Source organism: Choloepus didactylus, chromosome 12 (assembly GCF_015220235.1).
Source record: "Choloepus didactylus isolate mChoDid1 chromosome 12, mChoDid1.pri, whole genome shotgun sequence".
Lineage (NCBI taxonomy): Eukaryota > Metazoa > Chordata > Mammalia > Pilosa > Megalonychidae > Choloepus > Choloepus didactylus.
This window is the reverse complement of record NC_051318.1, coordinates 91,374,356-91,442,384: the sequence shown is the minus strand read 5'-3', so window position 1 is coordinate 91,442,384 and position 68,029 is coordinate 91,374,356. Positions and strand designations below refer to the sequence as shown.

Genomic DNA, 68,029 nt, shown 5'->3' with positions numbered 1-68,029 from the left:
GCAATTACCTCTGTCCATTTCCAGACACTTAAGTTCAACCTAGTTAAAAATTCTGTTCACAGTATGCAACTGCTCCCCATTCTTTAGCCTCATTCTATATCCTGGTAACTTATATAACATGTCTGTGAGTTTACATATTATAATTAGTTCATATTAGTGAGGCCATACAATATTTTTCCTTTTGTGCCTGACTTATTTCACTCAATATAGTGCCCTCAAGGTTTCTTCATCATCCTGTTTTTTGTTTTTGTTTTTTTTTTAAGATGGTTTCGTTCACCCACCACGCATTCCATCCTTAGTAAGCCATTGATGGTTCCCTGTATAATCACATATTTATGGATTCACCACCATTTTATAAGGACATCTACGTTTTTTCCACAAAGGAGGAGGAAGAGTCAAAGAAGGTCGAGAGACAAATGAGAAAGAAAAAGAAAGATTAAAAAAAATGACAGCTAAAAAGCAACAATAGGAAAGATAGAATTAAACTAAAGTACAATAAAAGTTAGACAGCATCACCAATGCCAAGAGTTCATACCCCTCCCTTATATCCCCATCTTATAGGCATTATCTTTGTTGTATTGCCTTTGCTACATTAAAGGAAGCATAGTACAATGTTTCTGTTAACTATAGACTCCAGTTTGCATTGGTTGTAGTTTTTCACAGTACCACCCCATTTTTAACACCTTTCAAGGTTGACATTCACTTATTCTCCCTCTTGTAAAAACATAGTTGTACGTTTTATCACAATTGTTGAGCACTGTAAGTTTCACCGAGTTATACAGTCCCAGTCTTTATCTTTTCTCTTTTCTTCTGGTGTCCCACATACTCCTAACCTTCCTCTTTCAACCATACCCACTATCATCTTTGTTCAGTGTACTTACATTGTTGTGCTACCATCATCCTAAATTGTGTTCCAAACCTCGCACGCCTGTCTTTTCCTATCTGTCTGTAGTGCTCCCTGTAGTATTTCCTGTAGAGCAGGTATCTTGTTCACAAACTCTCTCATTGTCTGTTTTTCAGAGTGTATTTTAAACTCTCCCTCATATTTGAAGGACACTTTTGCCGGATATAGGATTCTTGCTTGGTGGTTTTTCTCTTTCAGTATCTTAAATATATCACACCACTTCCTTCTTGCCTCCATGGTTTCTATTGAGAAATCACCACATAGTCTTATCAAGTTTCCTTTGTATGTGATTGATCACTTTTCTCTTGCTGCTTTCAGGAATCTCTCTTTGTCTGTGACACTTAATAATCTGATGATTAGGTGTCTTGGGGTAAGTCTATTCAGATCTATTTTGTTTGGGGTATGCTGTCCTTCTTGGATCTGTAATTTTATGTCTTTCATAAGAGATGGGAAATTTCATGATTATTTCCTCCATTAGTGCTTCTGCCTCTTTTCCCTTCTCTTCTCCTTCTGGGACACCCATGTCACATGCATTCATGCACTCCATTGTCATTCAGTTCCCCGAGATGTTGCTCATATTTTTCCATTCTTTTTCCTATCTGTTCTTTTATGTGTAGGATTTGAGGTGTCTTGTTCTCCAGTTCATAGGTGTTTTCTTCTGCCTCTTGAACTCTGTTATTGTATGTCTCCATTGTGTTTTCATCTCTTGTGTTGTGCCTTTCATTTCTATATATTGTGCCAGCAGTTTTTTCAAATTTTTGATTTCTACCTTATTTGCCCAGTGTTTTCTTTATATCCTTCATCTCTTTTGCCATATCTTTTCTGAACTCATTGATATGGTTTTTTATTTGATGTAGCACATTTCTTTGAAAATCTTTAATTGACTGTTTCATTAAAGTGAAACAATGTCTCAACTGTATCTTGATTAATGTGTAAGTTTGTTCCTTTGACTGGGGCATATCTATGCCCTTCCCAGTGTAGTTTATAGTCAGTCCTCTGTTGTCTAGGCATCTGGCTTCCCCAGTTACCCAATCAGATTTTCTGAGACCAGAATGGGTTCAGGTCTCAGAATGGGGTTATATTCAGTTTCAAGTCTCCCTGAGGGTGTGTCTTAGAAACTGACAGACTTTCCTGTGAGGTCTCTAGCCACTGTGCTCTTCCTAACCTGCCCAGCAGGTGGTGCCTGTCAGCCTATTGCCCTTGACTGATGTAAAGTGGTGTGGCTCCTTTATTAACTGAGGTTGTTTCTGTTTTGACTTTTACCACTGGCTCTGTGGCCTGAGTTCTGGGGGTGAGGGCAGGCCCTTGAGCTGGCCCCACCTCCTTCCTCATAGGGAAAATACAACCCTCTAGGGAGCTCTCTTCTGCATTTCAATAGTTTCTTTGTCTCTCTGACTCTGTCAACTCCACCCCTGTCTGGGTCAGGGCACTGTGAACTGAAATGGCCGAGGCTCAACTGAACCATTCAGGTTGAAAGAGAGAAAAAGGGAAAGAAAGCCTCCCTTCAGACAGTCCACAGCCCCTGCCCTCAATTTTACCTGTTGGTCAGATAGGGTGCATGGTTTTCCAGTCTCTGCCTCCTTGGGCACATGTGTTTTCTGGCTTTCTAAGACCAGTCTCTTAAAGGCTCTGTGTTATATTTTTTTCTTTTTTTAATTAACTTTTTTCCTCTCTGTTAGCCCCACCTCCTCTCCACTGGGAGTGACCTCAGGGTACTTTGCTGCTTGTCTATGTTTGTAGCTTGTATTCAGCAGTCGACACCCATTAATTAAAACCCCAGTTGGAGCCATTTGTCTTTCCTCCTCAGAAAAGTGTCTGTCCATGTGTTTTGCCCATTTTTTAATTGGGTTGTCTTTCTGTTGTTGAGTTGTAGGATTGCTTTATATATTCAGGATATTAAACCCATATCTGATATGTGGTTTCCAAATATTGTCTCCCATTGTGTACACTGCCTTTTTACTTTTCTAACAAAGTCCTTTGATGTACAAAAGTCTCTGATTTTGAGGAGATCCCATTTGTCTATTTGTTCTTTGGTTGCTTGTCCTTTGGGTGTAAGGTCTAGGAAAACAGCTCCTATCACAAGATCTCTAAGAAATTGCCCTACATTTTCTTCTAAGAGTCTTATGTTCTTAACACTAATGTTTAGGTCTTTGATCCATTTTGAGTTAATTTTTGTATAAGGTGGCTCAAAAACATATGAAAAAAATGCCAACTTCACTGGCTATTAGGGAAATGCAAATCAAAATGATGAGATATCATCTCACACCTACCAGAATGGCCATATCCAAAAAAAGAAAATCAGAAGTGCTGGAGAGGATGTGGAGAAAGAGGCATTCTTATTCATGGTTGGTGAGAATATAGAATGGTGCAACCACTCTGGAAGACAGTGTTGAAGTTCCTCAGGAAGCTAAGTATTGATTTGCCATATGACCCAGCTATTCTATTACTAGGTATTTACTCAAAGGAACTGAAAGTTAAGACACAAATGGACGTTCGTAAACTGATGTTTATTGTGGCAGTATTCATGATTGTCAAGAGATGGAAACAGACCAAATTGTCCACCAATGGAAGAGATGATGAACTAACTGTGGTATATGCATATGATGGAATATTATTTAGCTGTAAGACAAAACAAAGTCATGGAACATATAAAAACTTGGATGAACCTTGAGGACATTATGTTGAGTGAAGTTAGCCAGAAACAAAAAGACAAATACTGTATGGTCTCACTAAGATGAGCTAAGAGTAATGAGCAAACTTTTAGAGTTAAAAGGTGATAACACAGTCTACAAGGAGACAGAAAGAGGGCAACTCTGGTGTATGGATAAAATAAAATACTGAGCAGCTGCAAGAAAGAATGAAGCTGAGACACACCACTAGGTGAATGGATCTTGAGGACAGCATTTTGAGTAAAGTGCACCAGAAATGAAAAGACAAGCATTATACTGCTTCACTAATATGGACTAACTATAACAGGCAAACTTGGAGAATTGAATCTTAGAGCACAGCTTAACAGGGGAACGCTTATTGTAATGGTCCCTCGATTGCACGCTATTGCAGCAGTTACATCTCTTCCAGAGTTGTAATGGTTTTCTCCAGAGTCTGTGATGCTGAGCTCTTTTTGCATAACCTGTTTGCTCTCTGGAACTTTGGGTGTCTGTGTGACACCTGAAACTCAGAACAGAGCTCGGCATCTACGAATGTATTATCCATACAGCAAATTTTGAAAAAGCTGAAAAAGAGTTCAAATTTCAATTAGAGATATGAATGAGGCACATCTAGTTAGGACTAAGGCAAATCAGGACAAAGAGTATAGGATGATATTGATTGTGTTTTAAAACTTCAACTTCTGTGTGAGAACAAGGGAGGAGATAGATGTTAATTTAGTGCAGTATCTATATTTTCTGCAGCATACTAATTTAACTTGTACAATCAGTTTATTCAAACACCATAATTACATGGAACTTTGAATAGGAAGTGAGAGCTGGTGGGTTTGTACAGGTTAGTAAGAAATAGGGACATATCCCAAAGTAGTTTGGGCAGAGAAAAAAAGTATATATGCAGGGTCCCCTTGAGGAGCTGGGGGAGAAATGTGTAAATGTTGGACTTCCCCACCTGGGTTATTACTGATATTCTCACAAACATTGAGGACTAAAATTTTAGAAGGCTGAGCCCTCAATCATGGGGCTTGCCTTTATGAAGCTTGTTACTGAAAAGGAAGGGCTAAGCCTACTTATAATTGTGCCTAAAGGTTTCTCCCAGAGAACCTCTTTCTAGCTCATATGTGGTCTCTCTCTCTAAGCCCACCAAGCAGATGAACTCACTGCCCTACCCCCTATGTGGGACATGACTCCCAGGGGTGTAAATCTCCCTGGCAACATGGGACATGACTCCTGGGGTGAGCCTGGACCTGGAATTGTGTGATTGTGAAAAATCTTCTTGACTGAATGAGGGGAGCATAATGAAACAAAATAAAGATTCACTGGCTAAAATATCTCAAATGGAGTTGAGAGGTTACTCTGGAGGGCATTCTTATGTGCTATATAGATATCCCTGTTTAGTTTTTAGTGTATTGGAATAGCTAGAAGGAAATACCTGAAACTGTCAAACTGCAACCCAGTAGCCTTGATTCTTGAAGATGATTGCATAAGTATGTAGTTTACATGGTGTGAATGTGTAATTGTGAAACTTTGTGGCTCACACTCCCTATCTCCAGTGTATGTAAAGGTAAGCAGAAAAATGGGGACAAAAACTAAGCAAAAAGTAGTGTGGGATGGGGGGGATGAATGCTTTGGGTGTTCTTTTTTACTTGTATTTTCATTCTTATTTTCATTCTTCTTGGAGTAAGGAAAATGTTCAAAAATAGATTGGGGTTATGAATACACAACTATATGATGGTACTGTGAACAGTTGATTGCATACTGTGGGTGACTGTATTGTATGTGAATAAATCTCAATAAAACTGAATTTTTATTTAAAAAGACAGCATTAGGAAACTAAAAAAAAAAAGACATGAATTTAAAAATATGTTAGGTATCCTGCATCAGTTTATATGTATTTTCTTCTATTCCTAGTTTACTATGATTTCATTTATTTTAATAATGAATGTTTTTTCATTTGTATTGAAGTATTAAATCATCTTCCATATATGTGGTAGATAAAGTAATATGTTGGTTTATGTGTGGGTGTGTAAGAGAGAGAGAGGGAGAGTGATTACATGTTTGCTTATATTTTTGCAGTAGTATATTCCAGCAGTATAAATTTTATATCTGTCTATTAGTTTCCTAGCTGCTAATATAAATACCATATAATGGATTGGATTAGACAACAGGAATTTATTGCTTCACTCTTTTGAGCATCAAAACAAGGCATCAGCAAGGTGATGGTTTCTCCCTTAAGACTGTGGTGCTCTGGGGCTGGCTCAGGGAAATCCTTGGTCTGTGGTTTTTTCTGTCAAATGGCAATGCCTGTGGTTTCTGCTTTCTCCTCTGGGTTCTATTGATTTTTAACTTCTGGCTGCTCTCCAAGGCATCCCTTTGTTATAAGGACATCACCCATATTGGATTAAGGCCCACCGTCTTGCAGTTGGGGCACATCTTAAATAATGACATCTTCAAACACGGTATTACAAATGGGTTCATACCCACAGGATTCAGGGTTGGGACCCAAGCATGACTTTTGTGGGGGACATGATTAAATCCCCCAACAACCTGGTTGTGATATTTCTTGTATGCACCATCACTAGCATACAAAATTCCAAATTTATGGATAATTTCCTTGCTGTTTCTAAGATACTAGGACAAAAACTTTTCTAGGGGGAAGGACAGGGGAAATTATCTCATGCAGAAGAAGCAAAAAACCTAAAGTAAACATTCTGCCTCCCTCACTTCTCCTTTCATTTCCAACATCTCCTATCATTGCAGTGTTTGGTCCCTAGCTATATGTTTAAGAAAGTGTTGCGAGGCATCCACTTTCTCTTTTCACCATTTCTACTTCATTCTCTGATTTTTAGGATCTCTAAATCTTTTTCCTGATGAATGTGGCTTTGAATTTAATTTTCTTCTTTGGATATAAGTATCATTTTATATGCTCATAATAGCAGAGAACTCTGTCTTTGTAATTTCCTTTGTCTAGTTAAAAAAGGCTAATTATATTCTTCCTGTAATCGAAACTATGAACATAAAAATAATTGTGCTATGTCCAAATATATTTTATGTCACTAACTGTTATCTGTTGGCCAAGATAAAGTGTATTGTTTATCAACTTTCAGAGCAGAATTTCCTTAGAAGTGATGAGTCAGATTGTCAAAAAGTGTTCTGTAATTTAGCCAGATTTTTTTTTTGTGTGTGTGTGTGTCTTAATTTCTGTAGAACAGGGGCAATTATTTCTTGTTGTAAAACTGTTCTGTATTTAATAATTGGTCTTCTTCATCAAAACCTGATTGGGAAAAAAAGAGGTCAGGTCTACCATACTTTAATCTGTACACTCATGTGTTTGTTAGCAGTTAGAAACTGTGAGATTCTCAAACAAGAATTTATAAAACTTGATAGCACTTCTACTGATGGCTGATGGAGAAAAAGCCACAAATACCCTGTGATAGACAGATCCTGAAAATAATATTGCTTTATTCCTGGCATTCTACAAATGTACAGATAAATTCAGTGTTTAATTTTCTTTCCCAGATTTATGAGAAAATATGGACTGAACCAAAAGACCTACAGTAAACATTGTAAGGTATAGTTATTCCTTGGTTAAATTGTTGTCCATGAATTAGGATTTATCATAAGTTGCATCAACCCACATGTACCACAAAAGTAATATTTTATTTTTATACTAAAACATTGGGACTTTATTTTTTTATATTATTGTCTCAAAAAGCCTTGTCACTACTGAAAACTTTCTAATGTAAGATAAATTAAAAGTCCTTTAAGAAACAGGTTGCAGTGATGTGGCAGCCAACAGAATGGGAGAAAGTATTTGGAAGCCACGTGGCTGGTAAAAGCTTGATATCTTGCATATATAAAGAAATCCTACAACTCAACAATAATAGTATAAATAGCCCAATTATAAAATGGGCAAAAGATATGAAAAGACAGTTCTCTGAAGAGGAAATACAAATGGCTAAAAAAACACATGAAAAAATGTTCATCTTCACTAGCTCTTAGGGAGATGCAAACAAAGACCACATTGAGAAATCACCTCACATCAATAAGAATGGCTGCCATCAAACAAACAGGAAACTACAAATGCTGGAGAGGATGTGGAGAAATTGGAACTCTTATTCATTGCTGGTGGGACTGTATAATGGTGCAGCTACCTGGAAGACACTTTGGTGGTTTCTCATAAAACTAAATGACCCTATGATCTGGCAATTCCACTTCTTGGTATATACCCAGAACATTGAAAGCAGTGACAGGAACAGACATTTGTACACCAATGTTCATAGCAGCATTGTTCAGAATTGCCAACAGATGGAAACAGTCCAAGTGTCCTTCAGCAGACAAGTCGATGTGGTACATACATATGATGGAATACTATGCAGCAGTAAGAAGCAACGAGGTCCTGAAGCATATGGCAACATGGATGAACCTTAAAGAAATAATTGAGTGAAATAACTCAGACACAAAAGGAGGGATATTGTATGTTAACACTTCTGTGAACTATCTGAACAATGTAAAATCAGTGTATTATAGTATAAGAAAATTGGGGACCTAGTTTTAGACAGTAGCTAGTGAGGGGGAATGATAATCTAATATGTTCGGATATGTTAAAGATGGTGAATTCAAAGATGTGGTAATGGATAGGGGTGATGATTGTTAATGGGATTATAAGTATCAAAGCTGTATTGGAGGCAAATAGCAATGAAAGAGTTTGTTTAAAAGCATGTTCCCCACAGATCAGGACCACAAAGATAGATGGGTGTTTGCATGATGTACTTCTATGGGATGACACTACCACAAAGTGTTGACAACAGAAGGGTATAAGGGAGAAGTTAACACACTGCATACCAGGGACTATAACTAATAGGCATACCATACTAGTATTATGATAGGCACAATTCAACCATATTCCCAAAAACCTTAATGAGTGCCCAGATCCCTTCTGAGACTCCATAAGGGTTTCACTCATGAATTTTATTCCTCAGAAACTTAGTTCCTTCAGAGGCTCTTATGCCAGCCAAGTCCCAAAGCCCAGAGGCAATAGCCTCATCAAGAACATCAACTAGATGTGCCCCCTTTGCTCATAAATTGACACCCTTGAACAGGTTAGGGTGGTCACTGCCTAGACATCCTTGAAGATTGGGAAAGTGATTGAGCCAGAAGAAGGTGTAGCAACAGATCACATGGAATTTAACAAAGGATTATGAATACTGAATATTTATAAAATTTTCTTTCTTAGTTGCTAAGGTATTAGAATAGTTAGAAGGAAAGAAGTGAAATGGTGGAACTGTAGCCCATAGCATCTTTTGAAATTTGTTCCATAGCTGCTTCTTAAATGGTAATTTGAAAGCTATACTTTTTGTACATAATGTTGTATTTCACAATAAGGAAATATCCGAAACTATGGTAGCATAACTCATAATAAAATTTCCAATATAACTACTTGATAAATCATACCTTGAAAGATGTTACCTTTTTGCATATATGTTATATTCCATAAGGAAATAACTGAGACTATGGAATTGTAACCTATAATATTCTTTGAAATTTGCTCAATAGCTACTTGTTAAATTGCACTTGGAAAGTTGTCACTTTTATGTATGTATGTTATATACTACAATAAAAAAATGGAAAAAATAGGGTATAACTTTTTAATGTCATTTTCCCTTATTAAATTAAAGAAAGAAAATATAAACAGTAAAGAAATAAAACAGCCTTAGATGTTTGTCCTCCTCTCACTTCTCTGCTGGCCCCACTCTGCCCAGTTGGACTTAGATCCAGCAAATGACTAGGCAGAAATGTGCTCTGAACCATCATGTCTAAAGGGTAAAGGACAATAGTGACACTGTTTTAAAACTTCAAATTCTGTGTGAGAGCAAAGGAAGAGATGTTTGTTAGGGGTAAAATCTACATTTTTTGTAATGCACTATATAATTTAACTGGTATGGTCAGTTTATTCAAGCACCATAATTACATGGAACTTTGAGTAGGGAGTGAAATCACCTTTATGTACAGGATAGTGTGAAGCCCCAATACATCCCAGAGCAAATTGGGCAGAGAATAAAAATGTACTTGCAAAGCACCCTTTAGGGACTGGGGGAAAATGTGGAAAAATTAAACTTCCCCACCTGGGGAATTACTGATATTCTCACAACCACTGGGGACTACCAATTGAGAAAGTTGGGCCCTCAATCTTGGGGCTTGCCCTTATAAAGTTTGTTGCCGCAAAGAAGAGGCTAAGTCTACTTAAAATGGTGCCTAAGAGTCACCCCCAGAGAACCTCTTTTGTTGCTCAGATGTGGCCTCTCTCTCTCTGACTAAGTCACCTTGGCAGGTGATCTCACTGCCCTCCCCACTACGTGAGACCTGACCCCCAGGGGTGTAGATCTCCCTCGCACATGGGATATGACCCATGGTGATGTGCTTGGCCCTGGCCTCATGGGATTGAGAAAGCCTTTTTGGACCAAAATGGAAAAGAGAAATTAAAAAAATAAAGTTTCAGTGGCTGAGAGATTTCAAATGGAATTGAAAGATCACTCTGGAGGTTTTTCTTATGTGTTGTATAGAGATTGATTTTAGTTTTTAGTGTATTGGAATAGCTAGAAGGAAATACTTGAAACTGTTGAAATTCAACCCCATAGCCTTGATTCTTGAAGACAGTTGTATAACTATATAGCCTACACTGTGTGACCATGTGATTGTGAGAACCTTGTGTGAATCCTTTATTCAGTGAATGGAAAGATGAGTAGAAATGCGAGTAAAAAGTCAATGAATTATAGGGAGGGATGGGGAGTATAGGATGTTTTCAGTATTCTTTTTTACTTTATTTTTATTATTATTATTTTGGTAGTGAAAATATTCAAAAATTGATTGTGGTGATGAACACACGACTATATAATGGTGATGTGAACAATTAATTGTACACCATGGATGATTGTATGGTTTGTGGATATATCTGAATAAAACTGAATTTTTAAAAAACGACATAGACTGGCAGAATGGATTAAAAAACAGGACCCATCTACATTTTGTCTACAAGAAACTCACCATAGACACAAGGACAAAAATAGGCTGTAAGTGAAAGGTTGGAAAAATATACTTCATACGCACAACAAAAAGAAAAATGTGGAAGTAGCTATCTTACTATTAGACAAACTAGACTTCAAGTGTAAAACAATTAAAAGAGCCAAAGAAGGACAATATATATCAATAAAAGTGTTGATTCATCAAAAAAAACATACCAGTCATAAGTATTTATGCAATGAGCCAGATTCCTGCAAAATACATGAGGCAAACACTGATAACACTGAAGGGAGAAGTAGATACCTCTACAATAATAATTGGAGACTTCAATATACTGTTCTCATCAATGGACAGAACATCTAGACAGAGGATTAGTAAGGAAACAGAGATGTTGAACTGTATGATAAATGAACTTGACTTGACAGACGTTTATAAAACACTACACACAAGAGCAGAATCCACATTTTTCTCCAGTGTTCATGGATCATTCTCTAGAAGAGACCACATGTTGGGTCACAAAACAAATCTCAACAAATTTAAAAATATTGAAATTATACAAAACACTTTCTCAGATCATAATGGAATGAAGTTGGAAATCAAGAACAGGCAAAAGTACATACCCCATAATGAGGTTACAGGACCTTATGGCCCCCACATACTTAGCTTCTTGTGGAACCACCACAGTGACCTCCAGAAAGGCTACACCATTCTGCCTCCTCAACAATAAATAGGTACATCCCTCTCTCCATGTTTTCTCCAGCACTTTTACCCCTCTTTATATTTTTTCCTACAATTTTATAGAGATATATTCACACAATATGCAATTATCCACAGTGTACAATCAGTTGTTCACAGTATCATATAGTTGTGCATTTGTCACCACAGTAAGCACTTGAACATATTGATTACTATGAAAAAGTTTTTTTTTTGGGGGGTGGGGGTGAATAATGAAAAAGATAATAACAAAAAGAAAAATGAAGTGTCTCACAATACAATATATTAGTAAGGACAGAAAACAACACCATTACCAAGAATCTCATATCCCTCCCTTATATCCCCCTCTCATACACATTTAACTTTGGTATATTGCCTTTGTTACATTTATTGGAAGCATATTACAATGTTACTGTTGACCATAGACTCTAGTGTGCTTTGATTACATTTTTTTGTCCAAATATCCCTTTTTCATCACTTTGCATGGTTGACATTCATTTGTTCTCCCACATGTGAGAACATTTTTTTATTTGTACATTTACAGTCATTGGCCACTCCAGTTTTTGCCAAGTTATACAGTCCCAGTCTTAATCATCTGTCTTTACCTCTGGTGTCATACATTCCCCTATCCCACCTCTCTCAGCCTTACTCATAGACATCTTATGGTACAGCCTAATAGGGAAATGATTATTATAATGGTCCCTAGATTCTAAGCTCTTACAGCAGTCAAATGTATTCCTGAATTGTAATGGCTATCTCCAGACTCTGAGATGTTGATCCTTTGGTGTATAACCTGATCAGTCGCTGGAACATGGGGTACCTGTGCGATAACTGAAACTCAGAGCTAGAGCTCGGCAGATATGAATGTATTAACACATACAGCAACTGTTAAAAAAAAAAAAAAACTGAAAAAGAGCCCAGATTTCAATTAGAGATATGAATGAAGCAGATCTGGTTAAGATTAAGGCAAATTGGGCCCAAGGGAAAAGGTTGAAACTGTGTGTTAAAACCTCAACTTCCATGTGAGACCAAGGGAAGAAATGTTTGTTTGGTGTAGGATCTATATTTTCTAAACAGTATAACTTCTACAGTCAGTTTGTTCAAACACCACAATTACATGGAACTTTGAATAGGAAGTGAGATATGGTAGGTCTGTATAGGTTAGACTGAAATAGGAACACATCCCAAAGTAATTTGGGTGGAGAATAAAAATATATATTCAGAGCCCCCCTGAGGAGCTGGGGGAGGATGTGGAGGTGTTGGACTTCCTCACCCGGATTGTTGCTGATGTTCTCACAAACATTGGGGACTGATGGCTTGACATGCTGAGCCCTCTGTCTTGGGGCTTGCCCCTATGAAGCTTTTTACTACAAAGGAGAACAAAACCTGCTTATAATTGTGCCTAAGAGTCTCCTCCTGAGTGCCCCTTTGTTACTCTGATGTGGCCCTCTCTCTCTAAGCCAACTTGGCAGGTGATCTCACTGCCCTCCCCGCTATGTGGGACCTGACCCCCAGAGATGAAAATCTCCCTGGCAACGCAGGATATGACTCCTGGGGATGAATCTTGACCAAAAGGGAATGTGAAATGAAATGAAATAAAGCTTCAGTGGCTAAGAGATTTCAAATGGAGTCGAGAGGTCACTCTGGTGGAGATTCTTACGCATTATATAGAGAACACTTTTTAGGTTTTAATATATTGGAATAGCTAGAGGTAAATACCTGAAACTACCAAACTCCAACCCAGTAGCCTTGATTCTTGAAGATGACTGTATAACAATGAAGATTACAAGGGGTGAGAGTGTGATTGTGAAAACCTTGTGGATCGCACTCTCTTTATCCGGTGTATGGATGGATGAGTAGACAAATGGGGACAAAAACTAAATGAAAAATAGGGTGGGATGGGGGGTATGATTTGGGTGTTCTTTTTTATTTTTATTTTTTATTCTCATTCTGATCCTTTCTGGTATAAGGAAAGTGTTAAAAAATACTGGGGTGATGAATGCACATACATGACGGTACTGTTAACAGTATGGTATGTGAATATATCTCAATAAAACTGAACTTAAAAAAAAAAACAAAAGAACAGGCAAAAGGTCTCTACAATAATAGTTGGAGACTTCAATACACTGCTCTCATCAATGGATAGAACATCTAGACAGGGGATCAATAAAGAAACAGAGATGTTGAACTGTATGATCAATGAACTCAACAGATATTTATAAACACTACATACCACAAGAGCAGAATCCACATTTTTCTCCAGTGTTCATGGATCATTCTCTAGAACGACCACATGTTGGGTCACAAAGCAAGTCTCAACGAATTTAAAAATATTAAAATTACACAAAACACTTTCTCAGATCATAATGGAATGAAGTTGGAAATCAAGAACAGGCAAAAGGTCAGAAAATTCACAAATATATGGAGGCTTGTTCTGGTTTGCTAATGCTGCCAGAATGCAAAGCACCAGAAAAGGATTGCTTTTAAAAGGGGGTGTATTGTGTTATACAGTTACAGTCTTGAGACAATAAAGTATCCAAGGTAAGGCATCAACAATCAACTGGGTACCTTCACTGGAGGATGGCCAATGGTATCTGGAAAACCTCTGTTAGTTGGGAAGGCACATGGCCAGTGTCTGCTCTGGAGTTCTGGTTTCAAAATGACCTTCTCCCATGATGTTCCTAGCTAGGCGTCAGCTTGCTCCTGGGTTGTGTTCTCCAAAATGTCTCTGTAAGCTGCAGCTCCTTCAAAATGTCACTCTCACTTGCTCTTGGGGTGTTTGCCCTCTTAGCTTCTCCAGAGCAAAAGTCTGCTTTCAATGGCTCTCTTCAAACTGTCTCTCATCTGCAGCTCCTCTGTCAGCTCCTGTGCATTCTTCAAAGTGTCCTTCTTGGCTTCAGCAAGCTTGCTCCTTCTGTCTGAGCTTATATAGTGCTCTAGTAAACTAATCAAGGCCTATGCTGAATGGGTGGGGCCACACCTACATGAAAATTATCTCAACAGAGTTATCACCTACAGTTGGGTGAGTCATATCTCCATGGAAACACTCAAAGAATTACAATCTAATCAACACTAATATGTCTGCCCAAACAAGATTGCATCAAAGATAATGGCCTTTTGGGGGACATAATACATTCAAACTGGCACAAGGCTAAACAACACACTATTAGAAAACAAATGGGTAAAGGAAGAAATTAAAAGAGAAAATAGCAAATACCTTGAGGCAAATGAAAATGAAGACACAACATATCAAAACTTATGGGATGCAGCAAAGGCAGTGCTTAAAGGAAAATTTATTGCCCTAAATGTCTATATAAAAAGAGAAGAGAGAACAAAAAGTGAGGAATTAACTATTCACCTGGAAAAACTAGAAAAAGTACAGCAAAGTAACCCCAAAGCAAAGAGAAGGATAGTAATAACAAAGATTAGGGCAGAAATAAAGGAAATTGAGAACAGGAAAACAATAGACAGAAACAACAAAACCAGAAGTTGGTTATTCTAGAAAATTAATGAAATTGATAGACCAGTACTAGGCTAACAGAGGGAGAGATGATAGACAGATAGATAGATAGATAGATAGATAGATAGATAGATAGATAGGCAGATAGATAATGCAAACAAACACAATAAGAAATGGGAAAGGGGACATGACTACTAGATAATGCAAACACAATAAGAAATGGGAAAGGGGACATGACTACTGACCCCATAGAAATAAAGGAGAAAATGAGAAGATACTACAAACAACTATATGTTAATAAACAAGAAAACTTAGATGAAATGGACAAATTCCTAGAAAAGCATGAACAACTAACATTGACTTGAGAAGATATAGATGACCTCAACAAATCAATCACAGGTAAAGAGATTGAGACACTTATCAGAAAGCTCCCCCAAAAGAAAAGCCCAGGACCAGATGGCTTCATATGTGAATTCTAACAAGCATTCAAGAAAGAATTAGTACAAATTCTGCTCAAACTCTTCAAAAAAATTTAAGAGGAGGAAAAGCTACCTAACTCATTCTATGAATTCAACATCACCCTAATACCAAAGTCACGCAAAGATATTACAAAGACAGAAAATTATAGACCAATCCCTTTAATAAATATAGATGCAAAAATCGTCAACAAAATACTCACAAATTGAATCCAGCAGCACATAAAAAAAATTATACACCACCACCAGGTGGGATTTATCCCACATATGCAAGGTTGATTCAACACAAGAAAATCAATTAATATAATATACTACATCAGTAAATCAAAGTGGAAGAACCACATAATCATCTCACTCAATGAAGAAAAGTCATTTGACAAAATTCCACTTTCTTTCTTGATGAAAATATTTCAAAGGATGGGAATAAAAAGGAACTTTCCCAATATGATAAAGGCAATATATGAAAAGCCCACAACTAAGATCATAGTCAAGGGGGAAAGACTAAAAGCTTTTCCTCTAAGATCAAGATCAAGACAGTGATGCACACTCTCACCATTTTTGTTCAGCATTCTGCTGTGGGGTCTCACTAGAGCAATTAGGCAATAAAAGGAAATAAAAAGCATCCAGATTGGAGAGGAAGAAGTAAAACTTACTGTTTGCAAATGACATGATCCTATACGTAGAAAATCCAGAAAAATCTAGAGCAAATCTACTAGAGCTAATCAATGAATACAGCAAAGTGGCAGGTGACAAGATCAACACATGAAAATCAGTAGTGTTCCTATACACAAATAATGAGCAACAGGAGGAGGAAATCAAGAAATAAATTCCATTTACAATAACAACCTAAAGAATCAAGTTTTTAGGAACAAACTTAACCAGTGCCACAAAAGATCTACACAGAGAAAGCTACAAGAAACTCCTAAAAGAGATCGATCAAACAGAACCTAAAAAAATGGAAAAACATACCATGTTCATGGATTGCAAGATTAAATAAATAGAGTTAATATCTCAGTTCTACCTAAACTAATTTATAGATTCAATGCAATACCAATTAAAATCCCAACAGCTTACTCTGAAGAAATAGAAAAACCATTGACCGAATTTACTTGGAAGGGTAGAGTGCCCCAAAGAGCCAAAAGTATGTTGACAAAGAAGAATGAAGTGGGAGGTCTCACACTAGCTGACTTGGAAGCATACTACAAAGCCACAGTGGTGAAAACAGCATTGCACTGGCATAAAGATAGATACGCCAACCAATGGAATTGAATTGTGAGTTCAAAAATAGACCCTCATCTACAGACAACTGACCTTTGATAAGGCAGTCAAGCCAATGCAAGCTGGACAGAGCAGTGTCTTCAATAAACGGTGTCTGAGGAACTGAATAGCCATATCCAAAAGAAAGAAAAGGACTCCTATGTCACACCTTATACAAAAACTGACTCAAAATGGATCAAGGGCTTAAACGTAAGTGCTAAGACAATAAGATTTTAGAAGAAAATGTGGGGAAATATCTCAAAGATCTTGTGATAAGAGGTGGTTTCCTAGACCTTGTACTCAAAGAACAAGCAATAAAAGAAGAGAGAGACAAATGGGATCATCTCAAAATTAAACACTTTTGTACGTGAAAGGGATGTGTCAGAAAAGTGGGCAGCCTACACAATGGGAGACAATATTTGGAAACTACATATCAGATAAGGGTTTAATATCCAGAATATAAAAAGAGATCCTGCAACTCAACAACAGAAAGACAAACAACACAATTTAAAAAATGGGCAAAAGACATGGATAGGCATTTTTCTGAAGAGGAAATACAAATGACACAAAAACATTTGAAAAGATGCTTAACTTCTCTGGCTATCAGGGAAATGCCAATCAAAACCACAATGAGATTATCATCTCACACCTACTAGAGTGGCCATTATCAAAGAAACAGAAAATTACAGGTGCCAGAGAGGATGTGGAGAAAGAGACAGAATTATGCACTGTTGGTGGGGATGTAGAATGGTGCAGCCCCTCTGGAAGGCAGTGGGGTTGTTCCTCATGAAGCAAAGTATAGAACTGCCATATGATCCAGCAAGTCCATACTAGCTGTATACTCAGAGAACTGAAAGCTGAGACACACATGGACATTTGTAAACCTATGTTTATAGTGGCATTATTCAGAATAGCCAAGAGATGGAAACAGCCCAAACGTCCATCAACAGATGAGTGGATAAACAAAGTGTGGTCTATACACACGATGGAATATTACACAGCTGTAAGACAGAACAAAGTCATGGAACATATAATAATGTGGATGAACCTCGAGGACATTATGTTGAGTGAAGTTAGCCAGAAACAAAAGGACAAATACTATATAGTCTCCCTGGTATGAACTAACATTGATGAGCAAATTTTGAGAGTCAAAAGCTGAGGATGGGCACCTTGAGATTGGGCATTTGATGCTGAAGGAGTATCGAGTGTTCAACAAGATTGATTGTTATAGACCCAGAAATAGATAGCATAGTACTGTGTGATGGTAGCAGAATATTGTAAGTACACTGAACAAAGATGTCTGTGAGTAAAGCTAAAAGAGGAGGGCTAAGAGCATGTATGATACCAGAAGGAGAGACAGATGATAAAAGAGTGGGACTACATATCTTAAGGAAACCTAAGGGTGGTCAATAATGGTGACTAAATGTACAAATACAAGAACAAATGAATGTCAACCTTGCAAGGTGATCAAAAAGGGATGGTATTGAGGAAAAAATACAGTGAATACAAACTGGATTCTGTGGTTAACAGTAACATTGTAACATGATTCCACTAAATGTAACAAGGGTAGTTTACCAAGGCCAAATGTCTATGAGTGGGGGATATAAGGGAGGAGTATGGGATTCTTGGTAGTGGTGTTGTTGTCTGACCTTATTACTATATTTTATTCTATTGTATTTTTTTAATCATTTTTATTCCTTTTAAAAAAATTTGGAGTAAAGAATATGTTCAAGTATTGATTGTGGTGATGAATGAAAACTATATAATGATACTGTGAACAATTGTACACCGTGGATGATTGTATGGTATGTGAATGTATCTCTATAAAATTGCAAGGGAAAATACAAATGAGAGGTTGAAGTGCTGGAGAAAACATGGAGAGAGGGATGTACCTATTTACTGTTGGTGGGGAAGTAGAATGGTGTAGACTATCTGGAAGACAGTGTGGTGGTTCCACAACAAGGTAAGTATGTGGGTGCCATAATGTCTTACAACCTCATTATATGGTTTATGCTTGGAAGATCTGAGAGCAGTGACATGAAAGGACATTTGCACATGGGTGTTTATGGTGGCAGTATCCACAATTTTCAGTGGATGGAGGAGGCCCAAGGGTACAGCAACTGATGAACAGAATGGTGAACAGTGGTGTATGCATACAATAGAATATGGAGCAGCTGCAGGAAGGAATGAAGCTGTGAGACACACAAATAGGTGACTGGATCCTGAGGACAGCATTTCAAGTGAAGAATGCCAGAAATGGAAAACAAACATTGTAATACCTCAGCAATATGGACTAACTAGAATGTGTAAACTCAGAATTGAATCTTAGAGCACAACTTATCAGGGGAAGGCTCAGTGTAATCATCCCTAGATTGTAAACTCTTGAAGCAGTCACATCTATTCCTGAATTGTAATGGTTATCTCCAAATTATGAGACGCTGAGCATTTTGTGTATAACCTAGTCAATTTCTGGAACTTTGGGTATCTGTGTGACACCTGAAACTCAGAGCAGAGCTCAGCAGCTATAAATGTCAGCACTACCCTATAAAGAAATGTTCAAAAAGCTGAAAAGGAGTTCGGACTTCAATTAGAGATAGGAAGGAAGTGCATCTGGTTAGAACTAAGGCAAATCAGGCCAAAGCGTAAAGGGCGATATTGACTGTGTTTTAAAACTTCAACTTCTGTGTGAGACCAAGGGAAGAGATGTTTATTTAGTGCAGGATCTATATTTCTGTAGCACACTAAATAATTTAACCTGTACAGTCAGTTTATTCAAACACCATAATTACATGGAAGTTTGAATAGGAAGTGAGATCTAATAGGTTTGTACAGGTTAATGTGTAATCCCAATATATCCCAAACTAATTTAGGCAGAGAACAAAAACATTTTTGTAGGGCCTCCCTGAGGAATTGGGGTTAAATAAGGAAATGTTAGATTTCCCCACCTGAGGTATTACTGATATTCTCACAAACATTGAGGACTGACAATTTGGTAGGCCGAGCCCTCGATCCTGAGGCTTGCCCTTATGAAGCTTGTCACTGCCAAGGAGACTCTAAGCCTATTTATCCTCGCATAGCAGCACTGTTCACAATTGCCAAGAGATGGAAACAATCCAGGTATCCTTCAATACAAGTGGATCAACACAATGTGGTATATACATAAGATACAATACAATGCAGCAGTAAGAAGCAACAAGGTCCTGAAACATATGGCAACGTGAATGAACTTTGAAGAAATAATTCAGAGTGAAATAACTCAGACACAAAAGGAGAGATATTGTATGTTTCCACTTCTGTGAACTATCTGAACAATGTAAAATCAATGTATAATAATGTAAGAAAATTGGGGACCTAATGATAGACAGTAGCCAGTGAGGGGGAATGATAATCTAAAATATTCAGGTATTTTAATGATGGTGCGTTCAGAGGTATGGTAATAGATAGGGGTGATGATTGTTAATAAGATTATAAGTATCAAAACTGTATTGAAGGCAAATAGGAATGAAAGGGGTTGTTTAAAGGCATGTTTCCCACAGATCAGCACCACAAATATAGATAGGTGCTTGCATGATATACTTCTAAGGTATGACACTGGCAGAGAGTTGACAACAGTAGGGTATATGGGAAAAATCTACATATTTCTTACAAGGGATTATAATTAATTGGAATTCCATACTGGAATTATGAGAGGCCCAAGTCAACAGAAAAAGCTTAAAGAGTGCCCATTGGCTCTTTTATAAATTGACTTAAGATGGTGAATTTATTCCTTGGCTGAGGCCCTTCTCTCCTCTTAGTCAAAACATGTGCTGTAACAAGAAAAAAACACAAACTTACAAAGAAATAACAACAACAAAACATGTGTGATTACCACCAATATAGAGAGATTCTGGGTACTTTGAAGACAAAATGAGACATCTAACCTGCAGATAAAATGTTGCATCTGGAGAATACATACCCTCATGCTGAGCAAGGGTATGTGGGTGCTCCATTGTAGAGGGCCCCACATTATATCACCATCTGATACCTTGAATGGTCATGTGTGGAGAATGGGGGTGGAACGGCTTTTTCTGGGTCCCCTGGGTTGCATGTGAGGCCACATGGGCTTCGAGTGATTTCAACACATGGACTGGTCTGCTCTTGCTAAAATCAACCTTTTCCATTTCACCCATGAACCTTACAAAAACAATACTTTATATTGCACACTGTCCAGAGTAAAGTTAGTGATCTCCCATTCATAAAACCTGTCTGCGCCTAACAGACCAACTGATGGTCCCTCCTGGCTGCCCGGCACTTGTTTTTGTCTGAGATGGAAACTGACAGTGTTCCAAGCTGGCAGTTGTAGACCAGAAGCTACTGGCCAGAGGCAGATCTGTGGTTCCTTTGAGGCCATGGAAGTCCTACTGAGGGCCACGAACATCTTTTCAGCTAGTTGTGGAGCACCTCTCCAGTGTTTTCATGGTCTTTTCTGAATTCTGGATGCATGGGCCAAGTCTATTTGACTTTTCCTTTGAAATTCTAACATGTATTACTTTGATTGGTCTCATAATAAAAGGCCAGCAGCATCATTTGAAGGAAAAAGAGCTAGCCAAGCGAATTCCTACTCAACATGAACAATATCATCGCATCACTCAGAAGACTGGACAGATAACTAAACTGTGTAAAGAACTCACGTCAACTGAAGTGGAGATGAGTCCTCCAATGTTACACTTAACAAGGATGTGAACAGGCTCCCCTTCTCAACAGGAGATATCATAGAAATTCCGGACACAGGAGAGAAATGTGAGCCCCCCAAATTTTCATTCAACACAGTGATTATGGATCATCATCAAGGACAGACACAGCCACTCGATGAGGCATTCATATCCTTCGTATCCAAAGAGACTGGGGCCAAAAACAACTTAATGCATCTCAGCAGAATGGTAAACAATGCCAGGAAGAAACATTTCTGGGTTTGAATGAAAATGCTCAGTGTCAGGAAACCACAAAGCGGCTTGCCTTGGAAGATGCTGGATGGAATGAAAGCATGCAGGAACTAAAGAAAGAAGAAAAAGCCCTTGAAAATTGTAGAATGCAGAGGAAAAAGATTTTCACTGATAAAGAAAACCAGTTAACATCTCTGACTGAAACTTCTCCAGAACAGAAATGTGCCTGCTGTCTCTCAAGAAGATTACACAGATCCTGTCACCATGGAATTAGATGAAAAGAGTAGCTCTGGGAATGGAGGCCCGAATTATCAGACAATGAAGGATTTGACAAAACACACTGATTGTGTAAATTCAAGTTTTACTTTAAACAGACTGGCAAGGGAAAACACAGGATGTCTCAAAACTTCTATGAGGGAAATCATATCAATGAAGAACTAAAAGGTCAAAACAAATCCCTGGAAAGTGAAAAAGCATCTCTAGAGGAAGAAATCGAACATTTGGAAAAGGAGATTCAAAAGTGTCACCAGCAACTGCAAATCCTTCCTGAGGTACATAAACAACACCTCTGCAACTTCATCGTGAATCAGTTCAGCGGGGAGTTTACCAGTGGGGCACGCAGGAAAAAATTACAAAGGTGAATGAAAACACACATTTTCTACAAAACCAAGTTGATACTTACAGAAAGATGGCAGAAGACCTGGAGAAGGAAATGAAGAAAACAGCTTCTTACTATCAGAGGTGCATTAACTACCGTGAGAGAAAATGTCAAGAGAGTTGCCTGGTGGCTGTGGCTACAGAGAGGAAGTTCAGTGAGCAGAGACATGAAAATGAGGAGAACTGGCAAAAATTACCAGAAAGCAAGTGTCAAATCCAACCTTCTGAAAGTGGTCCTTTTGCCCCACAATGTTCCACATGCAGCCCAGAGAAGAGGCTGGAGAGGTTTGGGGCAACCCCTGCATCATCAGGTTCCCAGAGGGGAGGAGGGGAGGGCAGGGAGGGCCCAGAGACCCGCGGTGATGCTCAGGTTTGACTCCCCTCTCCGTCACCCAGCCCCTCGGGAGCCAAGCACTGGAGGACTGTGGACACGTTTTGCACTTTCAAGGTGATTGGGTTTAATGCCTTCATAGTTTATAGCTGTTGAGTAACCAATTATGTAATTTCCTATGTTGAAGTTTTATAGAACTACACTTCAGAGAAAGTATATTTCCAGAATATATATATATATAGTTGTCATTTATAGAATACACTAGTAACATTGTATTGAATCCCATAGAATTAGATCATAAATAGTGCATTTGAAACCAACTAATTGTCCCACAATTACTTTCACTATTACAGAAATTTGACATGACTGTGTATAGATATGTATAACACTAGGTGTGCCGGTTTGAGTGTATTGTGTCCCCCAAATGCCATTATCTTTGTAGTCTTGTGTGGGGCAGAAGTTTTGGTGCTGGTTAGATTTGCTTGGAGTGTGCCCCACCCAGCTGTGGGAGATAATTTTGATGAGATGTTCCCATGGAGGTGTGGCCCCACCCATTCGGTGTGGGCCTTGATTGGTGGAGCTATATAAATGAGCTGACTCAAAGAGAGAAAAGAGAGTGCAGCTGGGAGTGATGTTTTGAAGAGGAGCAAGCTTGCTAGAAAGGAACGTCCTGGGAGAAAGCCGTTTTGAGGCCGGAGCTTTGGAGCAGACGCCAGCTGCCTTCCTAGCTAACAGAGGTTTTCCGGATGCTATTTGCCATCCTCCAGTGAAGGTACCCAATTATTGATGTGTTACCTTGGACACTTTATGGCCTTAAGACTGTAACTGTATAGCCAAATAAACCCCCTTTTTATAAAAGCCAATCCATCTCTGGTGTTTTGCATTCCGCAGCATTAGCAAACTAGAACACGAGGTCTGTATTTAAATATATAAGATAGGATTTAAAAATGTAGATGTAACTTAATATTTATAGCATTCACTTTTGATCAGCTTTAAAAATACTTGAAAGAATACACACACAAAAAAACAATAACACCCCAGCCTATACACTTAATATTATTTAGCGTCTTCCTAACTCAGTGATTCATTTTTGGGATTGACATCTTGGAAGTATTCATTTTGTTTGGTTAGTTTTAAACTTGTCATATTGTTCATGTTCTCTTTTGCATTTGAAAAATCTTTTAGTTTTGTTTAATGAAATAAAATTTTCTTAACTATTCCAAAAGAAAAAAAACAAAAAACAAATAGCCTTACCTGGGAGTCAAGAAGCTGGGATCTATTTCTATACTGGTCACCAACTTGCTGTTGAGTGTTGGCAGCTCTTCTACCTCTCTGCATCTCAGATGTCTGTGAAAAGAGGAGGATTCTTGTCTCCTACATTGGAGGGAATAAACAGAAAACTCAAACTTAGGAAATGTACAGTGTCATTTTATTAAACTATATACCAAAGGAAAATTGTGATAGGTGAAAGAGTAGCAATTTATTCCATTTAAGAAACATACAATTTGAAAAATGAGTTTATTTCAAGAGTAACATTCTCAAAGTGTTTAGATCTCTGCTAAATAGCTTTCTGGATTTTAGAGAAAACTTCTGCCGGCTGTGATCACATAAGGCTCTGTGAAGCCCTGTGGTGTGTGCAGTGCCTTCCTTCTCGCCGGGGCAGACAAAATGACACAGTGGCCCACCCGGCTCATGCCTGGTGCCATGTGTTTCTTTGTTAATCACATCTCAAGCTGAGCTTTGGAACCAATCCTGGGTTGAGTCAGGGAGGATTAAGAATTCCTAATCCAGCAGCTCAGTGGCCTTGTCATCCTCCTACCTGCCTTTTCTTGGTCTAGGAACTGACCACCTGCCATTTCCCCCCAGCTGAGTTCACAGCAGAGCCTCACCTGGCACCAAGGGCCGTGTCCACACCGGTCTTCTCGGGGCCTGGAGTCTGGTCTCTGCCTGAGTGTCTGGGGCTGGGGTCTGGTACCTGCTGCCAGGCAGTGAAGACATTTGATGGCATCCATGTCATTGATATATATTAGCAAATTGTCAGAGCACTGTTTTTTGTTTTTTTTTTTATCTTCATTTTATTGAGATATATTCACATACCACGCAGTCATACAAAACAAATCGTACTTTCGATTGTTTACAGTACCATTACATAGTTGTACATTCATCACCTAAATCAATCCCTGACACCTTCATTAGCACACACACAAAAATAACAAGAATAATAATTAGAGTGAAAAAAGAGCAATTGAAGTAAAAAAGAACACTGGGTACCTTTGTCTGTTTGTTTCCTTCCCCTATTTTTCTACTCATCCATCCATAAACTAGACAAAGTGGAGTGCAGAGCACTGTTTTTAAGAGATTCCATTGTGTACTTCTTATATGGCTTCTAACAGAAGTAGTGAAAAGGGAAGCATGAGAGTCTTTGGATTATTAAAGCTTCTAATCACAGTTGGTGAACAAGTAAATAATTATTTGCTATAACTGGGATGACCTTGAGATTCGAGAAATAAATTAACCCACTTAGACATTGCTGGTGGGAGCGTAAATTCATGTAACCTTTCTGCAGTCAAGTGTGATACTAAATATGGAGAGCCTCGAAGAAGGTGCAGCCCGGGGACGCGCTGTCTCCGAGGGGCGCCTTCCGTTTTACCAAGAATTAAGGACCTTTAGACCCGACACCTGCCGCGTGGAGTAGATGTTTATTTACCTCAATCATGTAGGAAACGGGGCTCTGGAGCATTAGGAGCTCCGCAGGAGCCTTGTCTCCGGGGTCCGTCCGCCGGTGTTGCAGAGGCCCTCGGGGCTCTCGGAATCCTGAGGTCACTTCTGAGGGGGTCGTCGGGAGGAGCGCCCCCCCCCCCCCAGCGTTGAAGGAATCCTGGCTCGCGCGTGTGTGCATATAGCACCCCGGGAGTTAGTCCACTTGGTCCCGGGAACCACCATCTGAAGTCGATCGTATTAGGATCTCGTTTTTACAGATGGGAGCTGAGCCGCAGGGATTAATTAGATTGCCAAGATCAGGGTGAAGTAAGTGGTGGAGCCAGCCATTGAAACTGGGGGGGTCTCTCCAGCGCCAGCTCTAAATCGTTAGCCTTGACATTGAACAGACGCATCCAGTAGAAACATCCAAGCCATCCTTCATTGTACAGCATTAAGTTTAACTAAATTAAGATAACAGGAAGTGAGGCCAGAAAAATAGTGGTGGGACGGTTTTGAACGCCAAATTCGAGTGCAGAGTTCCTGGTGCTATGGTTTTGTTTTGTTTTGTTTTGTTTTTCTCAGTAAAGTAGAAATTCCTATGTGGGCAAGTGATGTGAATTTTGATGAATGAAAAGATATCACACTACTAATTACACTAGTAAAATGTGACCACGGATATATGGTGTTTTATTCAGCCTGTCTCCTTTTGTCAGTATTCTTCGTAGTTTCAATTTTATGAAATCGTGATGGCAACCTTCAAGCAAATTATGTAATTAATTATATTCATCTTCCATTCCGGTGATTTGGTGGTTCTCAGCTACTAGCTGACACTTGAATGGAATTAGCTCTTTACATTTGGAGGAGATGATCAGGCATTTCTCTTCTGCTGTTAATGTGTGCTAGCTAATCCTGTTTAAATAAAATGTCTAACAGTTCCATGTTAGGCCTGAAGATGAGCGTGTGTTTATAGGGATCTGCTGAGAAGGGTCCAGCAAGAAATGTAATTCTGGAAATAACGCATCAGAAAGATTGGGTCTAAAGATGCAGGTTTAGATTCTTCCAGCCAGAAAATGTGGTTGAAACTTAAGGGATGTGTGATGGGAGAGCAGACTGTGGAGAGGAAAGGAAAGGGAGATGGGAGGAGAAAGAGTGGAAGAGAAGAACTGAGTCATGTGTTTTCACTGAGGAGAAGCTTTGAACAAAGAAGTGATGGTCGGCAGTGTCAGATGTTCAGCTGCAATCCAGTCGTTTTGGGGAGACGTCTGTAGGTTAAGAGCCAGTGAAGTGGGAGACACTGAAAATATAAAAAAAGAGGATCATGAAGAAATGGGTCAAGGTCCAAGGAGTCTGTGAATGGGAAACAAAAGCAAGGTAGAGAGGGATAGAAAAATTTTGAGACTAAAGAGAAGAAAGAATGGTGGGAAAATACAAAGAACACAGATTTCTGGAACTGGTTGACTTTAACTCCAATAAATAAATGGAAGAAAAGTAAGATTTGACAACTAAGTGCTGGAGGCTTTGTGAATGATGACTTTCTTTAATGGGATTTACCTGACTGGCTTGACATGTGTCATGGACTGAAGGAAACTTTCTTCTCCAAATATATTAATAGTCACTAAATTTCTAGGAACATTGTGTAACTCCCACTGGGTACTGTGGACTTTTGTTTTGTTAATTTGCTTTGGGTTTTCTGGAGGGATTTTGTATGTGTGTGTGTGTATTCTAGTACTTAAATCAAACATCTCTATCAGACAAATGGCACATAGCCGGTGCTATGTAAATTCCCATATATATGGAATATATATATACACACACAACAAGACCTATTACTCTTAGCAAGAAATGTTCTGGACTTAATCTTACTCTGCTGTCCTAGTCTTCATTCTCAGCAGTTGACAGCATTGCATACCTCCAAATTGCTCTTTAAAACGTTTTGATATTTATTTTAAAAAGCAAACAAGAAGGAAAACAACTTTCTTCATAGAAATCTTAGCACAGCAAAGGTTTTTGACTAAGCACCGGGCCTTGTGGCAGAATAGGTTTTAAGGTAATTAGACTAAGGGCAAGGTGCACTGGTGGTGCTGCTTCATCAGCTGTGTTTTTCCAGGCTACCATATCCAGGGCAGACACTCTCGTACCTCAGAAGAAGAAAATGCCTCTGTTGAGAATATGTACATTGTCTGTATAACTGTGCTTGTCTATGTAACAGTTATGAAAAAGATACCCCACTGGATTCTCTACCCTATGGTGCAGACAAAAAAGCAAGTAGCAACTGGACAGGTACATTTAAGTTTATAGTTTATGTGTTACTCTGAAATTAAATGAAAAATCTGTTAACTTGGTTTAAAACACTTGTTATTTTTCACATAGGAAATTTTTATTAAAAAATGAACCCTTATTAGTTTATCATAACTGGTTCTTAGCTTTTCCTATTTTTTTTTATTAAGCCTAATTCTTTTTTTGATTTGTAATTGAAGGTGATTTCTAAAATGAGTGGTTAAACAAAGAAAAACCTTGTAAGAGGGCCCCTCCCCTTTTTTTAAGGCATTCTACCAATTTAAAAAAATATATTGTAACCTTGTTTCCTCTGGCTAAAGGAAAAGTATTTGGTTTTGGATTTAATTAAAGAACATTCAAAGAGCAGGGGAAATATTCTAGCTGTTGTTAAGTAAAATAACTGAATAGCACAGTATAGGATGGTTAACAAAGGACATGATGCCCATAATTGGTATGTCAGAAGTTCGAAAAAGTAAACTATTTGTTAATCCAATAAATAATCATTAAGAACCTCCTGTGTACCAGGTATATGCACAGTGTACCATGTTTTCAGAATGCAGACATAGTCCCTATTGGTTTGAGAAAATAAACTTGTAGAATAAGCAGATAAATTTTATTCCTTGGCCTCATGTGTATGTATATTGAAGTTATATTGTGTTCCTCTCTGTAAGTTCATTGTTTATTTAAGAAAGGATTGTAAATAAGAATAGCTGAAGTTAATGCTCAATAATTCTTAATATTTTGTGGGACAGTTTATTGTTTAATAATTAATCTTTTATAGAGCAAAATTAAACCTATGAGAAGAGGGTGATTTGTGTGTAATTAAATTGTAATGTCCTAGTTCTATAGGACGAGTCAATCTTAGCATCTTAAAAAAAAACAGTACAGTATTTAGAAACCCTCTAGGGAGGTTGGAGAGGATAGTAGTTAACAACAGGGGCTCTGATGTCAGACATCCCAGGTTCAAATCCCAGTTTTCCATCATAAAGCTTAGTATTTGAATATATTGAAAGATTTCTTAAAAGTAGGACTGAAACTAATCTCATATAGAATTTTGCAAAGACATTTCCAAAATTAGCTTTTTAAGATTATTGTAAGATTGTTTTTAAGATTATTGCTAAAACTGCAGCTGGTCAGCATGCAGTCCTGCATTTTACTGTGTAGATGACTCGAGTGGTAATACCTGTTGCTGGTAGCTATAGCTTTTTATTTAGTGCTTGCTGCCCACTGTGCTTTATATTTTAAGGCAGCGCTACTCGGGATAGGCAGGTACTTCCCTGAGATGTACATGTCACCATTATGCTGGTCTCCCTTGCTTAACAGGCACTTAGGCTAGATGAAGATAATTTTCCAATATTTTCTTGTATTCATTATTAAAAAATCTTCTTGGAGAGGCAAGTTAGGTACCAACCTTCAGGATTTCCTTCTGACAAGCTGTGTCTTTAATTCACTTCAAACAGGCTTATCTTTTACTTGGTGAGTTTTACAAGGATAATTGTTGATCCTATGCTGTTCTCTTCAAATACTCTCTCTCAGAGGATGAGTAATTTGACATGGATTAGCGTGTACAAAAGTGTCTGTCTCACTTTAAGTATCCAATAAATGTTAACTGTTTTTTTATCATAATTTTATTGTCATATCATTTTCCTCCTGTGTTAAAATCAACCATAAACAGTCATACCAATTTCTTGACTTTGACTTCTTCATTGCCCTTGACACTTACATTGTTAACACTTTTTAATCCTCTAGTTAAGGTAGTCAGTTAGTAACTTAAATTATTTATATTCAGCCTCTTTCAAAAAAAAAATCTGGGGCACTCCACAACAGAAAAGCTTGTTAATAAATGAGTAATAACATAAGTACTAAAGTTTTCTAAAGTAAGTAGCAAATTTAAGTGTGCATAAGTTAGCTTCTTAATATTGTGTGCCCCCAAAAATAGCATTTGAAAAACCAGTTCTAAGTGGAAAAAGTTGTATGTTCAGATGTTTTATCTGAAAACAGTTTTGTTTCGAGTTTTCTGGACGTAGTTCTCTAGAAATTAATGAGATCAATCGTCATTAAAAGGAGAAAAATGGCTTTGAAACAGATTTCCAGCAACAAATGCATTGGAGGATTGCAGAAAGTGTTTGAACATGACAGGTAACTATTAAGAAAATACAATTTCAGGTATTTGTCATTTTGTTATGTTCTATGTTTGTTCTGTCCGTTTTTTCCCCAAATCCTTATCTCTATTTTGTGGTATCTCATTTCACTTTAAGCCTGCTTGCTCTCTCTGTGTGGTTACCTACCCGTTTGACTATTTCCCAGAGTTAAATAGCTTTTGGGATTCAACTGTGTGAGGTAAAGAGGAGCTAGAAAAGAGGAGTGCCTCCAGGCTTTATTTACATTATTCTACAATTTTGTGGAAAGACCTATGTTGCCAGTAAAAATTCTGGGAGCGTTTTCCTTTCTTGGGGATTTTTTAATGTAGAAGAGACACCTGAACTTTTTTATAAAGATGGTAGGTTACGTGCATGTATTTACCTCTGTTGCCTCCCAAAATCTGACTAACATGGCATTAAGGGAAGGAAGATTAAACACACAGACAAACACCTCTCCCCATCCTACACCCATACCCACAGAGGCAAAAAGAAGTGGGGGGTGGGGGGAGCTAAGAACAATATTTTAGAAGCAGGAATGCAGATGGACAAATAGCACCTGACTTAGTAGGCCCTAGAAAGCTAAATTCTAAACAGCAGCAAGAGAAAGCTGAGAAATAACCCAATTTGTATAAAGCCTTGGGAATTGGAGGCCCCAGGTACGCCTGGAATTAAGGGTAAAAATGAAGCTAAGAAAAAGGAAGATTGGTTGATCTGTTTTAAGAAGCAGATAGCCCTCAGATCACTGCAGCTCTCTGCAGGCAGGCCACTGCCTCTCCCCAGCTCTAGCAAAAGATTGGAGGTTTATTCTCTTGAAAAGGTAAACAGAGAATCTCTGTCCTGGGGAATACCAGGTGCAGTTGGTGAGGGGTATATTCCAAATAGCAAGACTAAGTAAAAGTTTGTACACTGGCTATAGAGACTTCCCAGTCCTCTTCCACTCAGCTTCTAGAATTTGGGGAGTTAGAAGACTCTTCTTTCGGGAATCTAACCAGCCCGAAAGAAGAGACTTCGAGATATAGTTATTGAGAGCTTTCCAACAAAACAGTCCACTGCACTCCACTGCCCCCACCCACCCCAGTGCTTTCAGTTAGATTTTTACTATTTCACTCTTAAAAGAAGAAGACAGCTAAAGATTATTAGATATATAAAAGACAAAAGGGAAAAAGAACTTGGACAAATGTACTGTACAGGGAGACAAACTTCAGAAAGCACTGTTATTCATATCAAAGGTATGAGTGAAGATATTGGACCTATGCTCATAAAAATATTCAAGAACAAAAAAAGAGCCCAGAAATTTAAAATATGATAGGAGAAATGACAAACGCAATGGAAGGGTAGTTAGATAAAGTTGAACTTCTACTCCAGAAAGTAGAGTAAGGGAAAATTGGAAAGGATAAGAAAATTAGAGGACCAGTCCAAGAATTCTGACATCTAAATGTTAGGAGTTTTTGAAAAATAAAACAAAATTGGAGGTGCGGAAATAACTAATTCAAGAAGAATTATGGAACTGAAGGGTTTAAGTTGCCGGATATGAAAACATCATCCACTTAGTATCCAGCACAATGGATAAAAATCCTTAAACATCCAGAGAGTGGGAAAAAGTGAATCTGAAGGATTTAGATTTTGAAAGGCGAAGGTCAACTCAGTAGTAGTACTAGCACTGGGAAAGTGCTGCAGCAGTGACTTAAGAATTCTGCAGGAAGAAGACTTCCATGTCCAGCCAAAGTGCCAGTTAAGTGTGAAGGTAGAATTAAGACATTGTCATCCATTTGTAGTATTAATAGTTGTGATAAAATATTAGTGATCAAATTGAAGATGTAGTGCATTTTGGTGCCTATGAGCCAACATGTAATTTGAGATCTTTAAATGCATTTTTTTTAATAAAAGCAAATTTGTTTCAGATATCGTTGCAAACAGGGTGTTTTCTTTCATAATATTAGTGCTACACTGAGGATTAGACGTGTCCTGCCCAAAATGACCGTGTGCCATTTGAAGAATAGGCGCAGAGTGGTTGGCAGCTCAGTAGGCTTCCAGCTGGCCCTGTCCTTCCTTTCAGGGTCAAAGTATAGTCCTTAAATCTTGCTGGAATCACTTATTTTGGATATTAAATCATTTATTTTGGACATTTATTATTTATGTTACTTTTTATTTAGTACTTAAGTATTTTATGTTTCTGTCTTGACTAAGGAGGGGTATCTTTTTTTGGGGGGGGTGGGATGGGTGTTAAAATTACAGTGTTGAGCTGAACTGCAAAATGAAATTTGCTGTGTACCTACCACCAAAGGCAGAAACTGGAAAATGCCCCGCACTCTACTGGCTGTCTGGTGAGTGTTATGCATTTGAAATTTATAAAGGACATTCTTGGTTGTTTGTGTTTATTTGTTTGTTTGTTTTTGGTTTTGGTTTCTTTTTAACTGGCTTAGCCTTTGTCTTGACTTTTTGGTACGCTTTCTGAGCCACTTATAAAAGACTTTAGAGGACTGTGATAATCTACTCTGTTCCTTTATCCTCAGTAACTTCAAAGCTACTGAATTACATTTATCTCACTTTTTTTCCAATTTGACAGTAATTTAGCAGAGAATATGAAATTCTGGGCTCAATGGCAAGGGCTTCCAAAGGTCCTTTACCTGATTTGTACCTACCCAAGTATTGCTGGGGTTTGTAGGGACTTTACTAGCCAAATAAATAATTATCAGGTGAACTCAAAACACTGGTACACTAATTAGAAGGCACAGCAAAAGACTTCTTATAGGGCTCTCGGGGAAAATGAACGGGACTTTATAGAGCTCTCTGGCAACAGTGTGGAAGGTCACTTAGGGCCACTAATGCTTCCTAATCACTGCTTAATCTTATGGATGGTGGAGAAGATTGGGAGAGCATAATGTTTTGCCACCAGGAGTTGTGCACCTCTGTGCTGACTTTTGTTTAACAAGATGTAATATTTCATCTTCAGAAGCAAACATTACAGGTAGAGAATCATAAAAACTAAATTGTGTCAGTGCTTGCTGTTTTAATTTTGTTTTCTTAAGACTGGTTCTAACAACTTTGATTTAATAAATTCTTCCTTATGTATGTCTAATCAAGGATAAGCCTCAAATGGCAGTTGGAAAATGAGAATAGATATTTCATTTTAAATGGTAAAAATTGAGACATATTTGCTTTTAACTCAGCAAAGCATTTCTGTGATTGAACGGAGAGCACTGGTTTTGCTAGAAGAGCTTGAGTATTGCCAAAAGCAACAACAACAAAATTAGATGTTTAATTGGTTTAGAAATCATAGTATTGTGTAGCTTTCGATGATCTTAGAAATCCTATAATCCATCAAATAGAAAACTAAAGTCCAAATTGGTTAAAGATCACATAGTAGTAAGGTTGAACAAGTTTTCTGACTCATGGTTCAGAGCTATATTCAATCTTCTGTATTTCCATTTTGAGAAAAAATGGTGAGAGCAACTTAAAGTCATGTCTCTTGGTTGAAAGCAAAACAAGCCAGATTGGAAGTGGCAGTGTGTTGTAATAACTAGGTACAATAATAAGAAGGCCCTATATTCTTAACCAAACTTGAACTCTGTCAAGAGATATCATCTGAGCTTTATGAGTATAAAAAATAGAACTTTTTGTTTGTTTACTTCAAATGACAGGACAGTTTCCTTAGTGAGATGCTGAAGACCAGATAGACCTTGGAAATTAACGCTTGATTTCTGAGAAAAGGCAAGATTGCCTGACCAGTGCACTTGAGAAATGATGACAACAGAAATTCACGTTTACTTCTGTTGAGGTAAAGGAAGACAGAAACAGAAAGATTAGATCAGTTGGTAAATGAGCTGAACTTGAACACCATGCAAACTGAAATCCTTAAAGATGATCCAGATTGAGTGATTTGCATCTTCCCCAAGCCAAGGTAACCTTAAAAACAGCCATAGATACCCAAGAGAAAGGAAGACACAGGTACACACAAAATCCCCTACACCAATATTCATTGCTGTATTCACAGTAGCCCCAAAATGGAAACCATCCAAATGTCCATCACCTGATGAATGGATAAATACAATGTGGTATATCAGCAACAGAAAGGAATGAAGCACTGATACATGACACAGCATGGGTGAATCTTGAAGGCAGTCACAAAAAGATCACAAGTTTTAGGATTCCATTTATGTGAGAGGTCTAGAATAGACAGAAACATTAGTGGTTGCCTAGGGTTAGGGAGTTTGGAGGGGAAATGGGGATTTGCTGCTAATATGTATAGGGTTTCTTTTTGGAGTGATGAAAATGTTGTACAAGGAATACACTAAAAATGATTAAGTTGTACATTTTAAATAAGTGAGTTTGGTATGTGAATTGTATCTTAAAGCTGTTAGCAGAAAAGAAAAAGCTCTTTATATAAAATAAATATAGTTGATCAAGTAGATTTTAATTAGTAACCGTCTTCATACACTGGAGAGCAGTTTTCAGTAGAATGCGCTTCATTTGCATGAAGCTATAGCTCACTGTCTCCTACTTTAATCAAGGAACTTGTGTCCTAACTAGAAAAACAAATTCTTCCCTGAACTCTAGCAGATTCACATTTCCCAAGTGTGATGCACTGTGTATTATGTCCCAGACCCCAATCCAGGCTCTTTATATCCTGTGATAACACTTAGTCGTCACAGCCACCTTATGTGGTAGAATAGAGGCAATACTGTTCTCATTTTTCAAGTGAAAGAACTGAAGGTCAAAACATTGAAGTTATTTCCCTCACATTGGTCAGATGGAAAGTGGCTGAGCTGCACTTAGAACCAGATCCTGTGTGAAATCCAAAGCCTGTGCTTCTTACACTACTCCCCTGCTGCCTCTGGACCTGTTTGTGTTGAGATCAGCAGGTTTGTCAGGACTTGGGGCAGTTCACCACCACGATATGGCCCTAGAATCTCTGGATGGCATTTCAGAGAGGAACACAGTGAACAGACAAGGGTCTTGAGGTTCTGCCATGACTGGTGAAAATCTGTTATGTCTAACAAGAGTTTATTTAACCACAGACTCCCGTAATACTTTCTCCAGTGAGACTTGTAACTTTATATCTTGTCATTATTTATTAACAAGTTTGGATTAAGCAGTCACTTCATAAGTCTCTGTGCTAGTTGTTACCATGAGACCGACCATTCGTGAAACCGTGGCAGCTATAGTTAATTCCCATTGCATCATGCATATCAGTAGGCTTTGTTGTTGCACTTAGCAGCTAGGGTGGGATAGTTAGCATTCGCCCCTGGAAGAGGGCTGTTGGTTTAGTGGGTTTTAAGCCCAAGCATCTATTCCCAGTTCATTCTTGACCATTTTCATATCATTATGGTATTAGGCTCCTATCATGAGGGAATTAAGTCATCTCCATCACATGAATGAGAAGAATAGAACTAGGAAAAACAGCAGAAACATTTCTAAACTTAAGGAAGGCAGATGGTGACTGTAACTTGCTTCTTAGCTCACTGAGGAGAATAAAGGTGATTAGGCTGAATTTTGTTGCTGAGAACTACGAACATATAAAAAATATTTAGTTCTTTATATTGTGATGGCCATCATATTATCACACCTTGACTAATTTATGTTTCAACACAGAAATAGTAACATGTTTGATAACACCCTACTGGAGTTGTGCTATAATATTTAGTTTATGTATCATATTGCCAGTCTACAGTCTGAAAAATTCTGAATCCTCCAACATATCTGGCTCCAAGGATTTCAGCAGTTGAACTTTTAGTAAGTGACTTAAACAGGACAGCTAACCTAGACATTTAATCTAATGAAATGTTCTTAGATTAATACTGTTATAAGTTTTATATGAAAAGAAACTTTCCTATCTTATTCAGTATTATTTCTAAAGCAAAAAATACCCTTAATACCCAGTATGTTTGTTTTCCTATATTATAAAAAGTTTAAAGGTTAAAAGCCATTCACAGTATAGCATGAGATAACAGTATTTTTGATCTTCAGGCTTAACTTGCACAGAACAAAATTTTATATCAAAATCCGGTTACCATCAGGCTGCCTCAGAACATGGTCTTGTCGTCGTTGCTCCAGATACCAGTCCTCGTAAGTGTTCTTGTTCCAGAGATCTTTTATAAAAATCTAACCCTTTAAGACTATGTTGTAAGTAATAATTTATTATACATTACATTATACAATTCCTTTCATATTTTTTGCTATTATCTCTAGTAATAATTTAAGTGACATAATGACTCTTAAAATGCCATATTGCAGATTGTCTGACACCCTGTGAGCATGATTCACAGCATCACTTGTAGGAGAGGGGACAGGGTTGCTATTCCCTTTTTATAGGTGCAGACACTGAAACAGAGAGACTGAGAAACTTAACTAATGTATCATTGGCATCAGTGTCAGAATAATAACGTATAATGCACAACAAATTACTTGCATACTCCACAGGTAAACTGTCTCATCAAATAATAGTATGTCCTTTCTTAACCTCTGGTAATCATCAATCATACAGTTGAACAAGTTTTAATATTAAAAAATATTAGAATATTTCATTGAAAGAGCTCATTCCACCAGATTGGTGAAACTAGTTTTGTGACCCTAGAAGTGTTGGGCAATGGAATTTGAAAGGAGACAGATTTTGCCTCAGTACTAAAAACTTTTGGGAGCTAATACTATCCTGAAATTAAATGAATGGACTTGGAAAGTCATGCATTGCCTTTCACAGGAGCCATGTTATACAAAGCAATACAGTCACATGTCTGGTTAGAAATACAATAAAAGATTCCATTCAAAGTAGTATCAAAAATACAAGGTACCTTAGGATAAACTTTAAAAATGTGAAGACAGAAAACTGTAGAATTTTGCAACATGTCATAAATGAAGATGTTAACAAATGGGAAAATGCCATGTACCTGGATGAGTAGACAGTGTAATAAAGAGGTCATGTTCCTCAGATTATTTTACATATAATGTAATTCTATTCAAAATCCAAATGGTTGGCTTTTTAACTGTAAACAAGTATATAAAATAAAACCTAGTTAATTAAAAAACAATACAAAAAAAAAAAAAATCCCAATGGGGGTGGGTAGAGAAGGGAAACATGATGGAAAATAAAAAGTGTCCAGTTCAAGGTGGTGCACTGACCACCAGCACATTTGTGCATGTGCCCCGAAAGGCAGAGAGACTGCACTGTTTGGTCAACAGCTCTAATGCAAATGATGGGACTCACAGATTTGTGTAAAAGTTTGTTATTAAGCATGGGCCATTACTGCTGAGTTGATGAAACCACAAAGCTTTTCATTGATAGGTGGTTGCAATATTGAAGGCGAAGATGAGAGCTGGGACTTTGACACTGGTGCTGGATTTTATGTGGATGCCACTGAAGATCCCTGGAAAACTGACTACAGAATGTACTCTTATGTAATGGAGGAGGTAATTTAATTTGTATTGTAATTCATTGATGGCTGCCAAGACACAAAGTTCTTCCAGTGCTAAGAATTTTAAACTGGGTTATAATATTGTTGAATCTACTTATTCTATATTTATTATCTATCTTCATGAAAATTCCAAAGTTTATTAGTGCGATGGTCGTATTTGTTGCAGTTTAAATTAATGCTAAGTACAATTTTAAAGAATTTAATAATTAGATTATTAAACTATTCAGGTTACCTAATGAAAATAGTATACAAGAAAACCTTTTATTTCCCTGATAGGTGGTTCATTTGGATATGTTTTATACTGATAAATCAAGGCTTAGTTAGCATAAGTGGTCACGCTTTCCTTTTATTGGTAATATTTATGTGCAGTTCAGTTTTTTTCTGTTAATTTTCACATAATTGTTACACCCTATCCTTTTTCTAAAATTTTATAAAATAAATGTTTTCCACTATTATTCTAACCTTTCTGTACACATAATTGTAATGGTTTTGTCATATTCTGTCAGATGCCAAAATTTACTTTTTCCTAATATGGAATTTTTTGCCTTTATGTATTTATTTACTATAATAAGTATTTAGAATGGATTCCATTAAATACAATCACTAGATCAAAAGTTTAGTACATTTTAAAGGTTCTTCCTATGTCATCCTCCTAAAGTTGCTTTCCAAGGAGGTTGTACCATATATTCTCCAGTGACATATTAATGACCATTGTCTACCTGAGGTGAGTTTGTTTTTTTTTTAATTTTGTCTTTTCTAGTTCAATCCATTCTAAGACTGTGATTTGGAGATAATTGTGCAATTTTTTTGTAACTTTGAAAGTATCTAAACTGATTTCTCTCATATTTTTTTTTACCCTATTAAATTTTTCTAGCTTCCGCAACTCATCAACGCCAGTTTCCCAGTGGACCCCCAAAGGATGTCTGTTTTTGGCCATTCCATGGGAGGCCACGGAGCTCTGATTTGTGCTTTGAAGAACCCAGGAAAATGCAAAGTAAGATTATTTACACTACGCTTCTAGGGATAAATATTTCTCTCGGATAATCTAATATTAGGAACTTTCAAGGCTTGAAATTAGGATTTTTTTTTTTTTTTCAGTATTGGAACTAAAATTATCTAGTGTTGGAAATTTCAGGGGGTATCAAATTTAATAATAGCACAATATATGCTACAGAATCAGAATCACATGGATTACCTATCAGTGGTTTCTTGTTGGTCTATTAGAAGTATTGAGACATGTAGCTTATATTTTCATTCCTTCTATTCAAACCTTAGTTTTTAAGGCAGTCTATTTTTTTTCTAGATTAAAATTATAGTAGTATTTATCATTTATTTTTATTTTTATCAGGAATATCTCTATAACTTTGCCTTTGATTTCCTGAGAAATAGGGAAATATTCATGATTTGTAAATGTCTAAGAATTCTTTGTCATTAATACCTCTGATGAAAATTGAAATGCAGTTCCATTGGAAAGTATTACTGTCTGCCTTTCCCATTCATTCATTTGAAGCCTCATAGCCTTGTTTTTTCTTTTAATGAGCCAAGTTTGAATTACCGCTATACCAAGAGTTACTCTCTGTGCCAAGCACATGAGTCTGAGTCGAAAAGGGAAGTTTTGAAGCAATGATCATCTTAAGTTTGCTTCTGTCTTTAAAATCACAGAATTATACATGACCTCAAGATTTTTTTAATCTTTATTGTCTTCTTCCCATAGGATTTTTTTTTTTCTTTATCATCTTAGGTGTGCCACTGAGAAATAAAAATATTTCTCAGAGCAATTTCTTTCTGTGGCACCAAATATTTTACATTTGGTAAGCTTTATTATAAAACTGAACTGATCATGACATGATGGTGGATTTTTAAAATGAGGATTTTATTTTCCATGTTTTGTACATAAGGCAGTCAGCTTATTGTTTCTGAGGGAGAAAAGCAAACTTAGTTGAATTTATGATTCTTTAAAAAAAAAAGCTAATAGAGATAAACAACCCCAGTTAAAAAATTGGCAAAGGTTTTGAATGGAAATTTCTCCAAAGATCTATAAAAGATTAGTAAGCATACTAACAGTTGCTCAACATCATTAACCATTAGGAAAAATCAAAAGCACAGTGAAATACCGTCTCACTCCAACTAAGATGGCTGTTATTAAAAAATAAAAACAGCAAATAACAAGTATAGACAAAAGTGTGGTGAAATTGGAGACCTCTTGCATTGCTTAAATGTAAGATAGTGATGCTGCTATAGAAAAGAGTTTGTCAGTTCTTCAGAAAATTAAACACAGAATTACCATGTGACTGAGCAATCCTGCTCCTAGGTGTATACCCAAAAGAATTGAAAGCAGGGAGTCATACACCTGTGTATGTTTGTGCACCCATGTTCATAGAAGCATTATTCATAAGAGCCAAAAGGTGGAAACAAGTCATGTGTCCATTGACACATGAATGAATAAACAAAATGTGGTGTATGCATACAGTGGAATGTTATTGACACAAAAGGAACGAAGTGCTAACACATGTTACAACATGGCTAAACCTTGAATACATTAAGCTGAGTGAAATAAGCGAAACACAAAAGGATAAATATTGTATGATTCCACTTATGTGAAATATCTAGAATAAGAAAATTCATAGAGACAGAAAGTAGATTAGAGGTTACCAGGGGCAAGGAGGGAGAGGAAATGGGGAGTTATTGCATAATGGGAACAGAGTTTCTGTTTAGGGTGATGGGAACATTTTGGTAATGGATATTAGTGATGGTAGCACGAGATTGTGAATGTAATTAATGCCACCGAATTGTTCGCTTAAAAATGGTCAGTATGGCATATGATATGTTACGTGTTACCACAGTAAAAAAAATTTTGTTTTAAAAAGAACAAAGCATGAGAAGGAGAAAACTGAAGAGACGTGGCACAGGTATAAATATATACACTCTAAGCACTCAAGGTGAGAGGTCCTTCTCTGTACCTTATTCGATGAAAAGCAACATTGTTTTCAAAGGAATTTGAAATTATATTGTTTTCAAAGGAATGTCATGGTTAAGGGCATGGCTCAATGCTTTCTTGGCACTGTTAGTAGAGAAATAATATCTCAGATTTAATAGTATGTTCATAAGTTAGGTGGCCATGAATTTTTTCATACTATGATTGCACATCAATTTTTGTTGGAAGAAAGGAGTAGAAGCTCTGAACTAAACTTCTGTTTGTATGTTAATGAATTCTTTTAACACCTATGGTTTTATAAGTTCTGTTAACAGAGAACACAAAGGATGTGGTGAGGTCTACAATCTAAGTCTATAGTAAACTGAAAGGAAAATATTCTCAGAATTTTTCTTGGAAAGTCAGTTTTTAGGCAAGTTGTAAATATCTGTTCATATTTGATTTCAAGGTAAATAACAAAAAACATAATTTGTTTTAAATTGCCTTTGTTTTGGAAGTCCATGTCGGCATTTGCTCCAATTTGCAACCTGGTGCTCTATCCTTGGGGCAAAAAAGCCTTTAGTGGGTATTTGTGATCAGATCAAAGTAAATGGAAGGTAAGTATTTGATGTTTTTATTAATAGTCATTCTTAAGTTTTCAAATTTGTTAAAAAGCCATATACATCACAGAAATATTCTACCAAAAGTTTGAATGTTTTGCAAATGAACATATCTTGTGCACATTAACAAACAGAAAATGCTGGAGTGAAAAGTTCTTTGTCTTTCTGTCTGCTGTGCTTCACAATAATTCACTCATAGGCTCCTATTCTAACAGATTGGATGGTTAATCCTTTAGTCACTAGATGAGAATTTTGTTTAGGCTTAGGGTTTTTTTTTGTTGTTTTTTTTTTTTAATTCATTTTATTGAGATATATTCATATACCATGCAGTCATACAAAACAAAGCGTACATTTGATTGTTCACAGCACCATTACATAGTTGTGCATTCATCACCAAAATCAAACTCTAACACCTTCATTACCACACACGCAAAAATAACAAGAATAATAATTAAAGTGAAAACAAGCAATTAAAGTAAAAAAGAACACTGGGTGCCTTTGTTTGTTTGTTTGTTTCCTTCCCCCATTTTTTCTACCCATTCATCCATAAACTAGACAAAGGGGAGTGTGATCCACATGGCTTTCCCAATCACATTGTCACCTCTCATGAGCTACATTTTTATACAATCATCTTCAAGATTCATGGGTTCTGGGTTGTAGTTTGATAGTTTCTTTACTGCTAGTTACTCCAATTCACTAGAACCTAAAAAGAGTTGTCTATGTTGTGTGTAAGAGTGCCCACCAGAGTGACCTCTCGGCTCCTTTTGGAATCTCTCTGCCACTGAAGCTTATTTCCTTTTCTTTCACATCCCCCTTTTGGTCAAGAAGATGTTCTCCATCCCACGTTGCTGGGTCTAGATTCCTCCCCGGGAGTCATATTCCACGTTGCCAGGCAGATTCACATGTCTGATCCCATGTAGGGGGAGGGCAGTGTTTTCACCTGCCAAGTTGGCTTAGCTAGAGAGAGAGGGCCACATCTGAGCAACAAAGAGGCATTCGGGAGGAGGCTCTTAGGCACAATTATAGGCAGGCCTAGCCTCTCCTTTGCAGCAACAGTCTTCCCAAGGGGAAGTCCTGTGGTAGAGGGCTCAGTCCATCAAACCACCAATCCCCTATGTGTGTGAGCACATTAGCAACCATCGAGGTGGGGAATAGGCTTAGGTTTTTATTATATTGGAAGAGTGCTAAAAACAATAAGAATTAGGTACTGATGATATGTGTACATCAGTGTTTCAAGACTTCCTGTGTGAAGTCTGTTTTGAGTTCTGAGATCTTTTGTCAAGAGAAGACCCTTTCTCATCCACCAGGGGTTTATGGTCTAATAGAAGAGTTGAGTGAAAGGCCAACTGATTGAGTTGAGGTGGGAGGTAGAGGCACAGTTAACCTAAAAAGGAATCTTCATATATAATTTATCTCTGATTGGCAGTAGATTTTACTATCTTAATCATGCAGTGTCTCAGCTATTTTTAAGATACTACTGGGATAATAGAGACCATGCAGCATTAGGAAATCATAGACTTCAGAACTAGTTAGACTTTTTAGGTCACCTTCCCCTCTCCTTTTACGATTAGAGGACGTAAGTCTAGAGAAGCATGATACTTGGATCTTTTAGTTTTTGTTTGTGTTGGTCAATGCATAAAACTTGTGGTTAGTAGGAATATATGAATAATCAAAAATATTTCACTACAGATGGTAATATGTGAAATTATAACAAGTGGCAGCTCTTCAGATAGTAAATCTGAGGAGTCATCTATATCATTCACTTAAATCAGGTCTCTCTTGAAAGCTGATGAAGAGGGCAGAGGTTTGGTTCTGTTCAGTAGACAGCAAAAAAAGAAAAAGAAAAAAAAAAGGAGCTGAATGTATTTGTGTCTAGAATTATAGCCAAAGAGAAGAGATGAAAAAGCAGATTGTCTGAACTGGAAAATATTTGGAAATAGAAAAAGGTAATGGAGTTAGAAGAAATTGTCAATTACTGGTGAGATTTAAAAAAACAAAATCATGTTTTTTTTATTGGAGCTAAGAGGTGATTAAGAACATTGAAAGTTTAGAAGAAGCTAGTCTATACTATGAAGAAGCTTGTTACCACTCGTCCAGGACTTCTTGATTGGGAGAAGAGGCTATAATTGAGAAATGGATTTCTAGAGGTTTTGTAAATAAAAACTGAGCAAATCAAATTTTAAACCAACTTGAACTCATGTTTCAGATTTAATCAGACTCTTAAAGCTGAAATAACTCTCACTTTCTATTTGGTTCCAGTATTATGATTCTGAAGAATACCTTTCTGAGCACATTAAAATTTATTTTTAAGTGTTTCTCCTTTTTGTACAGGCTTATGATGCTCCCCATCTTGTGAAGTCACATCCAGGGTCTCAGCTGGATATACTAATTGATCAAGGAAAAGATGACCAGTTCCTTTCAGATGGGCAGTTACTTCCTGATAACTTCATAGCTGCTTGTACAGAAAAGAAAATTCTTGTTGTTTTTAGATCGCAAGAGGCAAGTACTAAGAAACCATATCTTGTTGTAAATAATGCAACTTTAAAAATGTAATACCCCACAGCATTTTCTTATCTTTATTTCAGAATTTGAAATGTTACCTGTTAACAAGATAGTTTTTAATTATATTAAGACACTTAAAGCAAAACTCTTCTTGGTAAAGTAATGATTTCTAAGACCAAATGATAGAACTAGGAAAGCTTTTGACAGTGAAAGTATTTGTAATTTCCCATCCTATAGTCAAAAACTGGTGCATGACAAGAAGTTTAATGCTTGGGTGGAACTTACTTTTCTAACATTGCTGAATATATCTTTCTTCACACCCACAGCCATTGTTGCAGAAGGACAAAGAGGACAAGCCTCTGCCTTCATCACTCTTCACTTCTTGTGCACATCTTATCCTCAGAAGCGAATTGTTGTTTGTCGTACACACATGCACCTTGAATTTTTTAACTCATATGTTAATCTGTCCATTGTGCTACTTGGTATTTCTGGTTGTTTAAGAATGATTACTGAATTTCAGTTGACTTGCAAGTTTTTCTTGACTAAAATACTTTTGAGACTATCCACTTCTCACCTAACTGTGCTACTGCAGTTGTAATTAAGGAATTCTGCTTTTAGCTTTAAAAAATTATTCATAAGACCTTTATTTCAGGATGAAAAATGAACACTAAAAATTAGACATGATCTTGATTTTTAAAAAGATTTGTAATTGTGTTTAATGACAGTGCATAAATATCCAAATGACTCTAGATCAGTGGGTGGTTTGGTATACATTATAGTTTATAAAATGTTTTCTGGCATTAGCTCATTTTATGCAGCCAAATGGGAGATCCTTCCTCTGCTGTTCATCTGTCGGACAGATGAGGCAGGCTCAGAGGAGGAACCTGTTTTTCTCACGTCACTGCTAGTAAGTATATGGTGGAACCAGGACTGGAGCCCAGTCATTTGAGTGCAAATACTGTCCCCGTCATCTGCCTGGTGTTCTCAGGCAAGGCAAGGCAGCGCTCCTTAGGAGGGTGAAATCATGCATGACCTGCACCTGTCAAACATGCAGCACAGCTCAGCAGTCTCCTAACTTCTGTGAGAGTGTTGTGAACACCTGAACATTGTGTGTGTCATATGAGAAGACGTCAGAAACCACGTTGTTATATTATACCTTATTATCTCTCAATAGCCATCCTTAAGGAATAGAAAATTTTTTAGATCCATTTGAACATTTACCATCATAATTACATATTTTAGATCAACTAACTTTAAGAAATTTAATGCCAGTTTGATTATAAATACAGTAGTGCATTAGTTTTATTGACTATAGCTGATAAGTGACATATGAAGCCATGTTGTTTTCCAAATGACTTTATCTTCTTGGTATTAGCTGTGCTGGGTGCCTCTTCTGCTTTCCCTGAAGCTGTGGCAGGAAATTCTGCTGATAAAGTTTCAGCCTTTTAACAAAGACTGAAAATATCTGTGGTTTGTTAGGAAAACAGCATAAAGTCAGGAACACTGATGAAATGCTTCGGGAAAAAAATAAATAAATTCATTCCTAAAATGCCTATATCCCAAGCAACTAACAAACTTAGTTGGTTGCACTTTAATGGGGGGTCAAAACAAAACATCCAGTTCCTCTTAAAAAAAAAAAAAAAAAACAAGGACTGAAATCACCAGAGTCACCATCTTGAACTCAGGCATAATTTTCTACTCACTTCCCTGACAGCAAGGTCAGGTTAAGAGTGAACCATACCAGCTGAAGCAGATTTTGTTTACATTTGCAGTAATTGAATGAGCAACTGAATGGACATCTTGGGCAGTGACTGCACAGTGGCTTGCAGATTTTCAAATCCACTTCCTTTGACCTCAGATTATCCTAAGGGCTGAGAGTTTTACCATGTGCTTTATTTGATTATAAAAACAGCATAACTCTGTGCTCTATGGATCTATGAAATAGGAGCTGTGAAGAAGATAATCTGAAAATAAAAGGGTCCATATAAATAATAAGTGATCTAAGAAGGAAGAAAGCAAATTACTAAGATCCTGTGCATGGTTTACCCAGTTTCTATGGTTTACTTCTTTGTCATGTATGACATGCTGACAATTTATGCTCTACTCTTTCAATTTTTGGAGAGCAAGGGTTAGTGCATGGGGATATTAATGTGGTTGTGACTTCATACAGTGTTTCTTTTTCTGTTTTGGCTTCAGGAGCTCCAACTGAAAACCCCAGGTAGCGAAATTCTGAGAGCTGAGATAGGAAGATCAGGTTTGAGTCTGAAAAGGGAGGACCCAGTGTGTCTTATTTTTAGGTTTTGAAGGTGCATAGTGAGGAAAACATTTCAATGACCTGAGAGAACGTCCGGAAACTATATCCCCTTCTTGGAGATTATAGGAAACAAGGCTCTCCCACCTCAAGTCACAGGCATTTTTTGAAGAGTTAGAGGCTCTTTTGGAAGGAAATTCCAGAAATGCAGGGATGTCTCATGGTGATCTGGCACGGAGACTCTCAGTAGGTGTTTATTAAATAAGCAAGTGAAGACTCTTTAATGATCTTTTTTCTTTTTACCCATAAGAGACTTAATAACCTGGGGATTCACACCTGAGCTTTTCTAGTTGGATCTGGAAAATATGTAGGAAAACACTGCCTGTTAGAATAAATGCCTGTCATAGCTGCTAGAGCACTGCTGGATTTTTGAGAGCTGAATGAAGAATGAAAGAATGCGTTCATTTATTTTTATACGCCAAGTGTCAAAGTTTTGCTACTGAGGATTTTTCCATGTAAGGTGTGAGGCAGAGGAGGGAAAGGAAGACTTCCTCAAGTGTCACTCAATACAGGCAATCACAGAAGAGTAACATACCAAAGAATTTAATGAAAGAAGCCACCCCCATTTAATAAGATTGATAAATAGAACTTGGAGCTACTCAAGGATGACACAGTTTATCTCTAATTGTGTAACTTCAACATCATCTATTTCCAGAACTATTTTGAATAGTACATCTGTATCCGGTTGCCTTTATATTGACATTTTAAAAATTCCTCTTGGTCCCTCATGACAGGCACTTTTCTATTTTCTCACAAAATTGGGTCTCGGTTTAAATATGGTTATGGAAGTTTAGGGACATTGACTTTGGATTTTCAAATGAACTACACTATTATCTTGCAGTATATCCCTGACCGTGGCAAAATGGTCACTTGGTTTTCCCTGGAACTTTTCTGATAACAGTGATGATAGTGATAATAGTAATAGTAACAATGGTGGCTACTCACTATGTGGCTGAAACTGGGCAAGTCCCTTAACATGTGAAACTCCGCACAGATGTCCGCATGAGTGTTTTTCTCATGCACGTATTTTGAGGCATCAGTTTCTCTGCATCAATGCCTGTTTTCAATCAAACCCATCTTTTGCTCTGTGAAAAATGGCAAGTACTACTTCATGTACTGTATCTCACAGGTTTTGTGGTATGAAAATCACGGGCCTGTTTAACCTCTTAACTAGTCAAGAATTGCATGGGTGGGAAAATGGTTTTTTTAAGTTTTTATTTTTTTTAATATAGGAAAGTATCCTTTAGCTCTAAATTTAACTAAATCAACTGAGACCCAAGCAAGATGGTTGTTCTACTTGCCTGATCACTGAGAGATGTGAAATCAAATAATTTTCAAGACTCAGACTTAATGCTTGACAACATTCTTGTCTGATTCACTTCCATAGTTGGGCCAGGGAAATTTGAAGGCTGACTGCTTTTGAATTACTTTGACAACTTTATTTACCGCTGATCCCATGATTTATATTGCATGCCTCTCTGGATATAAGAGATTAAGAACATTCATTAATTCATCAAATGCCTTAGGGAATCACCTTGTTTCCTGAAACCCAGGTGATATTTTTTTACTGTCTATTTTTGTTTCTTAAGTGCTTAGACAAAAATCCCTTCGACTGTTTCTCCCTTGCCCCACATAAGAGACCACTGATTTGATTCAAGTGAAAATAAGCAAAAAGTCTCCCTTATACTTTTATCTCTTTCTGTTTATTCCATCCACCTTGTAGTTTAACTTTGTGTGGAAGGGATGCATGTTCCCAGAAAAACTGTCTTGGTGTTTAATACCCTTGGAAACCTCTTTAGACCTTAATTTTTTTTTTTTTTTTTCTCTTTTTCCCTTTTGAGAGCTCTTTTCCCTGTCTTGTGTTCAAAGGAGGTGTCATAGTCACCCCAGGGGAGGGTTTGCCCCCCCCCCCCGCCGGCCGATAGGATGGGTATAATTGATCAGATAGCTCGAGATCTGTTTTAATTCAATTCTCTGTTTTATGGTAGTTTTTAAAAGAGCTTACTGACTTTTTACCTAATTTGGTCTCTTGCTAAGAGGTGTCAGGTTTTAAATATTCCTTTCTCCTCAAATAAAGTTCTGAGATACTTTTACTAGATAGGAGGTAGAATTCTTCACGTGGCTTACTATGGCTGTGTTTCACTTCCCAAACCATGATCTCTTCTATATTTTAATTGTTTGGTGTAAATCTAGGGCATTTGGGCATCTTCATGTTTTCTCTGTTATTTATTTTGTATTTTAACACTCACTCTCCTGTTGACATGAGTCTGCTTCTTTTATGAGTTAAAACTTCTTGTCCATGTTTCTGAACTCTAAATCCTCTTGGATTCTTTCAGTCCCTACTGATGTGACCACGTCTACTTTGAACATTTAATTGATGTGCTATTTCTTTTTCTCTTTGGCTCTTACTAGCAGCATTTAGAAACTAGGCTGTGCAGAATGTTTGCTTTTTCTCCCTATTTTTGCTTTTTTAACATACTGTGTTACAGGTACAAAACCTTGATTTTGATTTTAAATCTTCCTTATATGGTGATATTTTGGCTATTTACAAGCAAACTAAGTGACACCAGAGACTTATTTAATGTCCCTGATATTGATGTTTTTAAATGGTAAATAAATGTCTAATCATCTGTTTTTATCTTCTAGGGATACGATCACAGCTATTACTTCATTGCAACCTTTATTACTGATCACATCAGACATCATGCAAAATACCCGAATGCGTGAAAAACTTCAGATAGCAGAATCTCTTCAAAATCGTAAAAGTTGTAATAAACAGAATTGCAGGGAAAAATGCATAATTCTATTGTATGGTTGAATTGCTTTCCAAAGAAATAATTGCTTTCCTACTTCTGATTTTTAAAATTATTTTACCAGGATTCACACGGAAAATCTTTACTGCTTTACAACTTTGTTGAGGCCATTTGAAAAACCTTATTATATTGACCTCAGGTCAACGAATTGGATCGTAATCCCATTCAAATCACAGACTGGTATTGCTGGGACAGAAGACTTACTGGTGGTTCAGCCCAAACTCCTCATCTTTCTAGACTTCAAGCCTCTGAAGACAGGGACTGTTTTTGTCATGTTCATTGTTATAGCTCTCAGTGTCTAGCAAAGTGCTTGGCTTCTTGTAGGTGTTTAATAACTTTGTTATTGAATAAACAAGTAGGTTCAGAAAGGTTAAGTTAAAAGGTTAAGACTTCCCCATCATTACACAGCTATTTTGTGGGACTTCTGAGATTAGAGGCCAAATTTCCTAAACCAATCTCTTGATTTTTCTTAAATATGGAGGGTTTAACATTGGTTTTTGGGTATGTTAGTCCTCTCAAGAATTAAGGAATGAGATTCAGTCTGAAAATAACTAGATACGGAAACTTGTAAATTTCATGTTAGCATGAACTCAAATATTTTCCCTGGGTCACACACACGAATTTAGCTTGGTGAGCTCACAAAAAAAACAAAACAAACAAAAATTGTTAATTAAAGTCCATAGTTTACATTAGGTGTATTTTCCCCATATACCGCCTTATTATTAACACCTTCTATTAGTCGTACATTTGTTATAATTCATGAATGAACATTCTTATATTTGCACTATTAACCCCCGTCCATCATCCACAACAGGGTTCACTGTGTTATACAGTCCCAAGTTTTATGTTCTAACTTCCCTTCTAGTAATATACATGCCCAAAACATCCCCCTTCAACCACATTCACATAGAAAATTCAGTGCTGTTAATTAAACTCACAGTAATGTGCTACCATCACCACCATCCATTTCCAAACCTTTACAATCAATCTAAATAGAAATTCGGTACAAATGAAGCCTCAGCTCCCCATTCTCTACCCCCAAAGTATCCCCTAGTAACCTTTATTCTAGATTCTAACTCTATGAGTTTGCTTATTATAATTAGTTCATATCAATGAAATCATGCAATATTTGTCCTATTGTGCACGGCTTATTTCACTCAGCATAATGTCCTCAGGGTTCATCTATGTTGCATGCATTTGGACTTCATTCTTTTTTACAGTAATATTCTATTGTATGTATACACCACACTTTATCTGTTCATCAGTTGATGGACACTTAGGTTGCTTCCACCTTTTGGCAACTGTGAATAATGCCGCTCTGAACACTGGTGTGCAAATATCTGAGTCTCTGCTTTCAGTGCTTCTGGATATATTCCTAGTAATGGGACTGCCAGGTCATATGGGAATTCTATACTTAGCTTCCTGAGGAACCGCCAAACTGTCTTCCACAGCGGCTCACCGTTTTACATTCCCACCGGCAGTGAACGAGTGTTCCTATTTCTCCACATCCTCTCCAACACTTGTAGTTTTCTGTTTTTTGTTTTTTTTAAATAGTAATCATTCTAGTGGATGTGAAATGATTGTGGTTTTGATTTGCATTTCCCTAATAGCTAGTGGTAGTGAGAATCTTTTCATGTGCTTTTTTTTAGCTATTTATATATCCTCTTTGGGAGAAATGTCTATTCAAGTCTTTTGCCCATTTAAAAAGTTAGGTTGTCTTTTTATTATTGAGTTATAGGATTTCTTTGTATATTCTGGATATCAAACCTTTATCAGATATGTGGTTTCCAAGTATTTTCATCCTTTGAGTAGGTTGTCTTTTCACTTTCATGACAAAGTGCTCTGGTGCACAAGTTTTTTAATGCAATTTTATTGAGATATATTCACATAACATACAATCATTTGAAGTGTACAATCAGTTGTTCACAGTATCGTCATACAGTTGTGCATTAATCACTACAAACTTTGAACATTTTCATTACTCCAAAAAATAAAGTAAAAATTAAAATAAAAAGAATATACAAAACATCCCATTCTCCTCCCCCGCATTGTTCCTTTCCTTTTTTTAAATACAGTTTTATTGAGATATATTCACACACCCTACAGTCATCTACAGGGTCCACAGAAGTTTTTAATTTTGAGGAGGTCCATTTATGTTTTTTCGTTCATTGCCTGTGCTTTGGGTGTAAACTATAAGAAATCACCACCTACCACATGATCCTGAAGATGTATCCCTATATTTTCTTTTTGGAGTTTTATGTACCTAGCTTTTACATTTAGGTTTTTGATCCATTTTGTGTTATTTTTTGTATATAGAGTAAAATAGGGTGCTCTTTCACTGTTTTGCATATGGAGATCCAGTTCTCCCAGCATCATTTGTTGAGACTGCTCTGTCTCAATTGAGTGGAATTGGTAGCCTTGGCAGCCTTGGCAAAAATCAATTGACCATAGATTTGAGGGTCTATTTCTGAACTCTCAATTCGATTCCATTGAGCAATATAGCTTCATGCAAGAACCATGCTGTTTTGACCATGGTAGCTTTGTAATATGCTTTAAAGTCAGGAAGTATGAGTTCTACAACTTCATTCTTCTTTTTCAAGATGTTTTTGGTTATTAGGGCCCCTTTGCCTTCCAAACAAATGTGATAATTGGTTTTTCCATTTCTGCAAAGTAGGCTCTTAGAATTTTGATTGGGATTGCGTTGAATCTGTAAAGCATTTTGGGTAGAATTGACATCCTAACACTGTTCAGTCTTCCAATTCATGAACACGGAGTGTCCTTCCATTTATTTAGGTCTTCTCTGATTTCTTTTAGCAATGTTCTGTAGTTTTCTGTGTACAGGTCCTTTCCATCCTTAAATTTATTCCTAGATATTTTATTCTTTTTCTTGCTAGCTATTATAGATGGATTTTTTTTCTTGATTTCCTCCTCAGATTGCTCATTACTAGTGTATAGAAACTACTGATTTTTGCATATTGATCTTGCACTCTGCCACTTTGCCAAATTTGTTTCTTAGCTCTAGTAGCTTTATTGCATATTTTTCAGGGCTTTTCTATATATTGGATCATGTCATCTGCAAATAATGAAAGTTTTACTTCTTTTCCAATTTGGATGCCTTTTATTTCTTTTCTTGCCTAACTGCTGTGGCTAGAAGTTCCAGTACGATTGTTGAATAACAATAGTGACAACGGGCATCCTTGTCTTGTTACAGATATTAAAGGGAAAACTTTCAGTCTTTCCCCATTGAGTATGATGTTTGTTGTGGGTTTTTCATCTATGTGCTTTACCATGTTGAGGAAGTTTCCTTCTATTCCTATTTTTCTAAATGTTCTTATCAAGAAAGGATGCTCGACTGCTCAGATGTGGCCCTCTCTCTCTCTCTCAGCCCACTTGGCAGGTGAACTCACTGCCCTCTCCCCTATGTGGGACCTGACTCCCAGTGATATAAATCTCCCTGGCAATGCAGGATGTGACTCCCAGGGATGAACCTGGACCCAGCATCGTGGGACTGAGAAAGTCTTCTTGACCAAAGGAGGGAAGTGAAATGAAACAAAATAAAGTTTCAGTGGCTGAGAGATTTCACATGAATCAAGAGGTCACTCTGGAGGGCATTCTTATGTGCTATATAGATATCCCTTTTTAGTTTTTAGTATATTGAAATAGCCAGAAGGAAAAACCTGAAACTGTTGAACTGCAGCCAAGTAGCCTTGATTCTTGAAGACGATTACATAACTATGTAGCTTGCATGGTGTGACTGTGTGATTGGGAAAGCCTTGTGGCTCACACTCCCTTTATCAGTGTATGGACAGATGAGTAGAAAATGGGGACAAAAACTAAATGAAAGATGGGGAGGGGGGAATGGGGGGATGGAATGCTTTGGGTGTTCTTTTTCCCTTTTATTTTTATTTTCATTCATTTTGGAGTGAGGAAAATGTTCAGAAATTGATTAGCATGATGAATGCATGACTATATGATGGTACGGTGAACAGTTGATTGTAACCCATGGGTGATTGTATGTTATGTGAATATATCTCAATAAAACTGAATTTTAAAAAAACACTACCTCTTAGCCATAATCACTCAGGGACATATTTTTACTGTACTTTTAGAATATACAAATATACTATAGAACATACAAACATACTTTATGTATGTATGTGTATGTATGTGCATGTATATAATCAAAACAAGATTGTTGTATATTGCATATTCTTCAAACTACTTTTTCCCAGCTAAATGTACTATAACTCTTTATCTATGTCAATAAATTTTCTTCTACAAAAATGAAAAAGGGTGCTGGGTTTTGTCAAATGCCTTTTCTGTGTCAGTGGAGATAATACAGAACAGCAAGCACTATTGTGCCCTCACTTGATCCAGTGTTTGCTGGCTAGCCCACTGTTCCAGTTTGCTAATGCTGCTGGAATGCAAAATACCAGAAATGGATTGACTTTTATAAAGGGGGTATATTTGGTTACAAAGTTACAGTCTCGAGGCCATAAAATGTTCTAGGTAAGGAGGTACCTTCTCTGGAGGATGGCTAATGGCATCCGGAAAACCTCTGTTAGCTGGGAAGGCACATGGCTGGTGTTTGCTCGAAAGTTCTGGTTTCAAAATGGCTTTCTCCCAGGATGTTCCTCTCTAGGCTTCAGCACCTCAAAAATGTCACTATTAGTTGCTCTTGGGGCATTTGTCCTCTCTTAGCTTCTCCAGAGCAAAAGTCTGCTTTCAAAGGCCATTTCTATAAGCTGAAGCTCCTTTCTCAGCTCCTGTGTGTTCTTCAAAGTGCCCCTCTTGGCTGTAGCAAGTTCGCTCAGGTCTGAGTGTATATAGTGCCCTAGTAAACTAATCAAGGCCCAAGCTGAATGGGCGGGGCCACGCCTCCAAGGAAATTATCTAATCGAGTTATTTCCCACAGTTGGGTGGGTCACATCTCCATGGAAACTCTGAATCAAAGAATTAGGATCTAATCAACACAAATACATCTGCCCACACAAGATTGCATCAAAGATAATGGTGTTTTGGGGGACATAATACATCCAAACTGGCACAACCCTCTAAACACAAAATGGACTTTTCTGGAGTGACCGCATCTGGCTCCCTGGGTGGGATACCATATCAGGGAAGAAACCAGAAGCCCTTTTGTATGCAGCACTCCGCAGTGGCATGTGTTCTGCCTCGGGTCTCTCCAGACTTGGGTCCCTGTGCCTGGATATGTGTGGGGCTCTAACTCACTGCCGTGAGTGGCTCATTAGTCTCTGTCCACAGTGGGAGGGACCTGGGCCACTGCCTCTGAGCAACGCCCAAGCTGCATGGTACAGAGTGAGAGGAGGGCAATGGACCAGCAGGTCCAGAAAGAAATTTCCTAACCAACATTTTTCTTTTACTTTGATTCAGCATTTGTGGAGTCCTTCACCAGTCTCTACTATCCTGCAGAGTTCTAAACAAGTGGGATTTGTCCTTTTATCTGCTAAATCTCTGGGGAGGCTTTTTCAGGGGGTGTCTTAGGTTGCCATGTTGATGATGTCACTGAACATATGCTTTTTTAAATCTTTTTTTAATGCAATTTTATTGAGATATATTCACATACCATACAATCATCCAAAGTGCACAATAAATTGTTCACAGTATCATCGTATAGTTGTGCATTCATCACCACAATTTCTTAACATTTTCATTACTCCAAAAAAAACCTAAAATAAAACTAAGAATAAAAATAAAAGTGAAAAGAACACCCAAAGCATCTCATACTTCCCATACCCTCTATTATTCATTTTTGTCCCCATTTTTCTACTCATCTGTCCATACACTGGATAAAGGGACTATGAGTCCCAAGGTTTTCACAATCACACAGTCACACTATATAAGCTATATAGTTATATGATCATCTTCAAGAATCAGAGCTACTGGATTACTGTTCAACAGTTTCAGTTATTTCTTTCTAGCTATTCTAATATACTAGAAATTAAAAAGGGTTATCTACATGGTGCATAAGAATACCTCCAGAATGACCTCTTGACTCCATTTGAAATCTCTCAGGCACTGAAACTTTATTTTGTTTCATTTCTCTTCCCCCTTTTGGTCAAGAAGGCTTTCTCAATTCCCCTGTTGCTGGGTCCAGGCTCATCCCTGGGAGTCATGTCCCACATAGGGGGAAGGGCAGTGAGTTTACCAGCTGAGTTGGCTTTGAGAGAGGCCACATCTGAGCAGCAAAGAGGTTCTCTTGGGGAGACTCTTAGGCACAATTATAAGTAGGCTTAACTTCTCCTTTGCAGTAACAAGCTTCATAAGGGCAAGCCCCAATCAAGGGCTCAGCCTTCTTAATTGATAGTCCTCATTGCTGGTGAGAATATCAGGAATTTCCCAGGTGGGGAAGTTTAATATTTTTCCCCACTCCCTCAAGGGAGCTTTGCAAATACATTTTTGTTCTCTACCCAAATTACCCTGGGTGAACATATGCTTTTATTTCTCTTAGATAAATACCTCAGATTGGAATGGCTGAGATATGTGGTTTAACATTTTAAGACACTTTCAAATTGTTTTCCAAAGTGGTTGTTCTGTATTGCATTCCCACCAGCATTATGTAAGAGCTCTAATTGCTCTGTATCTTGACCAGCACTTGGTATGATCAGTCTTTTTCCTTTTAGCCATTTTCATGGTATGTAGCGCTATGTCATTGTGGTTTTAATTTTCATGCTGTTAATGACCAATGATGTTGAGCATATGTTCATGTCCTTACTTGCCATCCATATATCTTCTTTTCTAAAGTGTCTGTTCAAATAGTTTGTGTATTTTTATTGGGTTGTTTGTATTGTATCATTGAGTTCTAAGAGTTCTCTTTATATTCTAGAAACAAATCCTTTGACAGGTATGTGTTTTGCAAAACTTTTCTCCCAATCTGTAGCTTGCTTTTTCATTTTCTTCACAGCGTCTTCAGAAAAGCAAGTCTTTAATTTTAATTTAATTTTGATTTTTAATTTTGCTTTAATTTTGATGATATCACATTTATTATTATCCAGTGAAATTATCCATAAGGTTTCATGATAAAGAAATTTCAGCCATATAAGATTTCAGAACTTAACCTCCCATGCACCTTTTCTCAGGAAGCTATTGGTGGATGTTTTCCAAAATTTTCCAGTTGCAAACCAATGAGAGGAAAGCAAGAGATCAGGAAACAGGGGTGCCGACCTTGGAGAGAGGATGCTGAAGGTCACATAGTGACAACAGTGCACGTGGCTTGAAGAACTAGTGTGTCGGAGCAGGAGGCTAGTGCGCTGCTGGAGGGAAGACTCCAAGGAGGGAAGACTCCAAGGACAAACAGTGCTCCCGGGGAGCACCGGCTCCATCTCCCTTCCGGGTCACTCCTTGCAGATCCCTGAGTCCTGCCAGCCCGCTTTCCCAGGAGTACATCCCCAGCCTCTGCTGCAGGGTCACCTCGTTCTGCCACAGCAAACCCCTCAGAAGACACTTTCCCACAGCTCGCTGTCCTTGCCCCACGGACACTGATGGAGACTCAGAGGCACCAACCTAGGGTGAGGTGAGCGCGGTGCCCAGGGATCAGAACTGAAGGAGGCGCTCGCTCTCCACCGCGAGGTCGGCACCTCCTCCTTTCCCCAGACCCAGTTCACGGATGGAAAGGGAAACCAGGAGCACGTGTCTGCCCGTCTACCGCCCCCCACGTCTGTCTCACTGTCTTCTGTCTTTCTGTTGTCACTACTCCCTCGTTATCACATTCCCCTTCTACCATGGGCTAAAGTTATAAGGGCAAGAAGAAGTTATTTTCTTTAAGAATTTATATAATTTTTATTATTTAATTAAATTTAGGCCATGGGTTTTTTTTTTAAGTTCTATTAGAGATTTCTTCACATTCGAATTTTAATTTTAAAAATAGAATGCCAACTTTGTCATCTCGATATTTCACAAGTGATAAAAACTCCCACATCAAGTAGAACATGACAATCATTAATGATCTAGGAAAAGTATGATGTAGAGAAGAAAGTGCTGGAGAAAACAGAAGTATCCAAAACACATTTTGTTCTCACAGGTCAAACAAATTCTACCATTCACCGAGACATTTCTACTTTCAAGGTTTAAGGACAAAATTTTCTGAAGTGCTTGTGTGAAGCTGCAAGTGCATGCTAATATATGAGAAATGAAGGAACACAAATCACCTCTACAGTCTTATGTCTGCCTCAGAAAATAGGCAGAAAGCATTTTCAAGCAGTGCACACAGCTTCAGTTTGTGGGATTACTGAATTCAGTGTAATCATATTACCCTGATCTACTGATCTTTAAGACCAGGAGTTGCAAACAAGTCTTTTCTTTAGTCAGTTACTATTAGGGAAGAAGCAAAACTTGATACGGTCATGGTAACATCCCCATCAGCCAAAGACCTATTAGCAAAGAAAAAAAATGTCTTGCTACTCTTCCAACTTCACTTAAAAGTAAGTGACGATTTAGTGTCACTAAAGTGCAGTTTAGTGATCATAGATGCAATCGGGCTAATAATGTTAAGAAGGAATTGTTCTGCAGTCTGATAACTTTTAATACACCCCTAAAGTTTATTACAGTAATGATCAAGTTTCAGATGGATTCTTTACATCCCAGAAGCTCATTCTATGACAGAAATATTTAGCTTTAGTCTGGGCTTTATCAAAGCATTGATTTTAACACTTGGCCACTAAACATTCAGATAATAGGTATATCTGTTAACTCTCTCTCTTAGGTAAGTATTTTTTAATGTATTAACAATTTTCCCCCCTATCTCTTTCCATTCCCCCTCCTTCTCCCTCATTTTTCCTACTGTTTTATATGTGTTGGTTTTGGTTAAATTTTAATTTAATCCACAGGTTATGGGACATAAAGACAGGATGTGACTGATCTAGAGAAGTAGTATCTCCCTGAGTTACACGCAGGTGCTGAGATGACTGGCTTCCCCATTTTGAGGGGGAGGGGGCGGTGTGTTTGCACAGAAGACAGATGCTTTGGGTTAATCAGGCCATTTTGTTGTTTGCAAATTTAAGTTTCTACCTCAGTAAATCCCTTTCTATTTAAATTACCTACGGAAGATTTTGTTTTCAACAATTTGTGACTTGACCAATTCAATTTATGTCTTCTAACTTGCTAAGCACTTTAATGACATCATATAATTGAGTCATCACAAGACCAAGAAATAAATACTATTATTATTTCCATTTCCAAGATGTGGAAACCACTTTTCCAATCTCTTCAGCAGAGAAGGGATTTGAGGGATTACAGAAAAGTTGCAAGAATACTACAAAGAACTTTTGTGAACCCTTCACCCAGATTCCCCAATTGTTAACAGCTTACCACATTTGTTTTATTTTTTGCTCCCTCCCTGCTTTTTTCCTCCTCCCTCTCTCCATGCACACACTCACATGTAAACACACACTCATGCCACACATCATATTCTTTTTCTGAACCATTTAAGAATAAGTTGCAGACATGATGCTTTTGCCCCAAATACTTCTGTACTTACCTCCTAAGAACAAGGACATTCACTTACATAGCTACAATATAATACCAAAAGCAGGAAATTAACATTGATATTTTACTGTCTTCTAATCTACAGAATTTATTTATATTTTGCCAATTGTTCCAGTAATGTCCTTTATAGCAAAAAATAAAATTAAGAAAAGGAAACTTTTTTCTGGTCTAGGATGCAATTCACATTACATTTAGTTGTCATGACAATTTAGTCTCCTTTAATTGGAACAGTTTCTCAGTCTGTCTTTCGTGATCTTGACATTTTTGAGATGTACAATCCAGCTATTTTGTAAAATGTCTTTCGATGTGGGTTTATCTGGTGTTTCCTGAGTGCATGTTTCAAACTATGCATGTGTATTTTCCCCTCAGATAGTGTGTGTATGTTGCAAAGAACTCAGGCAAAAAAGAAGTGTGTAAGGTAGAAGGTAAAAATTGCCTCTTCTTAACCCCTTTCACCATAAATAATTGTTGTTAACAATTTGACACATTTCTTTTTAGAACTTCAGAATGTTGCTTAAAAATAATTTATTTCAGAATGCATTGCCAAAAGAACAAGAACATTTTTCTACATGATCAATATAACATTATCACCTCAAAATTAATAATCATTCCTTAATATTATTTAATACCCAGTCCACATTCAATTTCCCTCCAATTGTTCCAGAAAGATCCTTTACAGTAAGTTGTCCAAACCAATATTCAATCCAGAATCACACATCCGTAACTGATTGCAATGTCCCCTAAATCTCTTTTCCATTTCAAAGAGTCTGTGATGCTGAAGAATTTTTTAAAATGGCATAATAAGAAAGCAACTATTAATCCCATCAGTCTTGTAACACTGACTGTACTTGGGACTCTGTCAAGAAGAAATATTTGGCTGAGGTCCCCACAGGCTGATGTCAAGCATTCTTATGTGAACAGTGAGAGCCATCGCCAGTGTAGACCAGGACACAACTTGGGGGTGAGGTGGGGTGGGAGGGCTGAGGAGGTGGGTGGGGGGTGGGGTGGGTGGGTTGCTCAAACCTGGCTCTTCCAGCAGGAGTCCGGGAACGGGGTTTATCGACTGGGTCAGCAGCCACTGCCTTGCCCATCTCGAGACAGGGCACACCACCTCCCTGCGCTGCTTGGGTTTTAACTCTTTTGCAAAGCAAATAAGAAAGGGCCTAACCTCAGGGTATGCAAGAAACCTCTCGTCATTGATCAAATCTGAAATATTAAATACAAATACTTGACATGAAAAATTACTTCTAAAGCAAACGAGAGGAGAACCACAAGCCGCAAGGAATTAGATAAAGAAGTCTCTACTCACACAAAGGAAGAAAAGTCACTAGTCTGAAGACATTTTGCATTTGGTTTACTTTTCCATTTTTTCCTTCCAGTGTTTCTTTTCTGTGTCACAGGAACAGTAGTTGAGAGCTCATTAGACCAGATAAGTTAATAGGATGCAATGGAATAACATGTTCTTTGCAGATCTGAGTGTCATGGAAGTGAATGTACTGATACAGGAGAAAAAGCACTCAGAACTGTGTCATAAATGTTTGCACATATCAGCAAAATGCTGGGGCCGTTTCCTCCAAAGGAGAGTATAATTTGCCTTTGGATCTGCTCTGTGCCTTCATTATCTTCTATTATGTCACAAGCGGTGGGTGCAGAGAAAAGAATCCTTTGTCTATCGCTCTGTTGAGTGTGTGTTAATAAACTTATGAATGAGGCATAATTAATGATGACTTATGGACGGGGCTTTGGGGAGCTGAATCATTCTTGCCAAAACTCTCAAACTGCTTTATAAACTCAGATTTCAATGTATAAACCTACGATGGCAGATACCCAGCAGGAAAACAGGCTCCCCTCGGGATGCTGCAACCTGGTACGTAGGACTAAAATTATAATTCAGAAAGGAGAAGGGAAAATGAATATTAATCAAGCATCTATTATGCTTGGTACTATACATGTCATAAATAAATATGAAATTGCAACCATGATAAGAGCTTTGAAGGACAGATAAACATGGCATGTAATTGGGAGAACTGAGGCTGTCAAGGAGATCAAAGAGAATGACCGTGGGGAAAGGATGGAGAGGAATATTAGGAATTAATAGAGAAGGGGGCCCAGGGCAGGGAGGTGCAAAGTCGTATATATTCAAGGAACTGAAGGATGCTCCATGTGGTTGCATTATTGGGGTGAGGCTGGAGAGAAAGTTTAGAGTGACACATATGAGGCCTCCTAGACTGGGTGCAGGTTTGTGAATTTCTCCTAAGGGCAATAAGAAAGTATAAAGTTTGCTATTCAAAGGAGAGATGGAATTAGATTTGCATTTTGAAGGGACCACTCTGGCTGCAATAAGGAAGAAAGATCGGAGGGAAGGCAGAGTTTGATATCAGCAGAAGGCCTGGGGATTCGGGCTGCACACCCCCCACCCCAGCAGACCCTCGCCAGTCCCCCACAGGGGCCAGACGAGGCCTGGCCCCTTCCCCCAGTGCCAGGAGCCTCTCAGACCTCCTCATGGAGAAAATCAAGGCTGAACATTTGCCTGAGTGGTCCACGAAGAGAAAGAAGGGAACCTAAAAATGTTACTTGAATTAGTGGATTGGGCAGATTTTGGTTTTGGACTACATTTTCTTCCCTTGCTATCCCAAGAAATGCGAGTTCATAAGATCAGATAAGTAACAGAATATAATGGAATAACATTCCATTCATACATCTGAGTGTAGTGTGAGTGAATTTACAACTCAGATACAGGAGATAAGTAAGTAAACATTCAACAGTGTGTCAAACTTTTTTTTTTGGATCAGAATTACACATCTAGCAAATTCAGAAACTAAATACAGGTAACTGGGGGCTCAGTGGGGGTGGGGAATAGGGAGTTAATGTTTAATTGGTGCCGAGTTTCTGTTCTGGGTGATGGAAAAGCTTTGCCCAAAGATCGTGGTGATGGAGGCACACGTCTGTGAATGTAATTAGCAACAGCATTGAGTTGCATATTTGAAAGGGGATAAAATGGGATATTTTAGGTTGTGTGTAAGTTGCCAAGAAAAAAAATCACTGGACTGTACAACACAAAGAGTGAACACTAATGTAATCTGTGGGCTTTAGTTAACAGTATAATTATAATAATACTGTTGCATCAATTGTGACAGAAGTACCACCCTAATGAAAATTGTTAATAATAGGAAAAATGCATGTGTGAGGGTAGGTATATGGGAACTTTGTACATTAGGAATGATTTTTCTGTAACCAACAACTACTCTAAGTTTTTTTAAAAAGCTTAATACCAAAAAAAAAAAACAAAAAAAAAGACCTACACACCTAAGGATTCTTTGGGATGACAGCAGTGCTCCTTATGTGGATGTACTGTCATTTATTTAACTATTTTCACATTTAATGGTAAACAATCTATCTCAGGTATTTTGTTATTACAAAGCACTTTGTATATATATCTATGTATACTTCTGAAAGAATTTTCTATGGGATAGAGGAATTTCCAGGTCTAAGAGAAAGGCTATTTAAACATTGATGCATACTGCGTAAAGGATTTCTAAAGGATTGGCCTAATACACAATTCTATCAACAGTCAGGCTGTGTGTTAACCACGCTTATTTCTATCAAGATACACATCACACTTTCACGCATGTTATCTAAGGTGTCTTTTTTCTCTATGATAGTAAAAGTCACCTATGTATTAAGAGATGGACAAAGTCCACTTGACCTATCAAGGAAAGTGCCGTATGTGTTCCAGTGAAATATGTGGGTAGCTGCTTGGGGTGATGTACGTATGATTCTCACCAGGACTTGTTCAGGTGGGAAATTCTTCAAGGAGGGTGGGTATTACAGTTTGCTAAAGCTGCCAGAATGCAATATACCAGAAATGCCTTGGCTTTTACAATGGGGGTTTATTAGTTCACAAATTTACAGTTGTAAGGCCATGAAAGTATCCCAACTAAGGCATCAACAGGATGACACCTTCTTTGAAGAAAGGCCAGTGGCATCAGGGGTTCCTGTGTGACATGGGAAGGCAAGTGACTGGCTCTCCTGAATCTTCTCTCCTGGGTTTAGCATCTGGTTTCAGTGGCTTGCTCCAAAATTTCTCTGGGCTTCTGTCTTAGTCTCTCCTGTGGGTCCTTCTTGCTTCTCCCAGGGTGTTTTCTTTCTCTCTTAGCTTCTCTGAGCTCTCTCCAAAAATGTCTCTGCCTTTTATCCTCTCATAGAAGACTCCAGCAAGGGAATTAAGACCCACCTTGAATGGGTGGGGTCACATCTTCATGAAAACAACCTAATCAAAAGGTCCCATCTGACAATGTTCCCAAGGGTGTAAATCCCCCTGGCAATGTGGGACATGACTTCCAGGCATGAGCCTGGACCCAGCATTGTGGGATTGAGACAATCTTCTTGACCAAAAGGGAGAAGAGAAATGAAACAAAATAAGGTTTCAGTGGCTGAGAGATTTCAAATGGAGTTGAGAGGTCACTCTGTAGGGTATTATTATATGTTATATAATATCCCTTTTAACACATCCCTTCTTATATGTTATATAGATATCCCTTAGGTGTTATATACATACTCTTTTAGGGATATCTATATACACAATTCCAGTGTGTTGGAAAGGCTAGAGGGAAATACCTGAAGCTGTTGAACTGCAACGCAGTAACCTCAATTCTTGGAGACGATTGTGAAACTATGTAGCTTATACAGTGTGACCATGTGATTGTGAAAACCTTGTGGCTCACGCTTCTTTATCTAGTGTATGGACAGATGAGTAGAAAAATGGGGCAAAAATTAAATGAAAAATAGGGTGGGATGGGGGAATGGAATGTTTTAGGTGTCCTTCTTCACTTTTATTTTTATTTTTTTTTTGGAGTAACGAAAATGTTCAAAAATTGATTGCAGTGATGAATGCACAACTGTATGATGGTACTATGAACAACCGATTGGACACTGTGGATGACTATATCATATGTGAATATTATTTCAATAAAACTGTATTAAGGAAAAGGGCCCACCCACAATAGGTCTGCTCCCACAAGATTGGATTAAAAGAGCATAGGCTTTTCTGGGATACGTAACAGATCCAAACCAGCGCAGTGGGCTTATTGCTTTGCTGAGCATGCATTTTGGAAATAGGCCTGAGACAGAACTGAATCTACCATGTTACAGAGGGGAGAGGAATTTGAAGTTGGGAGGTGGAGTGATGTCTTAACTTGTCAGGCTGCAATGACAAACGCCACACAATGGATTGGCTTAAACACCAGGAATTTATTGGCTCGTGGTTTTGAGGCTAGAAGGATTCCAAAAATCAAGCTATCAGCTAGGCTCACTTTTTCCATGAGTCTGTTCCTTGGGTTGTATCTCTGACTCTGTCGCATGGTGATGTCCTCTTCGTTCATCTGCCCTTCCAGTTTCTCCTGATTTCTGGTTTCCTTCTGTGTGTCTCCTCTGATGTTGGCTTTAGGTTTCTTCTCTCTCCAAGGCTTCCAGTCTTATGGATTAAGACTCACCCTGATTCATTTGGGCCAGACCTAAATAGGATCTAAAAGCCCTATTCACAAATGACTCCCTACCCTGATTCGCTTTAACATATTCAAAGATACTATTTACAAACGGTTTCACACCAACAGGAATGTGGATAAAGATGAAGTCTTGGCCAGTGTATGTAATATAATCTACCACAGGTGGGGACTCCGAGAGGCGGCCCCAGAAGCCGGTCACACTGAGCCTGGGCTGGGGAAGGGCAGCGAGGTGAACCCCAGCTGCAGTGCAAGGACGAAGGCATTTTGGAAGCAAACACACCGTTTCCTAGAGTTCATAAAATCCCATTCTTTTTTGAGTCAACAATGTCTCAAATTTGTATTTAACCTCTTATTAGAGATTTGGTGAGATGATTAGTTCTGGCCTTCCTCCCAGGAAGGCACCTGTACAGCTTTCATAAGTTGGCTCAACACAGCGAGGAGAAGCCAGGAGAGCGGATTTCTGATGCAAGAATTGAGTGAGGTAAGGAGAGGTCGCCACCGACGGCAAAGAAAGCGGATCAGAAAGCTCGCTCTGGGTACTCTGATTTTTGTTGTTGTTTGTTTGTTTCTAAGTAGACTTTCTTTTGGGGAGCACTTTTAGGTTTACAGAAAAACTGTGCAGAAAATATAGACTGCTCCTACACAGCCCCCTCTCCCTACCCCAGCATGTGCGTGCAAACACACACACACACACACACACACACACACACACAGTTTCCCCTATTAATAGCATCTTGTATTAGTGTGGTACGTCTGTTACAATTGATGAACATCAGTGTATATCAATTGACACATTATTACTAAAGTCCATGATTTTCATTAGAGTTCACTCTTTGTGTTGCACAGTTTAGTGGGTTTTGAGAAGTGCATAATGCCGTGTACCCAGCATTACAGTATCATACAGAATGGTTTCATTGCCCTGAAAATGCCCTCTGTTCCAACTATCTATCCTTCCTCCTGAACCCTCTAAACTCCTGGCAGCCACTGATCTTTTTACTGTCTCTACAGTTTTGCCTTTTCTGGAACGCCACAGGGTTGGAATCATACAGTAAGCAGCCTCTTCAGACTGACTTTTTCACTCAGCAATATGTATTTAGGTTCTTCCGTGTCTTTTCAGGGCTTGATACCTCATTTCATTTTGTTGCCAAATAATTCTCCATTGTATGGGTGTACTACAGTTTATCCACTCCCCTATTGAAGGGCATCTTGGTTTTTTCCACTTTGGGACAATTATAATTAAAGCTGCCTTAAATATTCATGTGCAGGTTTTTGTGTGGATGTAAGTTTTCAACTCATTTGGGTAAATACCTAGGAGCATGATTGCAGGAGCATATGGTTAGCTGGTGTTAAGTTTTGCACGAAACTGCCAGACTTTTGCATTCCCACCAGCAGTGAATGAAACTTCCTGCTGCTCCACATCCTCATCAGCATTTGGTATTGTCAGGGTTTGGGATTTTAGCCATTCTAATAGGCGTGTAATGGTATCTCAGTATTGGTTTAATTTGTAATTCCCAGATGACATAAGATGCTGAGCATCTTCTCATGTGCTCATTTATGTCTTCTGTTTCAAGTAGCAAATCTACATCTGTCTTTACCCTCACCTCAAAACCCATGTGTGTGACTACAAAGGGGAAATCACTTAAATGAGAGGTTGTGTTCCAAGCTTTGAATCCCACCTTTGGAAAGGGCTCTGGGAATCCTTGCAGACAGCACCCTGAGGGATTTAGGCATGTACTACTATGCCGAAGAGAAGACCCAGGACAGCCAGTGTCCTCAAAACATGAAACCACAGGAGAAGCAAAACTGTGGACAGTGTTATAGCTGCTGTAAAAGGCAATGGGTGAGCTGAGAGCTGGGAGGGCCTGACTCTTGTTGGGATGGCTGGGGAAGTCATCACAGAGAACATGACTCTTGAGGTGACTTTGAAAGATGAATAGTGGATCACCGTGAAGGCCAGAGAGCTGGAGAGTGGATTAGTGTTCTCAGAATTCTGTGACAAATCTCCACAAACTGAGGGGCTTCCATCAACAGATGCCTGTTCTCTCACAGTCTCGGAGGCTGGAAGTCTAAAATCAAGGTATCAGCCAGGGGGTGCTCCCTCCGAGGGCTCTTGGGGAGAACCTTCCTGGCTTCTTCCAGCCATCCGTGGCTTGTAGCTGCATCCCTCCATCATCACACGGCCCTTCTCATCTCTCCATGTCTCTGCCCTGAGTGTTTCATGTGGACAATTGTCATTGGATTTAGGGCTCACCCAGAGAATCCAGGATGGCCTCATCTCAAGATCCTTCATTATACCTTATTTTGCCAAATAAGGTCACATTCACAGATTTGGGGGGTTAAGACACAGACCTGTCTCTTGGGGAGCACCATTCATCCCAGTACACAAAGCATTTGATGCAGAGGATCTGTGGGACAGAACACGCACTTCTTCTCAGGGGGCTTTGGCAATCATGCCGCCACCGTCTTTCAGGTCCCATCACCCCATTCCCCAGGCCCTCCAAGTATAATTAATGCTTTCATTTCCACAAATGGAAAATTTTTCCATGCTCCATGCCCTTGGATATGCCATTCCCTCTGCTGGATTTAATTAATCAACTTGGATGCTGGGTGGAAAATCAGTAGTGGGGAGAGGTTGTCGGGAGCAGGTTGAGGGCAGGAGAACAGGCTCTCTGGTTCCAGATTTTCATATTTCCTCAATAAAAGCTTCTTGCAGACAATCCGTCTATACTCCAGAGGTCTCGTTACCATTTTGTTCCAGCTTAAGTAAGTGGCTGTTAGGGGGTTTATTTGTGGGAAATGTGAAAAGTTCCTCTCTGAAATTTAATTCCATATTTACTAACGAATAGCAGCTGCTCTTAGAAGTTGTTCACTTCTAGTAAATTACAAGTTTCCCTCTGAGCACATAATCATCCTAAAGGTTTATTTTGTTTTGGGTCTCGGGAGAAGGGAGTGGGACCGAGCGAGCTGGATCTTCTTCAGGCTGCAGATTACTTCCCAGGCTCTCCGCAGACTGAGGAGGGTGGCTCACGGGGGGAGCCAAGCGCATTGCCGTGGGAATAGTCAACACGGCGCGAATGGTCGCATTGTCCGTTTATGACTATTGTGATGGACGCCTGAAGCGGATCATGAAAATACACAAACAAATATCTTCCACCTCGGATTCATGCCTGGGCTTTGGCACCATGGCAGGATGCTGCTGATGCATTACGCATATCGTACTGCAGCAGAGGGGCCTTAATGTGTCACAGAGTTTCCACGTGATAAAAATTGCAGATTCTACCAACACAAAGGCAGATGACAAGGGTACAGCTTATCAAAGATCATAAATAAATGAGGAGGAATTCAGGGACAGGGAGGAAAAAGAAGCCAAGGTGTGCCAGACCAAGAGACAGGTTCGACACTCCAGGGGCCGTGGGGAGGGGGTGGTTGGGAAGCAGATGGGAGGGAAAGTCTTCTCTATTGCTCTCCCACAAATTCTTTTTTCAAATGTGAAAACCTGGCCGTTGCTCCTCAGACTGGCCCCATAGCCTCTCCTAGGGATTCTGTGGTCGGGAGGCCATCGCCTTCCCCCTTTCCCACCAGGGCAAGAGGCACAGCCAATGAAGCTCTCTGGAGGGGAGGCAGGATAAAGGAGGGAGGGTGCAGTGGCACAGAGAATCTACAGGCGCCAACCAGTCCAGGGGTGGACTAGAAGGCAAACTCCAAGCAAGAGTGAGTGGACCCTTGCTCTCCCTTATGGCCAGTGCCAGCCGGTGAGTGGAAGCACAGAGCTGACCCTACTTGTGCCAGGGCTCTGGCTAGAGATGGTGGCAGGATGGAAGTGTGAGGTGGAGTATTGTTCTGGGTAAAGGATTTTGGACTTTCAGACAGATCTCGGTCTGAAGCCTCATCTGCACTATGTCCCTCTCGGAATACAGGCAAATCATTTGGTGTCTCTGAGAGTGAGGGTCTTTCTCTATAGCTTAGAGATGAAAGTCTACCACCTTGTGCCAGTTTGGATATATTGTGCCCCCAAGAAAAGCCATGATCTTTAATGCAATCTTGTGGGGGCAGACTGATTAGTCTGTTGATGAGGGTGGAATATCTAATTAGATTATTTCCATGGAGGTGTGGACCCTGCCCATTCAGGGTGGATCTTGACTAGTTCACTGGGGAATTTAAGAGAGACTCTAAGAGCTGACACAGACCCAGATGCTTGCTGATGCTTGAAGATGCTTGGGGATGCAGACAGAAGGATGTTTGGAGATATTAAGCTAAGAGGTGAGACCCAGAGTTTGCCCCAGAGAAGCTAAGAAAGGACCCCCAGATGCTTAGAGAGAAATGCCCTGGGAGAAAGAAGCAAAGATGTACAGAAGCTGAGAGAAGTGAAGACAGAAGCCCAGAGACATTTTGGAGAAAGCAAAGCAACCTGGGAGCAAAGTACCAGCAGACGCCAGCCACATGCCTTCCCAGCTGACAGCAGTGTCCCAGACACCATCAGCTTTTCTTCAGTGAAGGTATCCTCTTGTTGATGCCTTAGTTTGGACACTTTTATGGCCTTAGAACTGCTAATTTGTAATCAAATAACCCCCTTTATAAAAGCCAATCCACTTCTGGTATTTTGCATAACGGCAGCATTTGCAAATTGGAACACACCCCCAGGGTTATTGTGAAGACAAATAGGGTGCATGCATTCACCCTTCTTTCTTTCATTCATTCAATGAATATCTGTGGGGTACTGTGGTGGGTAAATTCTAAAATGATCCCCAATCACCCACACCCTTGTATAATTCCCTCCCCTTGAGTGGGCATGGGACCAGGGAATCTGACAGATTCACTCCTGTGATTAGGCTATGTGTTCTGGCAAAGTGAAACAATTATGCAAATCCATTTATCTTGAGTTAGTCTGAGGGGAGATCTTCCCAGGCAGGTATGACTTCATCAGGGGAAAGCC

General features: G+C 38.4%; 1 pseudogene; it reads left to right on the top strand.

Moving 5' to 3' along the window:
- Nucleotides 1-29,452: 29,452 nt before the first annotated feature.
- On the top strand, nucleotides 29,453-48,021 carry LOC119507249 (annotated as a pseudogene).
- Nucleotides 48,022-68,029: the final 20,008 nt, after the last annotated feature.